The sequence below is a fragment of the Helianthus annuus genome, chromosome 17 (genome assembly GCF_002127325.2).
Source record: "Helianthus annuus cultivar XRQ/B chromosome 17, HanXRQr2.0-SUNRISE, whole genome shotgun sequence".
Taxonomy (NCBI): domain Eukaryota; kingdom Viridiplantae; phylum Streptophyta; class Magnoliopsida; order Asterales; family Asteraceae; genus Helianthus; species Helianthus annuus.
The window spans coordinates 84,885,024-84,954,462 of NC_035449.2; the positions used below are offsets into that span (position 1 = coordinate 84,885,024).

The 69,439-nt window shown below is 38.8% G+C and overlaps 2 protein-coding genes and 1 long non-coding RNA gene across 3 annotated transcripts; all 3 read right to left on the reverse strand.

Annotated features, from left to right (window-relative positions):
* Positions 1-22,928: 22,928 nt before the first annotated feature.
* On the reverse strand, positions 22,929-23,693 carry LOC110924454. Its single transcript, XM_022168455.1, has 2 exons — positions 23,588-23,693; positions 22,929-23,488 (listed from the first exon to the last, which is right to left on the reverse strand). Exons 1-2 carry the CDS (start codon positions 23,691-23,693, stop codon positions 22,929-22,931), a joined length of 666 nt encoding a protein of 221 aa, XP_022024147.1.
* A 13,309-nt stretch (positions 23,694-37,002) lies between these two features.
* On the reverse strand, positions 37,003-40,443 carry LOC110921240 (beta-glucuronosyltransferase GlcAT14A). The gene is made up of 4 exons (XM_022165528.2): positions 39,368-40,443; positions 38,095-38,170; positions 37,896-38,011; positions 37,003-37,648 (listed from the first exon to the last, which is right to left on the reverse strand). The coding sequence occupies exons 1-4, from the start codon at positions 39,981-39,983 to the stop codon at positions 37,137-37,139; spliced, it is 1,320 nt and encodes a 439-aa protein (XP_022021220.1). The 5' UTR covers positions 39,984-40,443; the 3' UTR covers positions 37,003-37,136.
* A 9,668-nt stretch (positions 40,444-50,111) lies between these two features.
* Positions 50,112-51,326, reverse strand: LOC110922090. Its single transcript, XR_002582862.2, has 3 exons — positions 51,042-51,326; positions 50,339-50,556; positions 50,112-50,264 (listed from the first exon to the last, which is right to left on the reverse strand). It is a non-coding gene; the product is annotated as an uncharacterized LOC110922090 (long non-coding RNA).
* Positions 51,327-69,439: the final 18,113 nt, after the last annotated feature.

Genomic DNA, 69,439 nt, shown 5'->3' on the forward strand with positions numbered 1-69,439 from the left:
TTAGGGTTTCACGATCATAGAGAACTGAAACGTAACTGATTTGATTCTTTTGATTCTGTATTGGAATTCACGTATTGTTATTGTCAGAGTTTCGTAACCCTAATGTTAGTTGCCTGAGTTTTGTGCGTGATTGATTGTCTGAGTTTTACAATAACATGCTGTCTGAGTTTCTTAAGTGTGCTTAAGGTCCGACTTTTAGAAGATGCATGTGTCCGAGTCCGAATTCTTTTGTGAGCATTACTTGGTCCGAGTTTTTGAATACATCATATGGTCCGATGTTTATACATATATAACATGTCGTCCGAATTTTTGAAAGGAAATGGGGTCAAGTCCGAATATCACTTGCTAAATGCCTTGTTCGACTTCTGTGAGAGCTTATGAGGTCCGAATTTTGTGGCTTTGTGATGTTGGTCCGAGTTTTAACTCACTTGTGGTCCGACCTTTAATCATGTAAGTGTCCGAGTTTTGTTAGCCTCCCCATGGTCCGACTTTTAACCCTTGCCCATCTTGTCCGAGTTTTTAAACCCTTTCCCCCATTGATTCTGTCCGAGCTTGTGCTAATGGACTCTTGTCCGACTTTTGAACAGGGGAAACCCCCCCCCCTCACTTCTTGTCCGAGTTTTAAGGGCAAGGCCCTGTCCGACTTGTGCGTTGATTTAAATTGAAGCTATGAGTGTATGTCATAACATGTCGAATCTGTTAAGATATGAAGGTTACGTTGCTAAGCCACTAACGCTGTTATATATGCTATGTATGTTAAATACGATTAACTCCGCATGATAACCACGTTGCGTGATTTAACTATAATATGGTTCTGATTTAACTCTGTTATGCATGTGAACTATGCAAAGTGCATTAATCCAGTTAAGTGCGGGTGATATGGTTAGAGTAAATTGAGAAAGCCCTTATGTGAAACGTGGATTCTGTACGAATGTGTTTAACTGACGAATGATGCATGATTTAGATTGTCAAACATACTCTATGGTATTAAATTGCACGTGAAACTTTACAAACATGAACTGATGTATTATACGTGCAAACAATAGGACTTGACCGATTACTTGTGAGTGCATAACCTAGCATACCGAGCAAACCAAGGTGAGTTCACACAGCCAAGGCATGGGGTTCCCAGGGTGGGAATGGGATTGATTTATTTATTTGTACTTCTCTAGATAATGGAACGTAGTGATATGATCCTCGGGAGAGGAAGGTGATTGGTTAAGATACTGCTAGACTAGTGATGCTTATAGAACTGATCTTCGCACACACGCCGGGGTTGGCTGCGATAATATGACTGATCTTCGCACACATGCCAGGGTTGGCTGCGATAATATGACTAATCTTCGCACACATGCCTAGGAAGGCTGCGAACTATACACTAAAACTTCGCACAGGTGCCGGGTGGCCGCGATACAAACATACCTAGACTAGAATACTTGAGAACTTTCCCTAATCTTCGCATACATGCCTAGAGGGTTGCGATACGAACAAATATGATATATGACCTAATGAACGAACACAAGGCTCACAATACGGATACTATAACTAAACAATAAACATTTCACTTGGGAAACCCCCACCATCTATGAATATGTTTGGGAAACAGGGTAAACTGGTTAATCATGTTTTCAATTATGGGAAACCCCCACGGCAAGTAAGCCAACTTAAGACAAACTATGTTTTCGTAAAACACTTAAAACGAACATCCAACTGTGAACTCGCTCAACATTGTTGTTGACTCTCTATTACATGCCTTGCAGGCTTATAGGTGCATATCCAAGGAACTTGCTGTCTGGGAAGCTGGAGTGGTCATGGGTCGAGACACATGGAAACGTAACACAAGAACTAAGAACTTACATGTGGTTTTATAAACACTCATTGATTTAAATATGCTTCCGCTGTAAACTGTGAAACATTGTAATATTGTAACACTTGTTGTTTTTAAATGAAAGTATTTTCACCTATTCTTATGAGTTCAATGTGATTGATGGTTAAGATCCTGGTCAGTCACGCCTCCAAGCGGTGGTACTCCACATGTGGATTTTGGGGGTGTGACATTTTTAACTGGAACGCTCTAGTATTGAGAATCCCGAGTATACGATACCCCGTTGGGTGTTGTTAGTAGTCGTTTTTGGAGCACGAGTAGGAGCAGGAGTAGGGAAACTCTACATCAACGTGCCGTAGATAGTCTTGAGGTATACTCTCGTTTAAGTTTATGTTTAGTTATTTATTATTTATTTTTAGTAGTTAATATTAGTTTTATTATTAGTAATAATATATTAGTAGTAGTAGTGTTAGTATTATTTTTAGGTACTAGGGTTATTGTCAGGGGCGGGTATTGGGTAGCCTAGCCTTAATTAGGCATGGACTGCTCACCCATGCTTAAACAAGGTAGGGTTAACCAATATCCAACCATGATAATGACTAGTTAGGTGTACCATTACCTAACCTAGAATTATGTAATTGTGTCAGGACCTTGAGACATAACCCAGTCGCACTAGCGGCAGTTAAGCAATTGCTAATCAGGTGAGTCATCATATACTTGTCTTTTAAACTCTGATAGTATACTCGTCCATAACTGGTAATAATGAGAATGTTGCAGTATGCATGTGTCAGTAGGGGTATAAGGGATCCTATTATGCTTAATGAGGTGTGTCACTCTGGGAAGGGTAATAAGGTGTTGTACCCACAGGCACTTCGTGCTTATAAGGTCCAACGACATACACTCATACCTATGTGACGGCCGTAGGGGGACACAGCTGGAGGACCAGTATGTCTCTTGTACGGTGGTTTGTGACAAGTCAAATGTGACCTATAAGGTTCAATGAGGCCCAACCTGACTATAATGTGGTCACATGCCCATATTGTGTATGCATATAATGTAAACTATGGTCTGTCTTTACAAAAATTGTATAGTATGAGCTCACCAGTATATATCTGACGTCGTTTTGAGTATACTTATCTCAGGTGAGTCATGAGGAAAGCTATAGGAACTACTTGACATTTGTGGAGTTTTAGAAGATCAAGGAGTTCTTAGTTGCCAAAAGTTTGTAAATAAATAAAGTGTTGTACTCAGACTATTATAAGTTTTAATGAAAGGTTAGTTTGTTTCCGCTGTAAGTGTATCAATTGTGCACAATCACCCGGGTTACGGGGTGGGTGTCACAGTTGGTATCAGAGCCTGAGGTTTTAGCGAATTAGGTATTGCAGGAATGCCTAAGCTTTAACCAGTAGTTCTCTAAAGATTAATAGCACACTCAGACTAGGCCAAATAACATGTTATCAGGAAAAGTACTTGCATAGTCAATTGAGTGACGCTAGAAGAAGTAAACTATGTTGTGCCTTTTTATGTGCTATATATATATATATATATATCTATGTGATGTATATAGTTGTTATATTATAATGATGTATCATACATAATAGTAACTCTTTATACTCATATTCCCATAGGAAGGAGACAATGTCTGAACATAGAGATGAACAAGGGTCTAGAAATAGTCAGAATAACAGAAGGAGAGAGGAAAGTTCTTATAGGACTCGAACTCCCTCTCACAGTGTCAGGTCCCGGTCTAGTACAACCGTGCGTCTAAATACTGAGGATATCCACAATATAGCAGTGGAAGTGGCTAAGGTAATGAAGAATGCACAAACCGGTAATGTTAACCAATCTGGAGAACGACATGAAGAAAGCTCAGCAACCTCCACGCCAGTACAAAAGGAAGGAATGGGCGAAAGGAAAAACACTATTGCAACCATGCCACTAGAAGGAAAAGGTGAATATTCCAAATCAAAGGAATGTACTCATAAGCACTTCATGTCCTGTAAACCTCAGTCCTTTGACGGAAGAAAGGGAGCACTAGAAGCTCAAGACTGGCTCAACATAATGGAGTCAGTATTAGACATATGTGAGTGTGATGACTGCAACAAAGTACGGTTCGCCGTACATATGTTTGAAGCTGAAGCCCTTCACTGGTGGAACATTGTGGTCCGAACAGAGGGAAAAGAAAAGGTTAAGGAGATGAAGTGGGAGGAGTTTATTCATAAGTTTCTTGCTAAGTATTGTCCTCCCAGTGAGACTGAGCAACTGGAAGTGGAATTCTTTCAGTTAAAAATGGGAAATAAAACCTATCGAGAGTATGTTTCTCGTTTCAACGACATATCTCGACTGGTTTCTTATTTAGCATTGACTAAGGAACAACTGATCAATAGGTTTATTTGGGGTCTACCCTCTGAAATGAGGGTGTTTATCAAATCCAAATCCCCCAAGACTTTTGCAGAAACTGTTGAGGCTGGCGCCGTCATGGCTGCCGAGATGATTCTGCAGCAGGCTGAATCTCCCGCACCAAAAAGGAAGTGGGAAGAAAGAAAGGGGGACACCCGGAATAACAAATTTAAAAGGCCTAAAACATTTCCTCAATGTCAAATTTGCAAACGCTTTCATACGGGGGAATGTCGTTTTCCTTGTCCAAATTGTAAAAAGACGGGTCATGCTCTTCAAGAATGCAAGGAAAAGAAGAAGTGTTTCAAATGTGGAGACCCTAACCACATGAGATCTGAATGTCCCGAACTCAAAAGAAATGATAGGACACAACCAAATCAGCCAAAAGGGCGGGCATTTGTACTCACCACGGAAGAAGCCAAGACCAATACAGACGTTATCATGGGTACGTATCTTGTAAATGATGTATATGCGCGTGTGTTATTTGATACCGGTGCAAATAGAAGTCTAGTGTCGACTACCTTTAGACCTTACTTGAACCAGGCATCCCAAAACCTAGATTATGCCTTTACAGTAGAAATGGCTGATGGAAGTCAAAGAGAGATAGTTGACATAGTTAAGAATTGTAAAATAAGCTTAAACAACCATGTTATCCCTATAGACCTAATTCCTATGGAACTTGGAGAATTCGATATAGCCATTGGAATGGACTGGTTGACACCATATCATGCGGAAGTTATATGTGACAAAAGGATCGTCCGACTCCGATTACCCAACGACAAACAGCTAACTGTATCGGGAGACCGCACTGACAAGACTAAGAACCTCATCACGATAGCACAAGCACATAAATGCCTAAGGAAAGGGTATGTTGCCTTTCTAGCATATGTCATAAACACTACAGAAAAGCAGAAGGTCGAGGACGTGCCAGTAGTACGAGAATACCCCGAAGTGTTTCCCGATGAGCTCCCGGGACTACCATCGGATAGACAGGTTGAGTTTTGCATTGACCTAGTTCCCGGTACATCACCGATTGCTAAGTCGCCGTACAGACTAGCCCTGACAGAAATGCAAGAACTCAAGAAGCAACTACAAGAGTTGCTTGACAAGGGGTTTATCCAACCTAGTTCGTCGCCATGGGGGGCACCCATCTTATTTGTCAAGAAGAAATATGGGACGATGCGCATGTGCATCGAATATAGAGACTTGAATAAAGCCACTATAAAGAATAAATACCCTTTGCCCAGGATCAACGACTTGTTTGATCAATTACAAGGGGCAAGTTATTTCTCTAAAATAGACTTGAGGTCGGGATACCACCAAGTGAAAGTTGCACCAGAAGACATACCTAAGACTGCCTTCAGGACTAGGTATGGTCATTATGAATTTTTGGTAATGCCATTTGGATTAACCAACGCACCTGCAGTGTTCATGGACCTCATGAACAGGGTTTGTAAACCTTACCTCGATAAGTTTGTGATCGTTTTATTGACGATATCCTTATCTACTCTAAGAACGTGGTAGAACATGAACAACACCTGAGAGCAGTCCTTGAATTGCTCAAGAAAGAAAAACTCTATGCAAAGTTCTCTAAGTGTGAATTTTGGATACGTGAGGTGCAATTCCTAGGACACGTGATAAATGAATGTGGAATACAAGTTGACCCTGCAAAGATCGAGGCCATCAAGAAATGGGAAGTACCGAAGAATCCTACTGAAATCAGAAGATTTCTTGGGTTAGCAGGATACTATAGAAGGTTTATTCAAGACTTCTCAAAGATTGCAACACCATTAACCACACTAACCTAGAAAGCCTCTAAGTTTAATTGGGGACCTAAACAAGAAGAAGCCTTTAACACGTTAAAGCATAAGTTAAGCGCCCCAATAATGTCACTTCCTGAGGGAATAAAAGATTTTACCGTCTACTGTGATGCATCTCACTATGGTATGGGATGTGTACTCATGCAAAGAGGCAAAGTGATTGCCTACGCCTCTAGACAGTTGAAGATTCATGAGCCGAACTACACAACCCATGATTTGGAACTTGGCGCCATAGTGTTCGCGTTGAAAATTTGGAGGCACTATCTTTACGGTACAAAGTGCACTATCTATAGTGACCATAAAAGTTTAAAAAATATATTTAAGCAGAAGGAGCTCAATATGCCTCAGAGACGATGGATGGAGTTATTAAGTGATTACGACTGTGAGATCCAATACCATCCAGGTAAGGCAAACATAGTAGCAGATGCTCTAAGTAGAAAAGAGAAACCTCAACCAATAAGAATTCGTGCAACCAGAATAGAGGTTAAAACTAGTCTCTTAGATCAAGTTAAGAATATACAACAAGAAGCCTCAAAAGATAATCATATTGTAAAAGAAAGAATGATTGGGAGACTGAAGCTACTGACAATGGGAAATGATAATATCCTTAGGTTCAACAATAGGATATCGGTTCCTAATTTTGGAGGACTGCAGGACACAATCTTAGAGGAAGCTCATAAGTCTAAGTATTCCATTCACCCTAGCAATGACAAGATGTATAAGGATTTAAGGAGAGATTATTGGTGGCCAGGAATGAACCGATCTGTTACCCATTATGTGGAAAAATGCCTTACATGCCTTAAGGTGAAGGCAGAACATCAAAAACCCTTTGGATACTTGCAACAACCAGAGATCCCAGAATAGAAATGGGAGAAAATCACCATGGGTTTTATCACGAAGCTCCCAAGGTCAAGTCATGGTTATGATACTATTTGGGTAATAGTGGACAGACTGACCAAGTCTGCACACTTCGTGCCAATTCGTGAGGACTATAAGATGAACAAGCTAGCTCAAATTTACATCAAAGAAATAGTCTCACGACATGGGGTGCCTGTATCGATCATATCAGACAGAGTTAGTCGTTTCACATCTAAATTCTGGCAAAGTTTCCAACAAGAGTTGGGAACCAAGCTTAATCTAAGCACTGCATATCATCCTCAGACGGATGGGAAAAGTGAACGGACTATTCAGACATTAGAAGATATGCTTCGGGCTTGTGTAATTGATTTTGGTGGAAGTTAGGACAGTCATCTACCACTCATCGAATTCGCCTACAATAATAGCTATCACGCCAGCATCAAAGCTGCACCTTATGAAGCTTTATACGGAAGAAAGTGTCGAACTCCTATCTGTTGGACGGAAGTAGGGGAAAGTCAACTATCAGGACCAGAAATCATTGTGGAGACTGTTATGGGCCATTTTCTGAACGTATATCTTCACCAATATTCTGATTATGATTGTTTATTTGTGATCAGGATACTGGACGGGATATTGCTAACATCCCAGATAATATCCCGAGGTATATTAAATTAATCACGTGCAGGTTAGAGGCTGGAACTTGCTAACGGTCAGTTGGACTTCTTCTCCTTAAGACTCGGGCATATTTGTTAAGGGAGAGACGTTGAACCCGAAAGACTGGGTCTACAACGTTCGGCTGAGGAATATTTGATGGATCCCGGTTTTAGAGGATAGTTAGTTGCTTTATTTTTACTATAAATAGATGGGGGCGGATCAGTTTAAGTCACACAATTTTTTCACTAACACTCTCGTACACCTTCACTCTCTAGCTTACTGCAATCACCACACTTGTACCCAAATCATATTGTAACACTTAGTCGATCCGCACCACATCCTGCACTGTATCCTGAAGTTTGAAGTAATAACAAGAACAAGGCAGCTGCGATTGTCAGCTCCCGAGGTTTTATGCCGGAGATCTAGATCGATCAAGGGCTTTCCTCGTACATCTCGTGTCATCCCTTTACTTTTAGCTCATTGTTTGATCATAGATACAGCTCGATATTCTGAGCCGTATCCTGAAACTGTTTTTTGCAAAGAACTTGATTAACACATTTTTGAACACATTCTCTTAGCACACTACCTCACTAAACTAATTTGATCACTTAATTACTTAGGTAATTTTTGACCAAAACAATTTGGCGCCCACCGTGGGGCAAGTGGTGCTCTCTTTATTAAAATTTTTTGTGAAATCGCTAATCGGTTTTCTGTTTTCAAAACTTTTTGCCACGTTGTTTATAATGGCCTCGAGATCAAACATGAGATCCTCCACTGTGTCTGCTACAACATCTGCTACTACTGGTCCAGTGCTTCCACCACCTCCTCCAAGGATGCAATCTTCTCTGCAACCTCAGGACATTATCCCTACTCGGAATGTTCAGGGATCTGCTCCGATTTTGGCTTCTAATGATGAAATTCTAACCTTATTTGGGAGTGTGCAGGAACAAATGAGGCAGCAACAGGAAAGAAACCAGATGCTATTGAGAGAAATACAACTCCTGAAGTCCGGCTCGAGCAGATCTGCTGAGGATATCGTCACTCCACTACAGCCCAGAACTTTGAACTTTAGTTCAGCTGTGTATACTGAGGATAATAGGGGGAATATTGTGCCCAGCCTTCCTCAGAATCATACTCCTGAAATACCCTCCTCGGTTAGGATGTCAACCGTGAGGAGCTCAGGATTTGCTTCAGGATATGGGCAGAATCCTCCGACTGGTAACGTATCTAATAATAATAACACCACTGCCACTAACAGTGTTGGATCTTTGCAGGATATAGCCGTAACGTCAGAATTATCCAGGGAGCTTCAGAAGCTAAAGGATATGATATCCAGTGTACCTGGGGTGGTTCAGCCAATTCCTGAAGTATCCCAGGATAGCCACAGGATATCTCGGTTCGTACGTCCTATATGTGATGCTGAAATCCCAAAAAGATTTCAGACTCCAAACATGAAGCTTTACGATGGAACCACGGATCCCGAAGAGCATATTTCCCAATATAGGGAAAGGATGGAGATCAACCCTATCCTTCCAGATCTCAAGGAAGCTTGCCTGTGCAAGGGTTTCGGTTCTACTCTGACAGGATCAGCCTTAAAATGGCTGTTAAATGTTCCTCCGCATTCTACCCACTTAGTGAATTTGTTTAACAGTCAATTTTCTTGCAGTCGGAGTTTTGAGAAACTAACCAGTGATCTTTACAGGATAACTCAAGGGCCTCAGGAATCCTTGAGGGATTATGTGAACAAATTCAGTCGAGAATCCTTGGATATCCCACATCTTGATGTTGCAACAGCTGTGCAAGCTTTTAAGATGGGGTTGCAAAAGGACTCTCAATTTTATCAGGATCTTGTAATGAATCCCTGCAGGAATCTCGACGAGGCTCGTAACAGGGCTCTAAGATATATTCGATTGGAGGATGACAAGAAAATGCAAGAAAGGATGAATGCATCCTCAACATACGAATCGACTAACAGGAAGTCAGAATCCTCGTACAAACCCTACCGCTCCAAGCCATATGGCAGAAATGATAACAAGAGAGTGAATGCTGTCGAAGACGAGGATCCCGAAGAATATCCTGAATTATCCGAATATTGTTTTTCTGTTAATATACCTGAACTAATGTATGCTATGTAGGGTTTGGGAGATAAAGCCAGGTGGCCTCGGAAGAATCAACAAAAAGCTGATTGGAAGGATAAATCCAAATGGTGTGCCTTCCATGAGGATTTCGGACATGTTACGGAGGATTGCATTGCCTTGAGGAAGGAAATAAGCTATCTTCTGAGCAAGGGATATCTAAAAGATCTCTTGGGAAGAAAGAAGAATAAAGGTCAGGATACTGAAAAGGATCCTGAAAGAGCAGCCTCACCTCCCGCGGATGCCAAGATAATCAACTTCATTTCGGGAGGATCCGACATTTGTGGGACTTCGTATTCGGCGGCGAAGAGACATGCAAAAGAAGCTAAGGCTGAGAGGGGAGACAAACCTGTCAGGATGACTACCCTCACAACTGAAAAAATGATCACGTTTGACGCTGATGATTGAGATACTGTCCAGGATCCTCACCATGATGCTCTGGTAACAACGTTATATTTGGCTAACCATTTTGTACGCAGGATACTGGTTCATAATGGCAGTTCCGTCAACATAATCCAACTGGAGACTCTGAAGAGAATGAATGTGTCTCCGATGGATATCACTTCGAAGTCTACTGTGCTCGTTGGTTTCAGTGGAGAAGCTAGGAACACAGTGGGAGAGATAAAGTTGCCGGTATATGTTGAAGGAGTCAACTCGATACAACGTTTCTGTGTAATGGATTCTTTATCCTGCTATAACATCATACTGGGAAGACCATGGATTCATGATATGAAGGTCGTACCGTCAACTTATCACCAATGCATCAAGATCCCTACCCCTTGGGGAGTTGTCAAAGTCGATAGTGATCAACAAGAGGCGAAAGAATGTTACTCATCCTCAATGAAATCCTCGACCAAACCAAGTCCAGCATAGCAATTAAAGATGCGGGCCCAGGATATCGTGGAGAATTCGGAGCAGGATGTGAAGAAAGTTATCTTGGACCAGGATAATCCTGATATCTCGGTGCTCGTAGGAACCAATATCCCTCAGGATATTGAAGAACAATTTACTAACTTTCTGAAATGCAGGATGTCAACATTCGCGTGGAAGCATGAGGATATGATAGGTATATCCAAAGACATTATTACTCACAAGCTTGGAATTGACAGGTCATTCAAGCCTATACAACAAAAGAGAAGGAAATTCGCCCCTGAGCGGAATGCAATTATCCAAGAGGAAGTTGAAAGATTATTGAAGTCCAGGATGATCAGAGAAGTCAAATTAGGATGATCAGAGAAGTCAAATTCCCTAGATGGCTAGCAAATGTGGTAGTGGTTCAAAAGAAGAATGGGAAATGGAGAGTCTGTGTAGACTACACAGACCTGAACAAAGCTTGTCCAAGAGACCCATTCCCTCTGCCTCATATAGACTCGATGGTAGATGCCACTGCCGGTCACGAAATGTTGACCTTCATGGATGCATCCTCAGGATTCCAGCAGATTCAAATGGAACCTTCGGACCAGGAGGATACTGCTTTCATGACACCAACAGGTATTTACTGTTATACTGCTATGCCTTTCGGTTTGAAAAATGCAGGTGCAACGTACCAGAGATTGGTGAACATGATGTTTAAAGACAAACTGGGGGACACCATGGAGGTGTACATTGACGATATGGTGGTCCAATCCAAGAAAGCTGAGGATCATCTCCGGGATATTAAAGGAGCATTTGATTATCCTGGACCAGTATAACATGAAACTAAATCCTGCAAAGTGCCATTTTGGAGTGGGGGCAGGAAAGTTTTTAGGATACATGGTGACAAAAAGAGGGATAGAGGCAAGCCCGGAGCAGATCAAAGCTATCTTGGATATAAAGTCACCCTCAAATATGAAGGATGTTCAACGGTTAACAGGACGAGTGGCAGCCTTGAATAGATTTATTTCAAGATCCTCGGAAAAATGTAAAGAATTCTATGATATCCTGAAAAAGAACAAGAAATTTGAATGGGGTGAGAAGCATGAAGCAGCCCTGCAGGATTTGAAGCAGTATCTCTCAACCACGCCTCTGTTGATGAAGCCCGAGGATGGTGAACCATTATCCCTGTATCTTGCAGTATCAGGGAATGCAGTAAGTGCGGTACTCGTAAAGGATCACGAAGGTCAGCAGTATCCTGTTTATTATGTTAGCAAAAGTTTGTTAAATGCTGAAACTAGATATTCTCACCTAGAAAAGTTAATACTGGCTCTAGTAATGGCATCAACAAAGCTTGGACATTATTTTGAAACACATAGGATTCATGTTAAAACTAATTATCCTGTTAAGAATGTGCTTAGGAAACCGGAGATGTCGGGTAGAATGGCTAAGTGGTCGGTAAAATTAAGTGCCTATGATTTAATATATGAACCTAGAAATGCAATAAAGTCTTAGGCTCTAGCAGACTTTGTGGCTGATTTCAGTAGTGATATTCAGAATGAAGTAGACCTAGAAGTGCAACAACTAGGAGAAAACTTAGAATCCTGGACATTATATACTGATGGTGCATCTAATGTAAGGGGTGTAGGTTTAGGTATACTACTAAAATCGCCACAGGGGGACATAATACCCCAGGCTGTTAGATGTGAATTCCCTGCTACCAATAATGAGGCAGAATATGAAGCTTTAATTGCAGGATTAGAATTGGCTAAGAATATGAATATGAAGAATTTGAAAGTATATGTTGATTCCTTGTTAATTACTAATCATTTTAATGGATCCTATGCAGTCAAGGGTGAGAAATTAATCGAATACCTCGGTATTCTCAAAAAAATAGCAGGATATTTCGATATTTTTACACTTGAACAGGTACCAAGAGAGGATAACGCCGAAGCAGACGCATTGGAAAACCTGGGATCATCAATCAGGATACCAGAAGGGACCCTAATACCGATATTACATATCCTGTATCCTGCAACGAATCCTCAGGATAAAGAAGTAGCAGGTATTCAGGATCCTGGAGCGGTGTATCCTGAAGAGGATCCTAAATCCTGGACGGCTCCAATCATGAGATATCTCAAGGAAGGACATATCCCCGGAGATGAGCATCCTAAGGCATTTAGGATGAAGGTATCACGATTCACTATTATAAATAATATTTTATACAAGAAATCTCTTGCAGGACCATACTTGAGATGCTTGGAGGATCCTGAAGCCAAAGAAGTACTTCAGGATATACATGAAGGGGATTATGGTAACCATACTGGGGGCAGGTCATTATTCTCAAAAGTGTTGAGGACAGGATATTATTGGCTAACAATGAGAAAAGATGCCGCAGAGTATGCTCGAAGATGTGATGCGTGTCAGAGACATAGTAACATATTGCATCAGCCCGCTAAACCATTATATCCTATTGTTTCCCCTTGGCCATTTATGAAGTGGGGCATGGATATAGTAGGGAAATTACCAAAGGCCCCGGGAGGAAAAGTCTTTATTCTAGCAATGACGGATTATTTCTCTAAGTGGGTTGAAGCTGAAGCATTTGTCCAAGTTAGAGACCAAGAAGTAGTATCCTTCATAAGAAGGAATATCCTGACCAGGTTTGGGGTACCAGCTGAAATCATCTGTGATAATTGGCCCCAGTTTATAAGCAAGAGGACCACTGACTTCTGCAAGAGTTGGGGGATCAAAATGATAACATCTACTCCTGTACACCCTCAAGCGAATGGACAAGCAGAATCCTCAAACAAGATAATTGTCAACAATTTGAAGAAAAGACTTGGGGCTAAGAAGGGAAGATGGACAGAAGAATTACCATTTGTCCTATGGGCTGACAGGACAACTGTGAAGAATGCTACTGGGCAAACCCCATTTTCCTTAGTATTTGGAGCAGAGGCAGTAATTCCGACAGAGATGGCGATACCTACAGCAAGATCCAACCTCCGGGATCCTGAGAAGAATCCTGAAGCCCTATGTCAAGAATTGGATACTGTTGATGAGGCAAGGGATGCGGCAAAGATGAGAATGGCAGCATATCAACAAAGAATATCCAGAGCATATAATAAGAATATCAGGACCAGAAGATTTAAGGTTGGAGATTGGGTGTTAAGAAAGGCTTTTCAGAATACTACGAATCCTGCTGATGGAAAGTTGGCCCCAAAATGGGAAGGACCCTATGAGATTGAATCAAAATCCGGAAAAGGAGCATACCAGCTTAAGAATATGGAAGGGGATATACTACCAAGATCCTGGAATGCTATACATCTCAAAGCCTATTTCAAGTGAGTTTAGAATTTAATTTCTAACTCAAGATGGTATGAATCATGTCTCTTTTGAATATCCTTTATTTTACTTGAACCCAATACTAACTTAAGCATCGGAGGGGTGTTAGCCAAGCTAACACCCACCTTAGTTTTGGAATGTTTTGCAGTATATGCTTCGGGATATAGTTCCAAGATGCACAGTCAGGATGTTTCGGAAGATTAGAGGATTGGCCCCCTCTCTCACGTATAAGGGATCCTGATCCCTTCATAGGTTTAAAGGTATTCACCTTTCATCCGAATTGGGTTTAAACACCCCGCCTGGAGCGCAAGTTGTTCGGGAATAGTTCAAGGTGGCGGGACCAGTTCATGTAAAAGTGGCTGACAATTTCGTTACTGTTGGCTATATCCTGAATTCTAAAGGTATATGAGGATTGATCACCCTCTCTCACGAAAGGGTATTTTCATACTCTCTAAGGTTTAAAGGTTTTCACCTTTCTAAGTCTTGGAGTTTATACACTCCCGCCTGTAGCGCATGAAAATTTGGGATTATCCCCAGGATACTAAGGATTTATCTCCAGGATGTTTTCGGATTTTACCCCGATAACACAAGAACTGTCTATGCACTCTAAGTAAGTTTTTCTAAGTATTGAAAGATTTTGTACACAGGGGACATTTCTCCTAAGGCAATTATGTAAGGCGCTAAGAGTTAAGTCTGGACCAAGCATGCAAGGACTGGGGACATCTTGGTACAAGGAATTGCAAAAAGGATTGAAGTTTGAAACTAGTCTTACATTCTATTTCTGGTATGATCTTTCCTTTGAGAGTCCTACGTAATTTGATTGAGCTTTTGAAACCATGTCAGAAGTTTAATCATCCTGACTAGGATATATCTTCAGGATATATCCTCAAAATGTATCCTCATAATATATTCTCAGAATATATCCCCAGGATATAATACGGGATATCTGTTTGAAATATTTGGAGTTACAGGGAGTTAAATGTAGAATCAGGATGGAATTTGTTTAAGCTAAGTAGACCATTTTATTTCTTTAAACACTTTAAAATATTCCAGGTTTTACAAAGAACAAATTATTTTGAAACTCTAACCAAGATATGAGGATTTTGAAAAGATCTGTTTGCCAAAGTTTGTTTTTACAAAATATTGCTAAAAATGTGGATTAAAGTATTTGAATGATTATACTAGTTGATATTAAAACAATATATAATGAGAAACTAAAGTATTGACAAAAGCAAGTAAGTCAAAGGTAGGTTATATTATTAACATGTCAAAAGTTGTGCTTTTGGTTTCACCTTAAACCAAGGCCCATCCACCAAAAGCACGAGGGATTCATAACCATATTTACACAACGATTGAAGGTTTCGTTTCAAACTGAAACCCATCCACCTCTAACCGTTGTATTGTCCAAAACAAAATATACTAACTAATAACCAAGGGCTTCATCCTGAAACCCAGGACCCATCCACCTTTGGTTATCAAATTGTTCTAATGCAGGAAAGGTAAATTGTTTAAAAGACATGAAAAATAAATTGTTCAACAGATCACAACCATCAAGCTTAAAAAAGTGGGCTCCGGCCTCGGCATAAACATCCATCATCGCCCACTTCGCTGCTTTCAAGGGGCAGCACCCTCTTCAACCACCACTCCATCAGCACCTGCTCCAGCATCGCCCCCGGGATTCTTCTCAGCATCCGCCGCTTCCTCCGCTGCCTTGGAAGGCTCTTCACCCGCAAGCTTGGCAGGATACTCAACAGGACTTCCCCCGAGGTCTCTCAGTTTTGCCTCCCAAGCCTTCACATCCCAGGAAGGGCATTCAAAGCCCAAGGATTTGGCTTCATAAGCCATCTTTAATCTGGCTTGGAGGAGGGAGATTACAACTGACCCCTTGAGACCTTCTCGGTAGGAAGTCTTATCCTGCTCACATTGGAGTTGGGCGGCGTCCATCTTGGCTCGAGCATCTTCGGTGGCCTTGTTGATAGCAGCTTTGGCTTCTTGGGTCACGGCTTTGAATTTGTCTTCGTAGTGCTGAGACTGTGCCTTGGCGATCATCCCTTGGTCAGCAATGGTTTCCTCGGCTTTTTTGAGCTTGATCTCCAGCATCTTGTTCAGCCCACAAGCATCCTCATAGAGGGACATGAGACGTTCCAGACCCTACAACCGAAAGCACAGGCGTCAATATATATATATATATATATATATATATATATATATATATATATATATATATATATATATATATAATAACCAGTATATGTTGCAGGATATAGGTTAAGGATACGAACCTGATTAAGAAAGCCAGTCATGAAGCCACTGGACTCAACGAACCCGTGGTTCTCAAAGGGGAAGGTTTCAGATGAGGCTGGAGAGTCAGTTTCCTTTCTTTTTCGGGGACTTGAGGCACGTGGCTTGGTAGCAGGGGAAGGCTTGGGAACAACTGCCGATTTAGGACCGGATGCTGGTTTGGAGGTAGAAGCAGGTTTGCTGGGTTCTTTCTTCACTTGAACAGGAATAGCATAACTGTCCAATTCGTCTAGATCAAAGATCTCTGGAGCTTTGACTGGTGCTGCTAAACAGGGAAGACATCTAAAACTTTACTTTTGTCTTTTACTTTTATATTAATAAATGTGCAAAATATATGAGATTCTTACCTGACATGTCTGACGAGGAATACTGGCTTGAACTCGGAAGATGCTGTGAGAAGGATCTGTCACAATCAGGCAACTGGTAGATCTGGTTGATTCGTTCTTGAGATTCTTCAGAGGGAGGAGCTAACTCTTTGAAGTTTGCTGCAAAAAAGAGAAGTCAGGATATAAGTCAGGATACATCACCAGGATATGTTTGGGGATATCTAAAAACCCTAAACCCTACCGGAGGTCAACCATTTCATCGGAAGGCTTTTGCCTTCGGGAATGGAATCCCGTCTAACAAAGAAGAATTTTCGTTGCCACCCATCCTCGTTTTTTGAAGCTTTGAGGATGAGTGGATTGCTAGAGGTTGAAAAAAGCAAGAAGCGACTATTGCCGTGAGATCGGAGGCGGTAAGCAAGAGGAAGGTCTTCGATACAAAGGTCGGGGACATGAAGGGTTTTGATCTGGTTAAGCACAATCAGCACTCTCTAGACCATAGGCATCGTCTGAGCAAAGCAGAGACCGGTAATCCGAAAGAACTCCATGATGAATTCCGGGAATGGATATCGGAGACCAAGAGAAAAAGGGTATGATGAGAAGCAGATCCACTCCTCGGAACATACGTCGGAACGAATACTCCGGTCGAATGGACGGATAATCGCCGTGTCGGAAAAAGCACTGGAGGTTCTTAACGCGTTGATATCTGCGTTATCAAAGGAGCACACCTCTTTCTCGGGGTTTTTCAGCAAATTCCGGTTAACGAATGACGAAGTGGACTCGCCGGAATGGGAACGTGTTCTGGTGGCCATCGGAAAATTTGAATGAAAAAAAGTTAAGAGATAGAAAGAGAGAAGTACCTGAGAATTCTGAGAAACATGATGGTATATCAACACGAAAGAGAGAAGATATAGGGGCTAAATGGATAGCCATTGAGTGAAAAACGCGTTGGGAGTTGCACAATGTCACTTCAAGGGTCATTCTGGTTTAATTACCTCGATACACGGAATAAATCTTAAAATATATCCGTTGGAGTTGGTATACCAACAGATATATTTTGGGGACAATTGTTATGGGCCATTTTCTGAACGTATATCTTGACAAATATTCTGATTATGATTGTTTATTTGTGATCAGGATACTGGACGGGATATTGCTAACATCCCAGATAATATCCCGAGGTATATTAAATTAATCACGTGCAGGTTAGAGGCTGGAACTTTCTAACGGTCAGTTGGACTTCTTCTCCTTAAGACTCGGGCATATTTGTTAAGGGAGAGACGTTGAACCCGAAAGACTGGGTCTACAACATTCGGCTGAGGAATACTCGATGGATCCCGGTTTTAGAGGATAGTTAGTTGCTTTATTTTTACTATAAATAGATGGGGGCGGATCAGTTTAAGTCACACAATTTTTTCACTAACACTCTCGTACACCTTCACTCTCTAGCTTACTGCAATCACCACACTTGTACCCAAATCATATTGTAACACTTAGTCGATCCGCACCACATCCTGCACTGTATCCTGAAGTTTGAAGTAATAACAAGAACAAGGCAGCTGCGATTGTCAGCTCCCGAGGTTTTATGCCGGAGATCTAGATCGATCAAGGGCTTTCCTCGTACATCTCGTGTCATCCCTTTACTTTTAGCTCATTGTTTGATCATAGATACAGCTCGATATCCTGAGCCGTATCCTGAAACTGTTTTTTTGCAAAGAACTTGATTAACACATTTTTGAACACATTCTCATAGCACACTACCTCACTAAACTAATTTGATCACTTAATTACTTAGGTAATTTTTGACCAAAACAGAGACCATAGAAAAGATCCAGCAAATAAAAGAAAGGATGAAAAGTGCTCAAGATTGACAAAAGAGTTATGCAGATCAGAGGCGTAAACCCCTAGAGTTCCAACTAGGGGATAAAGTAATGCTTAAGGGATCATCTCTAAAAGGAGTGATTCGGTTTGGAAGGATGGGAAAGTTGAAACCCCGATACATTGGGCCGTTTGAAGTAACAAGCAAAGTAGGACCAGTGGCTTATCAGCTAAAACTTCCTGAACAGCTGGCAGGAATACATAATACTTTTCATGTATCAAATTTAAGGAAGTGCCTAGTGGACAAAGCCCAAAAAATACCCCTGGAAGATGTACGGGTTGACGACAAACTCAACTAAATTGAAGAACCACTACAAATCGATGATAGGAAGGTTAGAAAGTTATGCAAGAAGGAAATCCCATTAGTCAAAGTCAAGTGGAACGCACGTCATGGACCCAACTTTACATGGGAACTAGAAAACATAATGAAAGATAAGTACCCTCATCTTTTTAAGTAATGACAAATTTCGAGGACGAAATTTTCGTAAGGAGGGAAGGATGTAATATCCCGAACCTTAATGTGCTGTTATAAACGTGTGAAATATGTAATTTATATTTCATATATTGTTAAACGAGTAAGATGATTGTGTGAAAGGTGAAATATCTAGACAAACCTTGGCTAATATAGGAGACCGTTAATATTAATAATTAAATATATTATTTGTTTTACCTTACTCCGTTTTTAATGAAACTTAGGCTAAAACGTAGATAAAAATATGCTCGTTCTAATGACATATTCGTCGTTTTATAAAACATCATATTTTAAAAGTTATACGAGAAAAACGAGTGAAGCAGCTGAATTAATATATATAAGCAAGCAACCTAGCAGGTCAAGCAGGCAGGCAGGCATGTCAATTTAATCCCACATCGACCCAGAAAGCTTTTGAGGTGCTTGCTTGCTTACTTTAAATAAGAGTCTCAGTAGTTTGTTTAGGTACCAGTTTTTTTAACGGGAACGCTCTAGTATTGAGAATCCCGAGTATACGATACCCCGTTGGGTGTTGTTAGTAGTCGTTTTTGGAGCACGAGTAGGAGCAGGAGTACGGAAACTCTACATCAATATGCCTTAGATAGTCTTGAGGTATACTCTCGTTTAAGTTTATGTTTAGTTATGTATTATTTATTTTTAGTAGTTAATATTAGTTTTATTATTAGTAATAATATATTAGTAGTAGTAGTGTTAGTATTATTTTTAGGTACTAGGGTTATTGTCAGGGGCGGGTATTGGGTAGCCTAGCCTTAGTTAGGCATGGACTGATCACCCATGCTAAACAAGGTAGGGTTAACCAATATCCAACCATGATAATGACTAGTTAGGTGTACCATTACCTAACCTAGAATTATGTAATTGTGTCAGGGCCTTGAGACATAACCCAGTCGCACTAGCGGCAGTTAAGCAATTGCTAATCAGGTGAGTCATCATACTTGTCTTTTAAACTCTGATAGTATACTCGTCCATAACTGGTAATAATGAGAATGTTGCAGTATGCATGTGTCAGTAGGGGTATATGGGATCCTATTATGCTTAATGAGGTGTGTCACTCTGGGAAGGGTAATAAGGTGTTGTACCCACAGGCACTTCGTGCTTATAAGGTCCAGCGACACACACTCATACCTATGTGACGGCCGTAGGGGGACACAGTTGGAGGACCGGTATGTCTCTTGTACGGTGGTTTGTGACAAGTCAAATGTGACCTATAAGGTTCAATGAGGCCCAACCTGACTATAATGTGGTCACATGCCCATATTGTGTATGCATATAATGTAAACTATGGTCTGTCTTTATAAAAATTGTATAGTATGAGCTCACCAGTATATATCTGACGTCGTTTTGAGTATACTTATCTCAGGTGAGTCATGAGGAAAGCTATAGGAACTACTTGACAGTTGTGGAGTGTTAGAAGATCAAGGAGTTCTTCGTTGCCAAAAGTTTGTAAATAAATAAAGTGTTGTACTCAGACTATTATAAGTTTTAATGAAAGGTTAGTTTGTTTCTGTTGTAAGTGTATCAATTGTGCACAATCACCCGGGTTACGGGGTGGGTGTCACAACGCCAAACCACGGGTCGTAGTCTGGGTCTAAGGGATTGGGTGCTGGTACTCTAGGTATCTCTGTTGGGTCAAAGACAGTCATTGGGATTTGGTTTTCTGGGTTTGCTTCAATTTCCATTGGCTTTGTGGGAAATAGTGGTAAGGGCTGGAGTGCTGTGAGTTGCTCTAGATTAGGGTCTACAGCTGTAGTTGCTAAGATATGAAAATTTGCTAGACTCCTATTGAGCATATCCTGAGTGTGAGCATCTGTTTCTCTCTTAACGGCTGCTAAAGCTCGCTGTTGTTTTAACTTTTTCATCATTTTCCTACGTTCATGCGCTCCTCTGCTGAACCATCCTCTTTTCTTAGGAGGGAATGGTTCTTTATATTGGGCCTTGAACACGAATATCTCATCTTCATTGTCTGCTGAATACCCTGAGAGGGTAGGCTGAGAAGAGGTGCCTTCGTCCCTAGGTGAGCTGGACAACTAACGGTAAGTGTCTGAAGGTCCTTGGTCGCTCATACTGTAAACTAACAAATAGTCAAATAACACACAACAATAAAATACAAATATACATGTAGTTTCGTAGAAAATTTCCTAACATTTTGAATAATATCTTGGTGTCAGCAGAACACTTTTGTGGCTGAATCAGTGGCTTAGCTCTGATACCACCTTCTGTCGCAACCCCCGTCCCCTAACTACCCAAGAACGGGCGGCCGCGGCCAGTTTTAGTGGTATCGGTGTTTATCAGTTTGGCAGCGGAAATTTCATCAGGACCGTAGTTAGGAAATGTTTTATCAGAGTAAAATACCACGCTTTTATAATATTAAACACATGGGAAAATACCAAGTTTCAAGTACACACATTTTTATAGGGGTAAACTCTATTTTATTTAAATAAAACATCTCTTTATTTTAGGTAACTTTATAGCCACTTTTCCAAGCCTTCAGTGCTATCTAGCTTTCTTCTATTTGGCTTTCACATTTTGTTACCTGAAACGCGTTTAAAAATATTTTATCAGTGAGAAATACTGGTGAGTGAATCCCAGTTTAATCAAGACATGTAAAACCGTTTTACAGTATTGAGGGCAGTCTCGCAATTACATTTGTTTCCATCTACTTTAATTATCACCCACGGTACTGCCAACCCGACTTGTGGTTATGTTACTACTCACAATGTAGTAACAAATTTTGTATACAAAACCCCAACGTACCAACGATAATTGTAAAATACAAATACTCAATCACTGTTTATTATAATGTTAATTATTTGAGGTTTTGTAAAAATAGTTTGCAAAAAGGAGATTACTCACATTGTTGTCTTAGGGTTTTCTTTAAGGATTTCCTGGTGATTATCTATTAATTACACACAATGCACACGCGTTAGTATAATAACCCAATATTTACATTAGTAATACCCTCCCCGAGACGGCATTCCAACGACTACATTAGGCAGAACCACGACAGCCGTTACGGAACCCTAGATCAATCGGGCAGCGTATCTAATACGTAACCGGGGGTTATGATACTTACAACGAGGCAGGGCTTCCCTAATTGGGGGGGTATAGTGACTACACTATAGAAATTTGAGAGAGAAAGGGATTTTTGAACGATTTGTGAACTGAGCCTCACGATCCAATTTATAAGGCTGATCATAGAGGGCGTCGCGCCCCGCCACGGAAACAAGAGGGGTCGTTGCGCCCCGTGACGTAGGTGGTGTAGGCCCTAGCCTTGCCCACTCAGCGGCTAGCTTCGCCATGCACACGACACATGGCAGCTCCGGGTGCCGCCGCTTTTCCAGGTGGTCGCGCCCCGCGTAGGCCTTCACTGGCTCGGTCACGGGCCGCCAGGGACCATAAAAACTTGTTTTAATTAATTTTTACAAAAATAAAGGTATTAGGGACCGGTTTTCATGTACGGGGTGTATTTTAGGACATATTGGGGCACTTTAAATATTTTTAAGGTGTCAGATTATTTTGGAGGGTTGTTATACCACGTCCAGAAAGAACAAAGTTGTCCAATTCAAACACTAGACGAAATCCAAACTTGTTGAGCATCCATCCCGACACGAGATTCTTCCGTATCACTGGAACATAAAGCACATTTGTTAAGGTAAGCTCCTTGCCAGAGGTCATCTTCAGGATGACAGTGCCTTCCCCCTCGATGTTTGTGGTAGCTTTATTTCCCATATAAAGCTTTTCTTCACCCGTTGCTTTCTTGAATGTAGAGAAAAGAGTCTTATCTCCACAAACATAGCGGGTTGGCTCCGTGTCAACGAACCATCCTTTTGGGTTTTCACCCATCGCGCTGACTTCTTCAATCATAGCCGCTTCCTCGGTTATCATTGCAATTAGAGGCATACCATCCTTATCAACCATATGCGCACGCTCATGCTTCGGTTTCTTGCATTGGTTAGCACAGTGCCCCGTCTCGTTACAATTGTAACAAGTACCTTGGAAAGGCGTAAGCTTCTTTTTCACAGCCCCCTTTTTCGGTCCATGGTTGTTAACCTTTTATTTCCCCTTGTTGTCCTTTTTACCCCGTTTGCCTTTATTGCCCTTTGAGGACTCCCCAACTTCCACCATGTTTGCCTTAGCCGAAGCTTGCAAAATGGTGCCTTTTCGGGCCAACCTGTTGTCCTCTTCTATACGAAGACGGACGACAAGTTCCTCAATCGTCATTTCCTTTCGCTTGTGCTTTAGGTAGTTCTTAAATTCTACCCACAAAGGAGGCAATTTCTCATTCATGGCTGCCACTTGAAATGTCTCGCTAAGTACCATTCCCTCAGCATGGATGTCATGTAGTATAATTTGCAACTCTTGGACTTGGTTCATAACAGTCTTGTTGTCAACCATTTTGTAGTCCAAGAAACGGGCGACAACAAATTTCTTTGTTCCTGCATCCCCCGTTTTGTACTTTTTATCCAAAGCATCCCCTAAATCTTTGGAAGTCTTGACGTTGTAGTACACATTATACAGCGCACCCGAAAGGCCGTTGAGTACATAGCCTCGACATATGAAATCCGAGTGCTTCCAAGCCTCTAACGCGCTCAAAGCCTGAGCGTCGGTCTCCCCTTTCGCAGGTTGGGGAGCGGTTTCAGTCAAGAACCTCGCAAGGTTCATGGTGGTCAAATAGAAGAACATCTTCTGTTGCCACCTCTTGAGGTGGAGACCCGAGAACTTCTCGGGTCGTTCAGCATGATTCGCCACTGTGGACGTTCTCACAGTGTTGGCAGGGGTACCGACAACAACGTTGACGTTGGTATTTTCAGTCGACATTCTGAAAAATTCCACAAAACCAAGTTAATAAATCTGTTAGAATAATAAATGTGCTGATTTATTATTTTATTAACAGAATCGATGAGTAACAAAACCAGCCGTGTAGCTTCTAAGTCCAACTTTGAAGACTACAACAGAAGATCTTAGAACCCAAAGACAAAGAAGGAGTAGAAGAACAGAATCTGTTTTAACAAAGGAGTAGAAACAGAATTCTGCAGTGGAGAATGTAAGAGCTGGTGATTTTTCGGTGTGTTGTTGCTGCAGCAGGTTCCTCCTATATATACTGCATGTCTTGAAGAAACTGAAAAACGAATTAAATTGATTAAACGTCTTCAATGCACTTTAATTCGTCATTTAATTCGCAGTCAAAGCCATTGACTTCGTCAGTTTCAAATGTTGAAATATAACTGCACTGGCATTAACAGCAGAAAGTTTCTACGCGCGCGCGCGCAAGTCTACATGCTCATGCGTGGGTGCGCCATTTTGGCTCACTTCCATGCGCGCGTGCACCATTTTGGCTCACTTCCACGCGCACCTACGCGCATGCGCCACATCAACTGTGAGCCTATACGAGCACGCCACACAGTCGCACCGTATTGGCTCACTCTGGTGCGCCGCGCACGTCACATCAGTGCCCATGTTCCATGCGCGAGTGCGCGCCACCATGCCACGTCACCAACCACCAGGTCTTTGCAACCCTTGTGCTCCGCCACGCGCACGTGGTCAAAAATACAAAGGCGGCTCTCAAGCGGCTTGCGGCGATGCGAAGTGCAAAGTGCGCCATCAAAGCACCTCATCTCCACGCGCGTGCGTATGTGAGTGCGGGTTAGGATGCGGCCCTTCGCGAGTACACTTAGTGTGTGCTTCCATGAAACAATAAGGATGGAGAGTTCCAACTTAAATACCCCTTTAAGTTTCATCTCTTCTCCTATGTGGGACAAAGTGTCACTTTCCCACTTTTTCAACATTCAAGTTTCAAACACCAAACTTTGAACATCGATATCTCATTAACCGTAGCTTCGTTTTGGACGTGGTTTACTTCGTTGCGAAGCTCTTCCAACATAGAACACAAACCTACAAATAAATATATAAAACCCGCTCATTTTCTTATATTTATTTCTAGTTCAAAATAGGAAAAAATTATTTTCCTATATTTGTGAAAAATGATATTTTCACAAATTTCCAACAACACGTACTAGAAAGGAAAGATGGAAACGGTTTGGGCAAAGATACAAAGTAAAAAAAAATCAGTTTCAAAAGTAATTTGATTTTCACATAAATCTGAAATCAATGTATGATGAATGGGGTGGTGGTCTATTCGCACACGCCATTTATCTTCTTGCACATCCAAAGCGCCGCGCTATGAAGTCAGTCCTTGTCTGTTGGCCAAGACCAAAACGCCCCGCTTTGGCCATAGCGCGGCGCTTTGGATGTTTTTTTTTCTTTTTGAAACAGGTGGGATGTGGGTTGATGTGGGTTAGTTTGGTAGGGATTTTTGGTTGGATTAGTTTGGTAGGGATTTTTGGAGGAAAAATTTTTATTTGAGTTTTATTACATATAATTCATAGTTGTTTTATAATTACGTCATTACGTCATTATTTTTATAGAACGTATATAATATAAGTTCTTAACGTTGTTTATTTTGTTAAATTAAACGAACACGTTAAATAAAATGTACAGAAAGCCATAAGAATTAAACGTAAACAATCCAAAACCAACATGATGTAAATAGAAGATTAACTGCAATATATATATATATATATATATATATATATATATATATATATATATATGTATATCAGTAGGTACATACAATACAAAACAAAAAGGTACAACTGAGTACATAATACATAACAAAACACTAAACAAACAAACTAAGGTACTAATCCTCGTGCGGTGGGGACGGTGGGAGGGGAAGTGGAGGCAACCCAGCGAGCTCTCGTAGAGCAACGAGCGTCTCGACGATCCAGTCAATGCATGCGCCCTGACGTCTGAGGCGCCGGTCAAAGTCCCGAGCCACCTCACGCGCTGCCGGAGGCAGGTCAGCGTAAACGTGTTGCGGGTACTGTGGAGGATCAGGAGCTGGCTGAACTGGTGGTACCGGGATCTCCTCGACCTGCTCCTCCTGAGCCGGATCCTCGAATACACGCTGAGCCTGAGCCTGAGGCTGAGCCTAAGGCTCGTCCTGAGGCTGATCGAGGCCCAGAGCCTGTAGCTGAGCCTGCCGAGCGGCCTCCTGAACATGAGGAGGGGCTAACACTCCAGGCCTCACCTCAATAACAACCGGGATGACCTCCGGCAACACCTCCGGCTGCCAAATCAGCTCGTCACGACCCTTGAACCTCAGACCAACATCAAAGGTACGGGTGATCTGCATGCTAGATACTGACGCGCGGCCCAACCTGGTTGACGGGATCGGATCGGACAGCTCCGGATCATGCTCAGGCACGAGCCCTAGCGAGCGTGCAATGGTGGTGATGTATGAGCCAGTGTGCAGCTGCCCGCAGAGCTGCCGGTGGTATGCTGTGGCAAAGTAATCTGCCGGGCAGGCTGCTAGATCGCAGGGCTGGCGGCGAAGTAGGCAGTATAGAAAGAAAAGGTCACTGAGGTTGACCTTCTCCCTGCTGGTACCCCGCGGCACGATAGATGACGCGATAACATGGTGCAGGTATCGGTACAAGGGGTCTCTAATGGTGGTGGCCTTTTGCCAGGATTTCCCAAAGGGAACCCTGGAAATGGCCCTCCAGAAACTGATAAGCGTCTGCCTGTCCATCACCGTAACCGCCTGCGTATATAAATCAGTATCAAGCTCGGGCTCTGTGTACAAACCTGTATGGACAGCAAACTCCCGCACACTCATCTGAAACTGCTGACCGGCGAGACGGAATGTAACCTCGTGGACTGGAAAATCCGGGTCCTCCACGTAATCCGCCGGATGCGAAGCGTATGTAAACGTAGAAAGAAACTCGACCGTAAGCTCAGGGTACGAGTCCTCCATCGCTATCTGAAATAGGCGCGACCAAGGAGTATCTAGTCCAACTATATCACGCGCCCGCGCGGCCTCTCCCACGGTCTCCAACAGGTCCCAGTCTATCCCTACATGCCCCCCAATCTCTATGGTGCGCAACCTAGCGCATCTCCCCCTCGCCCGTGACCCCTGCGAAAACTGCAGGTACGGACATGCCGACTCTCCCTCCTCTCCCTCCTCTCCCTCAGCCTCCATATGCTCAATCTCGTCATCGGAGGAATCCATCCCTGCACGTTGAAAAGATAATAAATAAATAATATTATTTAAACAATTTAAATAATAAACAAATAATATTAAATATAAAACAATAAACAAATAATATTATTAAACAATTTAAATAATAAACAAATAATATTAAATATAAAATAATAAATAAATAATATTATTAAACAATTTAAATAAAAGATAATAAACAAATAATATTAAATATAAAATAATAAACAAATAATATTATTAAACAATTTAAATAATAAACAAATAATATTAAATATAAAATAATAAACAAATAATATTAAATAAACATATAATATAATAAACAAATAATATAAAAATAATATTAAATAAACAAATAATAATAATAAACAAATAATATAAAAAAAATAAACATGAACCAAAGCGCCCCGCTTTGGCCTCGGCATGGCGCTTTGGTTCTTCGTTATGAAGAACAGGCCCAGCAACTCGATCAAATCCGCCCAAATCAAATCAAAATCAAACATATAACTTGAACCAAAACAATAAATGAAGTTCGATCGTACCTAATAGCGTTTGAAATCTGGAAAAAGAAGATCTTCGCCCTAGTGTGTGTAATCACACCTTTGTGTGTGTGTTTTGTTTGTTGATGAAATGGGGGAGAAGGCTGCCCCGCTTCAGGTTTAACGAGGGGCCAAAACGCTGCGCTATGGCCTAAGCGGGGCGCTTCGGGGTCAAAGCGCTGCGTTATGGCCTAAGCGGGGCGCTTTGGGCCTTTTTTAAATTTTTTAAAATTGTTTTTAATTCACAGACGCGTTGATAATAGTCTAAATTTTACGTTTTTTCCATTATACATCATTTTTTAATATATATGGACTATATTGCAAGTTCCGGATCAAATCGGTTACATGTGATGTCTTATTCCGTTATATCGTATCATTTTGGTTTGAAAGCACAAGTACTCCTGTGAGAAGTGTTATGTGTATCAACCGCCTACCGTACATGAACATGACGTATTTTTTCATTAATTGTAGTATTATGATGTATATTGTCATTTTGGGTCGTACAAGTGCGTATTGAATCTGATTGGGTTGTGTCGGTGACATTCGGTTTTTAACGTGATGTAACGCATATATTGAACAAACACAAACGTGATTATTATTAAAACACATTTAACATACATCGTGAACATATGGGGTTACATTAAGGTCAGGGGCACGATACGTAAGCATTTCGTACGCGTTGATCTGATCCCTGTATAATGTATGCCAGGCTGCTGCGCGCTCTGTTCTGTTCGCTGTCCAGAGTATTTGGGGGAGGCATTGGATAACAACCTCCAAGATCTACACGTATGAAATGCCCATCGTCGATATCTCATTCGTGCGCATGTAATAAGTGTAATCTTTTTCGTGAAGAATGTTTTCAAGTTTTTGCATCGGAGACTTACCGACATTTTTTTCGGCGTTGATCTTCTGAACAGCGTTGTGTATATCTTTCGGAATAAGCTTTCTAGCCGGATTGTTTTTTGTCAGCGTTCGCCAGATACTTTGGTTGGGAATATCTTGCTCTGCCAGCTCCTTAACCAGTTTTTTATCCTCCGAAGAAAGACTTCTTGCATACGCGTGACCCTCTAAGTTTTCAATAGGAGTGTGGTTATGCTTCGCCTTCGTCACCTCGATCCTCCAAACACTTCCGGATGATTCCGAAAACCCGATCATCTCGAACGGGTAGCCTATTTTCTTGCTACCCGTTTTCCTCTGTGTAGCTATACTCTTATGCTCCCCACCAAAAGTACACTGAAACCAAATCTTGTAATTCTCTCCTCTTTTATTCGACCTCTTAATCACAATGAGGTAACCATTGTCTTTTACCGTGTCTTGTACCCAACGCACCAACTCTTTACATGACGAAAAGGTCTGCGTTGTATCAAACGAAAATGTAACCGGGTAACAGCCTTCCTCGTCAACAGACACATCCTCCGGCTCACCATCGTCACCGAGGTTCGAATAGACTTGATGTTCAAAGCTCTGTTCACAACCGTAACTGTGGTTTGGATAACACTCCTGCTGTACAAAGCTTTGCTCGCCACTGTAACCGAAATTCGAATAACCTTGTAAGCTCTGTTGACAACCGTAACTGTTGTTTGGATAACACTCCTGTTGTACAAAGTTGTACTCGCCACCGTAACCGAAATTCGAATAACCTTGTTGTGCGTAAGGGTCCTCCACAGGGGTATTCAAATCCAGCTTCACCGTGTTATCACGATAACGAATGTCAGATACAATCTCTGCCTCCCTCAAGTTGGACGAGACCGGTTTCTCATACGAGTCAGAAATAGCGGTCCCCTCGTAAGAATCGGGAACAACTGACTCGTCAGAATATTGACCGAAAAGATAGTTGCTTAACCACGACATCGTTTTTTCAAGACATGTAACTAATAGAGCAAAGAAAATCGACAAACAACAAAATCACCGAATGGTGAATGTTGACTCTAAGCAGGTTTATAAAGTGAAAATTTGGGGTCGAAGCGCCGCACTTTGGCCATAGCGCGGCGCTTAGGGTTCACAAGACACCTGCAACCTCGTATCACCTTTATGTCTCTACAACTTATGTCAGTCAAACTATCAAATCACCTTTTGTCGACCTAAGCGCCTCGCTATGGCCATAGCGCGGCGCTTAGGGGTGTGAAAATAATTTTCTGCGTGTGGGATTAGCATGACCCATGATGAATATGTCTGTGAAAGTAATACCAAATGGCTATGAGCATCTTGCCACCACACCATTGTCCATTAGAACTCAATGAGTGCATAATTCAATTGCTTATCTCAAAAATGATGCTACAGTGGAATATTATTGTTTGTGATGATAAGAAAAAGTTCATTATTTCAGGAAGGATTTTTGGAAGAAAGAAAGTTATAAAAATAAAAAGACTAGAAGCACAAGTACGAAAACAGACATGATGTGATTTAACACTTCAACAATTACGAAAATAGACATTTTTAATATGCAAGTGGAGTTACTACTTGAAAAGGTTAAATGGTTTGGTCTGATCTTTGTTATCAAGTTTACCTTCAAACATGGCAACATGTAACTGGCTTTCTCTGAAGCTGCATCAACCCGATTCTCGATTTGTCCATCTACATTGTAAACTTTTAGAAGTTCCCTAGTACGAGCATCCCTGTAGTTGCAATAACCAATTTTTAATATTTGGACAACCAGATTATGCTTTTGATTATTGGGTTAAACGATTAGTTTTAGATAATCAGTTTCATACTGTAGGAACGTTTGACGACCTGACGAGTCGATCAGAAGAGCGCTTAGACAGAATCAGAGGCGGAATTCATTGATTCGGTCTTCATAAAGCTTGATTTCACTACTTAACGTCTCTTTTATTGATAATCTGACAAATATACAAGATCCGGAGACAAACAGGCAGGGCTTTGCCGTTACATCTTCAAAATACACACACTCACTAACTGATCCGCTCATATGACTCCACTATATATAGATATCTGGGTTCGCTTATATGGCTTGACAAATAAGCGAACCTATATAGCGCAGTATGAGCGAACCTCCCTATATTGTCACATAAGCGAACCTCTATGACATGACCAATAAGCGGACCTATATAATACATGATTTCTCGTTTTCCGATCACTATACAATTAGCCCTAGCCTAAGACTCGAACTAAGATGTAGTCGACAGACAACTGCACCAACACATACTATCTGCACAAAGCAGTTTTATTAAAAATCCTATTTGGCTATCTAATTTATTAGTTTCTAAAATAAACATAATTTGTCACACAACTTGTCGTCTTATATGTCATACAACAATGAGAAACTGAGAGAAACATTAACAGACAACAAATACTTGACATCTGAAGAAGATATACTACAGACACCATTAACATGGCTTGGCTTTTAAGGTCGATACTTGATCGTTCAACTGGCAAAGCAGCCGTATGACATTCTCACACCATGTCCATATGATTAACTTTGAATTACCAAATTATAGACATATCGCAACCGGAAGTAAAATTATCAACCATGGTTTGACAATTACAGGTATAGGTGGCAATCATGACCCATTCATAAAAAAAAGGGGTTAATATGGGAGAAAATAAATTGCATATGGATTTGGGTTCCATTTGTTCATAGTCAGCCATGCTTCCAATCATGTGGCTTCTTGAAATACACTAAAAAAAATACTCATTTTCGTGAAAGTGAAGAAAACAAAGCACCGCCACATTCAATCACATAAAAAAAACTCAATGCCCATCCCTCATGAACCATGATCCAGAAAACAATCGGTAAAGTTAACGCATTTATATACCAAAGCTCGTTCTATCAGGGGACGACAACAGAAGACTGGAACATTAATCTACTATTTTGCCATAATGACTCCCATCCATTTACTTTTAGGGGTCAAAAGAGTTAGAGAAAAAGACGTTGGGGCCAAAAGGGTTAGAAAAAAAAGACGTTGGAGGCTCAGATGTTAAAATATTCATTTTTGGGCTAAAAGGGTAAAAGTGATATAACCACAGAGGCTAAAATCGTAATTTACTCTTTTGAATCTGGGTTCTTGTGGTTTCATTTTTGTTGTCATTTTCATCCAAAATCGAAATTTTATCAGATTTTTTAGTTAACATCTAACTTTTTTGTCTCTTCCTCCCTTTCAATAAAAAGCAAAATGGTCTTTTAGGGCAAAATGGTCTTTTAACGTTTTATTATAACAAATTAAAAAAATCTGACCGTTTTGCCCTTCATTAAAAAGGGGAAAAAGACAAAAAAAAAAAAAAAAAGCTGGATACTAACTAAAAAATCTAACCAGATTTTGATTTTGGATGAAAATGGCAACAAAATTGAAAGCACAGAGACCCAGATTTAAAAGATTTGAGTTTTGGACTAAAGTGGCAAAAGTGACCAAACCTCATTGACCATTTTAGCAATTTAGGGGGTGTTTGTTTTTTCTTCAAACATCTTCAAGGGAGCTGATGTCTGCAGACGCGCAGACGTTACCCTTGAAGACTGTTTTTTTTTTTAACAGATCTGAAAATGGCTTTTTTCAGCTTAAAAAAAAGTTATGATACCCTTTCTTCTTTCATCTTCACAAAAAACCCTCCTCTCTTATCTTCAAAAAAAAACCTCCACCCTCAAAACTGGACCACCACCACCGCTGTAAGGTCACCGGCGCCGGTGAACGTGCAGGTTTCCGGCGAGGTGTTTCTTGTTCCCGTTAACGTGCAGGTTTTCGGCGAGGTGTTCCTATCAACAGAAGATTGAACGAGGAACAAAATGAATAAGAAATATATACCAGAACGTGGCCAAAACAGTTCTGTCGTGATCTCCGGTGGGTTTTCTCCGATCTCCGCGGTTACGGTTTACTCCGGTAGAACTCCAGTGAGTTCTAGTTGACGGAGGAATATTCTTGGATACGTTTGTGATTGTCCAGAGCAAGGCAGAGGTTATGATCATTAGGTGTTTTTTATTTCTCCTTTTGGTATCTAAATGATTCCCAATTTAGAAGATGAAATTGGTTCTTAAATTTCAATCATGGAAACTTTAATTTTGTAAATCACGACTAATTAGCATCTATTATGGAAACTTTAATTTTGATTGATGGTTTAAGAATTTGGGGAATTGGGTTGCATATTTTGGATGTTGAATGTGTAGTTGAGGTAAATGGTTTAGGATGTTTTGATTTGGAAAATAAAACAAAGTTCATGTAGTTTGTACAGACAGTATCAATTTATAAAAACAAACAGTCTTATATTTTCAGCTTGAAGAGCTTCAGACCACATCTTCAGTTGCAGACATGAAAACAGATGAAATCAGCTGGCAGACAGTTTATGTCTGCAAAAACAAACAACACCTTACTCTATATAATTTGAAGAATGAGTTCCGCTAACTTTTATGCTATTGTTTAAAGAATATGATTTCGGTTAACTTTTATCACCATATTACATAATCTGAAAAAGAAATGGGAAGAGTTCAATAGCGTGTGCCACTTCTCATGACGCCTTTTTAAACTTATAATGTCAAAACGAGTGGAGCTTGAGCTCTTTTACATAATTAAACAAGTTGAACCAAACTTTAGCTTAGTCAGTCAAATCTTAATACTATGTCCATTGGTGATCCAACCCACCCAACTTTTTATTAAAAAATTAATATCTCTTTCATCCACCAACAGAACCCAACCCTACTCAATTTTAACACACATTCACAACTCATCCCAACATAAAAATATATGTTTTTGAACGAACTCGGTTTTTAAAAAAAAATTATATCGGGATGTTCCAAAAAAAATTAAGAAATACCACATATTTAGTTTTTTTTTTTAAGTTTAAAAATTATAAGTTATTTGATTAAATATATTATTAGGGGTATTAGTTTGGGTTGCAAACCAAGGTTGCTCCACCAACCTCGTTGTCAACTTTGGTTGGTATAAGTTTCTTTTTTTAATTTTTTTAAGAGAAAAATGCAATTTGCGTCCCTGTGGTATGTCCCAAACATCAACTTGAGCCCCTAAATTAAATTTTTGGATGTTTGAGCCCCTGACCTTATAAATTCATAACAGTATGAGTCCCTGCCGTCAGTCTTCCGTCAGTTTGACCGTTTGCCAGTTGTGAAAAGTCCATAATACCCCCCACCCTTTAATATATACACTGAATGGATTCATTATCATCATCTCAACTCCCAATATCATCATCATCATCAACAGCCGCTCTCAACTCCCAATATCATCATCATCATCAACAGCCGCTCTCAACTCCAAAGATCATCATCATCATCTTCATCGAAGAGATCAACAGATCATCTTCATCATCGATCAGGTTCATCTTCATCCTGTCATTCGATGTGTTTATGTGCTTATATTGTGAAAAAACAGAGCGATGATTCTAGGTTTGATTTTGGGTTCCATTCGATGATTTTGGGTTGATTTTGGGTAACATTCGATATTTGGGTTGATTTTGAAAAAACAGAGGGTTGATTTCATTTGATGTGTTTATGTGTTTATATTGTGAAAAAACAGAGCGTTGATTTTGGGTTTGATTTTGGGTTCCATTCGATGTTTTTGGGTTTGATTTTGGGTTCCATTCGATGATTTTGGGTTGATTTTGAAAAACAGAGGGTTGATTTTGGGTTCCTCATTTTGAATGTGTTTGAATGTGTTATTTGGGTAACAGTTATTGATTCGATGTGTTCCTCATTTTGATTGAATGTGTTCCTCATTTTGATTCGATGATAACAGTTATTTGGGTATGGAATTTTGGGTATGATTTGAATGTGTTATTTGGGGTTAGGGTTTAGGGTTGAATGGATTTTTGGTTTGATTCTTGTGGGTTTAGGGTTGAATGGATTTTTTGGTTTGATTCTTGTTCAAAATGCATCAAAACAGAGAGTTGGTTTGAATGGATTAGGGTTTAGGGTAGCAATGTGTTTTGGTTTGAATGTGTTTTGTTTTGTTGTACAGAATATGTTTTGGTTTGAATGTGTTTAGGGTTTAGGGTATCAACTGAGTATTAAGAACTGATCGGATGTACAGAATGTGTTTTGGTTTGAATGTGTTTAGGGTTTAGGGTATCAACAGAATGTGTTTTGGTTTGGTTTGTACAGATTCTTGTGGGTTTAGGGTTGAATGGATTTTTGGTTTGATTTTTGTTGTACAGAATGTGTGTGGGTTTAGGGTTGAATGGATTTTTGGTTTGAATTTTGTTGTACAGAATGTGTTTTGGTTTGAATGTGTTTTGGTTTGAATGTGTTTTGTTGTACAGAATGGCTGCGGATGTAAAGATACGCAAAACACCAACTACGAAGGCGAGAACACTTGACAACCTCCTAGAAGATGGCGCGGTGCACATAAGGAAGTGATTGATATGAATGAATATAACCCTAGTGGCAGATATGTAATTAGCGAGCTCTGGAATTTCATATCTACCGCTTGGGTTATATTCATTCATATGAATGAATATAACCCTAGTGGCAGATATGTAATTAGCGAGCTCTGGAATTTCATATCTGCCACTGGGGTTATATTCATTCATATCTGCTACATTCCGAAGTGCACCCGTCAGTAAAGATCCACAATTGCTTGTGGATCTTTGACGTTTTGTCTCTATTTGTATGTTTCGATCTTTTGTTATCGAGTCTGTACGTTACGGTCTTTTGTTATCGAGTCTGTACGTTACGGTCTACGGTCTTTTGTTATCGAGAATTTTATTATGAATGAATATAACCCTATTGCTTGTGGATCTTTGATATATATAATAGGATACATTTAATTATTATATAAAAAATAAAAGAGTTAATTTAATTATTATTAGATTTCTTAAGAAAAAAGCAAAAAACGAATTTAGGGGCTGAGGTTGATATTTCACTCATACCATAGGGACGCAAAGTGTTATTAATATATGTCAAAAGACGGTCTTACCCCTGCCTCAAACAGTCAAACTGACGGTAGGGACTCAAAGTGTTATGAATTTATAAGGTCAGGGGCTCAAACATCCAAAAATTTAATTTAGGGGCTCAAGTTGATGTTTGGGACATACCACAGGGACGCAAATTGCATTTTTCTCTTTTTTTAATTACTTAAACTTTTGTCTTATTGATGACCAAGCTAACACCAGGTCACCAATAAACATAGCCTAATGCCATAGGTGTGCCTAATAAGATCAATAATTTAGTCTTATCTAGTATTACTATCCGGACTCTGGGTTGTTGCAATTTGCAAATATAGTTGGATTGATATAGGTTGTGCTAGTTTTCATTGGAATAACTATTGGGCTATATTTAAGCCCAATAGTGATAATAGAAATCTGATAACTTGATCCAGGTTTTATCCCACATGTTTAGGGCCCATGGGCCATGGGTAGTGTTGTTCATAAGAGATTAGCTTCTATTTGGGAGTTGGGAGTTGGGAGTGGGACTCGTCTCTAAACTAGTAAAATTACCCATGCTACGTTGCAGGATTTCGGTCGATTTCTATTTTGAACCGAAAGAAATATGCTCAAAAGAATATCTACACATGTTTACATCCACCAAAAACCATAAAAAAATTAATTGGACAACGGTACGGTCTGATTTTAAATTAAGTGTAAATGGAAACTTAAATGCTATCTTTAATATAATTTTCATTTACATCTAAACGTAAACCAACTTGAATTTGTACTGACACGTGCATAAAAATAAGCATGTAAAAAATATTGTTTTTAAGTTAAAGAATGGTATGACGCGTTGCGACGGTGTCGAAATGTAAAGTGACTCGAATTTATACTGTTTAATGAAAACATATTATATTTGACCCAAGTCGTTTCCGAACAAAATTAACGTTAAAAAGGTACACATAAAAATAAGCAAAAAAATTGTATTATATTTGAACTGGCTCATTTACGGGGAAAAAAATAAAAATTACTTCAAAACATAGACTAACTGAAAACGTACACAATAATAAGCATAAGAAAATATTATATTTAACCCAACTCATTTTCGGGAAAATTTACGTTGAAGCGTAAATCAACATAGTATATCAACATTTTCGGGAAAATATACAGACACGTACATAAATATAAATACATAAAACTCGATACAAAGTCTTTAGAAAGTTAAGGGGTCATAAGTACCAATACTTAAAGATAAAGTTAAAGTATTTAAAACACAAAGAGACAAAAAAAAAAAAAAAAAAAAAAAAAAAAAAAACCTTGAAATGTTCACACAAGTTGCTAATTGTATTAAAGGAGACAGGGCACCCCGTTATGAAGGAATGGCCACGCGTTCTGATGTCGATTATGAATGTTTTAGTATTACTACATATGTTGTATGCAATTATTTATGTATTACTTTCTTAAAAAAAAAAATTATTACTTTAATTACAAATTAAAGAATTGGAAGAAAAATCAGTTAAATACCAAAACCAGTCCAACTCTCCAACTGACCCGGGTCAAGCCTGACAAATTGGGGTTATCATTTTCCAAAACCGTAATTAGCACGGTTCAACCACATTTAACCAAAAAAAAAATCATCATTACCCTGGTTATAATATACTTTAGAAAATAATATGCAAGAGGGGATTCTTAAATTTAATTCTTCAAATTTACAAGTTGAAAATTTTCATTTTATATAAAAGAAAAAAGAAAAAGAAACATAAAACTTTTGATTTATGAAAAAAAAAATGTACATTTGTGCAAAATCTCACTCACTTCTTGTTTCCTACACCAACCAACCATTCACACAGGACAACTTTTGTTTTTAAAATCATCAGACAAAAGCTGTGCAAAGAGTCCACTCAACCTAGCAGCACCCGGCCCGGGCCTGAAAACAGAATCATCACCGCGAACCGCACAAGGGTCCGACCCATGATCCGAGCCACCAACACACCACGCACCTTGACTGAACCGATGGGTGCGGCCCAGAAGCTCTTTATCAATCTTGTCAAGAACCACATCATCCTTCGGAAATTTCCTAGCAAATGGGGCGCTGCTATTGATCATCTTTTCGAAGTCTTTGATGGTCAAATAGCGCGGGTGCTGTTTCGGGGGATAATCCCACGCGATGTAATGAAGATCGTGGCTTATCGCGGTGCTTGTGAACTCTTTTGTGTTGCATATAACTGTGTGAAAATACCCTTCCGGAGATGAGACGAAATTTGTGTAGTACATTAGTATTGTTCTAGGGAGATTTTCATATCCCCATATGCAATATTCCACGAATGATCGGGTAAGCATGACCCATGCCGAGCCTGTAACCATGTAACATGTATTAAAGAATAGATTTTTTGATAAATCAGTGTCTGATACGATAACAAAAGTCATAAATCTGAAAATGTGTATAAAAGTCATAAATCTGAAAATGGGTATAAAAGTCAAAACGTAGCGGTGAAGTTATAACTGGAACTGTTTAAATAAACGCCATCGTTTATTTAAGAAGTTATCAAATAGTTGGTTTGACTTCAGAAGTCAAAATAAAAACTGTATCAAATTTCTTACCTGTAAACAAGTTAAAGGATGTAGGAAGAGATCTACGCTGTGAAGTGATTGCAAGGTCCGATTTCTTCGATAAATATAGACCCGGATCGACAATAATGGGTTTTGCCCTTTGGTTCCTACAAAAACGAGAAGTTACAGTTAACTATAATTGTTATATTTGTGTTACCGAAGCAAAAACATATCGGGTGTATCTACTTACAATTTCCATCCTGTAAGTTTTGTGTGTTCTATGAAGTTGAGTGTTCTTGACAGATTAGAGAAAACATGAAGCAAATCTGCAAAATCGAAAGCACATAAGACATTAAGACGTACTAAAAGATTATGAAAATGTTGCAAAATAAAATCATTTCTCAAGTTACCAAGAGAAATAATTTGAACTTATTCAAGATTCTGCCCATAGAGAAACATGTGCAAGAACACAAATTGATCATAATTTAAGACATATCCAAATATTATTTGTAATAACGAAAATGTGAGGTCATAAAAAGATACATTTTACATATAAACTGTCGAAAAGAAAAAAAAATGAAATTTATGTTCGATGTCTAAACAAGAACTGGACTAGATTTCGGTCATCACTTAATCAAGAGTATACTTCAATCAAAATTTTGAATTTCTATCTAATATTCCTTCCAATTAGTCCTTGGTTTTAAGACGTGTGCCTCAGGCATGGTTGTAAAAATTCCGCCTAGGCTCCAATTAATCGCTAGGCGGTCAACGGTGGTCCTATTCCGGCCAAATTCTAGCCAGATTCCAGCCAAATTTCGACCAAACCTTATAAATTCCCTCCAGTTACTTAAAAATGGGCCAACGAGGGGTTAATACATGTCTACTTAAAAAAAAAATACATATAAAATATGTGTTAACTAAAAATTGCATATAAAAATCGTAATCTAATTAATCCCTGTTAATCGCTAGTCGGTACCTCACTAACCGACTAGCGCCTACTGATTCTTAGTTTCTTACAACACTGGCCTCAGGCGTGAGACAATGGAGGCGGCAGCCAACGCGCCTCAAGGTCTTAAGATGGCCCTTCATGTACATGTCGGTCAAAATTAGACCGGTTGCTCGGATAATTAGTAGATAGCAAAACTTTGGGAGGCTGATATGGGAAAACAAGCAAAAGACCGAAGAGATTGTGAACGGTTTAAATGATGAAGAAGGCTGATATGTAAAAGAGATGAGAGAGATGCAAGTTTTGGTTGTAAAATAGAGCAATGCCTTTTACCTAAACGCCTCACCCTTTTCAAAACCAAGAATTAGTCTACAGATGTCTAATGTGATTAAAGGCATCACCAATTCGGTTATCCCGTTTGCGGGCCCCATAATCCCATTTCATTTTACGCTACCACAAGTAATCAAAACACATAATCATATCTACATTGTTAAATAATCACCTAAATAAGTAGCTTCAAGAACGAGATGAACGATAACAAACCAAGCAACATACAATTACAGAAAATCAAACTCACCATCTTGTGTCACTAGAGGATAATCCGAAGCACTAAGGTTTATAAACCAATCCCAACTCAAGCTCTCCTTCAACAAAATTGCAATCGCTTGAAGGGTTGTAGCAATCATTGTGGGACCTTTATAAGTCACCAAATTCGATTGAGCCATCACCCTAACATTCTCGACTTCAGCGAAAGTTTGATCGTTCTTAACCGCCATCGTTAGCTCCAATCTTTCGCGGGGCGGGGCCTCAAGATCCATATGCAAAATGTACTGATTTCTTGGATGATATACAGCCTGCAAAGTCCTCATCATCCTCTTGCTATCACCCTTTGTACCCGAAATAAGGTAAGCTAATCTAGGGGCTTTTTCTTTAGGAAAATCACTAGGTTTATCCATATTCATCTCCACAAAATACCCACCAGAATCATCTGATTTTGCCATGTTGAAACTCAACAAATCTTGATTATTTGATAATGATGATGATGAATAATACCCAAAAATTGCAGCTGAAATTAGAGTAATCCACACAACCAAACTCACAAAAAAGGGGATAATCCACTTTCTATCACTATTATACACTCTTCCAGAATAACTATGAGCATGTTTCTTGAAATTCTTACCAAAAATCGACATCTAGGGCTTCAAGAAGGCTAAAGTTCGAATCTTTATGAACAAACAACACATCAAACACTTGAATACCCCCAAATCAAAGATACCCAGATGCTAAAAAGCAGTAAAGATTCGAAATTTCGCTAAAGAGATGAAGAAACTGCACCTGTTGTGGAGAAATGAGTTGACTTTATTGCTCAAAGACCATGAATCTTTGACCTTTGACAAGGGTTTTTTTTTTCGATCAATGGTGTAAAACAGACATGTATGTTTTGATTCCCATGTTAATTTCGGTGGGTTGGAGTGAAGATTGTGTTTGTTTGTCCAAGAAAATAAAAAAGAAAAAAATAAAGATGGTACTATAATTAGGGCATAAAGAGGGAGTCGGTGGGGGGCTTTTGGTTGAATGAGAGTGATTGCTTAGATTGAGGTGAAAGAAGTCAAGTGGAGAAACAACAATTTTAAAGTTGAATATAAGAGTGGAGTAAGGAAGAAGTTGGAATTTGGGATAGAAAATGGAGTTAACTTGTAGATTAAGGTGTTGAAATTGACTCCTTGATTGTTCTTTGTGTTTTCTAATAAGTTTGTTAAAGGTATCTTTTTGTGTTTTTTAAAATTGATTAGTTAAACTCTCATTTGTTTGGATTTGACTTACGGGGTTGCTTTCGATACAAACCATATTTATCCTATAAATCGTAAGAACAGATCCTACTATCTTAGCACTTAAAAAAAGTTAAATTGACACATACGAAAACAATACATACATAAAAGTAGCACTTTTGAATTATATTAGCGCATGAAAATTAATCACGATAATTAATTTTAGCACATATTTGAATGATATCAACACTTTTCTTAATCAGCACATTGAAAATAAAAAGAAGATCCAAATAAAGAATTAATTGCTTGTTAGCATATTTATAGAGAATTCAATATAATTGATATTATTTAGGATATTATTTTATCATTTCTCTGTAATTGGTTGGATGCCACGTGACACTTTTTAAATGATTCTTACAGTTTGTATGTGAAATGTGGTTTGTATTTAATCATACTCCTTGATTTACGATTTACAAGTTTACTTGATTCAAAACTTGAAACGGGCCATTTACTTTTACTCTATAACAATTTTTAGAGTAAAGTGTAATTTGAGTTTTTACGGTTTGGAAAAAACACAGAGGTTGAACAAAAAAAAGAGACTAGAAGGACTCAGAAAACACAGGGATAAAATTAAGGTGTTTTTTTCCAACGAACTATAGAGACACGGATACTAGTTTACTCTATTTCTTTAACTATGTAGTAAGTATTAAACAACTTTGTTATTTTTGAAAGGTTTAAATACAGACTAACGATTTTAAAGTAATTTAATGTTGGACATAAGAGTGGAGTAAGGAAGAAGTTGGAATTTGGGATAGAAAATGGAGTTAACTTGTAGATTAAGGTGTTGAAATTGACTAATGACTCCTGGATTGTTCTTTGTGTTTTCTAATAAGTTTGTTAAAAGTATCTTTTTATGTTTCGTATATAAACTGTAAGAACCATTTAAAAAGTGTCATGTGTCATCTAATCAATTATAGAGAAAATGATAAAATAATATCCTAAATAATATCAGTTATATTGAATTCCCTATAAATATGCTAACAAGCAATTAATTCTCTATTTGGATCTTATTTTTGTTTTTAATGTGCTGATTAAGAAAAGTGCTGATATCATTCAAATATGTGCTAAAATCAATTATCTTGATTAATTTTCATGTGCTAATATAATTCAAAAGTGCTACTTTTATATATGTATTGTTTTGGTATGTGTCAGTTTAACTTTTTTTTAAGTGCTAGGATCTGTTCTTACGGTTTGTAGGATAAATATGGTTTGTACTGGAAGCAACCCCGTAAATCAAATCCAAACAAATGAGAGTTTAACTAATCAATTTTAAAAGGCAAATTGGATTTAAATAATCCCAATTTCTCAATTTGGTCGTAATAATCCCAACTCAGTTATTTGCCGATAATAATCCGAACTGACCTCCACTTTTGGTCGATAATAGTCTGCTTTAAAAATAGCTTAACGGAGTTAAGTTTTTTTCCGGATTACAAACCGATGTTTTAGGGCTTTTGATTAGAACGAGGATACGATTTGATTGATATAAATTTTACCTCAAAATACTGTCCCACTTGATGAAAACGATGCTTCAATTCGGGTGTTTAAACTTCCAATTAAAAAAATCAAGCCGTTTGGAGCACCGTTTCGAGGTAAGCTTTACATAAATTGACTCGTATCCTCGTTCTGATCAAAATCCCTAAAACACTGGTTTGTAATTCGAAAAAAAACTTAACTTCGATAAGCTATTTTTAACGGCGAACTATTATCGGCCAAAAGTGGACCAATACGGATTATTATCGGCAAATAACTGAGTTGAGATTATTATCGACCAAAATGAAAAAGTTGGGATTATTTAAATCCAATTTGCCTAACTAGAATGTCAGTTAATGAATAACTATAACCATAAGTGACCGGTTATGGCGGTTTCGGTTAATTAGTTTTGAATGTTAAGGCGGGTCAGTTATGGGTCAGTTAACCATGAATTCGGGCCTAGCTAGAAATAGCTCCAAACAATATAATATGTAATTTGGGCCTAATAGTTTGGGCTTGAATTTTTTTACATGGAATAAATTGTTATTACACATTTGTATATGTTAGTACATTATATAGCATTAAAATAAATACATATCATCTATAATATTTAAAAAATGCATATAATCAGTTCGATTCGGTTTTGGTGGGTATAGAAATGTTAACCACAATCGCCACACTATTGTCAGTATTAGAAAGTCATTAAACCGACCCACTGGTTTTTGTTACGGTTTGGTTACATCTGTTTGATTTCATCGGTTAATTCGATTATAGGTCAGTTATTTCAGTTTTCTACACACCCCTAATACAACTTATGAGAGCACTCTTAACAATAATCATAAAAGAAATAAATCATAAAAACCCTATATTACAACTCATGAGATACTCTCAAAATTTTAATTGAATCATTTAAATGGAAAACAAGAATGAGTATGCATCCATGTAAGAAAAAAATGTAAAAACAACATATGTAAAACAAACAAAGACTTTCATTATATAGGTATTGAAATATCACAACGTTTTGTTAAAACGACACAACTCTTTGTGAAAGAGTATGTCAATTGATAATTAAAAACAATTAACAATTGTTCGGTTACCATTAGGGGAGGAGGGGTGGTTCACTAGTGACAGATTCTATCACTCTCACTGTCCAATAAAATCATGACATGTCATCAACCAAATTTCTATCACTAGTGATAGAAATGTAGTGAGGGTGGTATAACTAGTGATGGAATTCTATCACTCCCAATTTTTTTTTTAATTTTCATTTTAAAAATAGAAATTAAAAATAAAATACTAAATTATAAATTTCATTAAACTTTAAAAATAAATTACATAGCCAAATAAAAAAACAACTAAACGGGTGGCATCTCCCAACCCCACTTTGCGCAAATCACGCGCTTTTGTTGAATGACAATTGACTTGAACGGTTCGTCGAGATGGGCGTGCTTTTCACACAAGATTTTTAAATCATTTTGTCTTTCAATCGTTTTCAAGTGTTCCTTGTATGCCTGCTCGCGTTCAACTTTTAGGGACATAATTGTTTCTTTTCTTTGTTCGGCCTTCTTGAATCGGCTCATTTTCTCCTCTTCGATTCTGAAGATCGACTCCGCCACCGCTTCCTTACCTTTGCTTGACGATTCACCACCTCTTCTGCGTCGTGGCCTTGTGGGTGTATCTTCTTCAACGGGGTCGTCAACGGGTTGATCGGGTTCGTCAAGGGGGTCGTCGTTTAAGTTCATTTCGGGCAAGTTATCCGATGCGGAAGTCGTGTAGTTCCCCGAATCGGATGTCTTTGATCTTTTCGAACCGCCTCGTTTTTTTGGAGCCGTAGGACCACGCATGTCAACCAACTCAACGGGGACCCACTTCTGGTGATGTCTCGCAACTTCCCATGCCCCCACATGTGGAAAAGTTCTCTTTTTGTACACTCAGCAATACTCTTCGGTGGCTTGTTGCATGATCGTCGCCTCGTTCGCTCCACTTTGTGGGTTTCGGTTCTACAAAAAATATAAAATGTTCTGTTTTTTTTTAACTGTTTTTTTTTTATTTAATTAAAAAAACTGATTCTGTTTTATTTAAAAAAACTGTTTTTTTATAAAACTGTTACTCTTTTATTTTAATTAAAAACTGTTTCTGTTTTTTTTAAACTGTTTTTTTTATAAAACTGTTTCTGTAATTTAAAAAAAAAAACTGTTTCTGTTTTATTTTAATTAAAAACTGTTCCTGTTTGTTTTTTAAAAAAACCTGTTTTTTTTATAAAACTATTTCTGTAATTTTTTTTAATTAAAAAAAACTGTTTCTGTTTTATTTTAATTAAAAATTGTTTCTGTTTTTTTTTAAAACTGTTTTTTTTTTATAAAACTGTTTCTGTATCTAAAAAAAACTGTTTTTTATTAAATTTTAATAAAAAACATACCTTTTGAATGAAACAAGCGTTGAACTTGCTAATTTTCCCGTTCAAATCCGTCCACTTCGACGTCATTTGGTCCATGTTTCGTATCCTTGCACCGGGAAGTTGCCTAAAATGATTAATGACCTGTCTCCAAAACGCATCCTTTCTTTGCTCGTTCCATGTTTCCTACTCTCCGAGATGTGCAAATACGCCTTCACCAATGACACCTCCTCCTCGCTCGTCCAAAGTTGTCGGCCGATTGGCGCGATTTCTTGAACGTCATCATTTTGTTCTTCTTCCTCTTCCTCTTCATATTCCTCTTCTTCTTCCTCTTCCTCTTCCTCGTCAAGACTTTGTTGTGGTTCACGCCACGCGCTTGCAAAATGATGGATGAGGGTGTTGTCTTCTAGTAGTGGGTCGAGTGTGTGGGGTTGGGTTTGATACGTTTGGGGTTGAAATTGGTGAGGTTGAAACGGTGGAACGAACGGTTGGTTTTGGTACGTTTGCGATTGAAAGGGTGGATATTGTTGGGTTTGAAATGGTGGATATTGTTGGGTTTGAAAGGGTGGGACTTGGTCGGGTTCGTCTTGCAACCTAAAGCGCGTCGGCTCGCCAAGATTCGCTCGAACCTTGGGTCTTACGGGATTTTTCTTCGTACCCGAACCTCTTTTTTTCGAACCCTCACCTCTCTTGCTTGAACCTTCCATGTGTGTTGTAAAATTATTTAGATTGAGATGTAAAATTTTGGAGTTGAATTGGAGAGTTTTTTGATTTATTTGAGTGGGGGAATGATTTATATAAAAAGCTTCTCAAAATATTAAACCCCCAAACGGTAATATTTGTGCCAAACGGTCAAAAATTCAAACGGTCATGTCATTCTTCAACGCGTTATCTTTATCACGCGTTGAAAGAGTGGAGGCGGCGGTGTAGCGTGATGATATTACGCGTTATAGGGGTGGTATAACGGACCACCCCGTGTACTCTTAGCTTTAACTTTTGACACCCAGAAAACCTCCAGCATAAACTCCTTCAGTAGTAACTCAGCAACTGTTAATTGGTTTACCAACGAGCGTCCAAGTTGCTTCTAGTGCATACTTAGTGCTAATAGCCCAATTTGATTATCATCACAGTTGCTGCTAATAGTCTAAATTACTGTTGATAATACTTTAAGTTTCAACTTACAAGATATTTGCCACTGATCATTATTCCCACTAATAGCCAAAAATTTTATTGATCATAGCTACTACTAATGATCAATTACTTTTGATAATCGATTTCATCAATCATGCAAATCTAAAATAACTTTCAATGACTTTTTAACATGGTAATCGAAGTTGGTTTTTTTCTTTTTCTTTTTTTTTTTTTTCTGCCATGCACTCACCCACTAGGGCTTTGACAAGGTTAAATACCAATAGTCTTCAAATAGCATGCACTTAACACCTTTTGACTTGTATAAATGTTTATTCATATTTCACTTGAATTTAAGTAAGTCTCAATTAACCAAACTCACTTATAATGATAATAAAATCACCTAACACATAAAAAATAGAAAGAGAAAAACAATCCATGGATGTCAACTTAAGTACTTAGTTGAAATCTACTATTTGTTTATAATCTCAGAAATGAAAAAAAAAAGATGGAAGAAGTTCATAAATCACTTCGGTAAAAATGCGAAATACGATGTCGATGTTAAATTAATTAATTCTGTAGAAAAGAAATTATTGGCACTCACAAGATTCCATCTTCAATCACGGCATTGGACTATAAAATGTCCAAAAACAATCATAGCCAGCGGCAAAAATCACCCATTGTTTACTATATATAAAGGAGTTTTTTCCCAAAAGAGTGTTGGTGGAAAATTTATTTACCAAAATGGGTGATTTGAAAAATAATTACTAAAATGGGTGTTTTGGAATGACTCTTTTCTCAAATTGGTGAGAGTGGAAAAAATATTTACCAAAATGGGTGATTTAAAAAATATTTATTAAAATAAGTGTTTTTTTTTCTTATTTCTTTATTATTAACTAATCTATTATATTTTTTACTTTTTTTGGTTAACCTAATATGTTTTTAATTTATTTTTCTCCAAACAATTACTCTTTATATTTTATTACTTTTTAACTAACCAAATTATAATTCTTTTTTTTTCTTAAGGCCTTTTCTTTTATTTCTTTTTACATTTATATAAGATAAATCATTCTAATATAAAGCTTACTCCTATAATTTTAGAGATGTAAACGAACACTAAAGTAACACGTTCACGTTCATTTATTTAACTTTAATCGAACACAAACATGGTTTTCTTTTTCCTAAACAAGACATGTGTTCATGTTTACATTAACCGAATGAAATAAATGTTGTTTGCAACCATTAAAAAATAAGTTGATAATAATAATAATAATAATAATAATAATAATAATAATAATAATAATAATAATAAAGTATCGAGTTGGCCAATGAAATTACGAACCAATCAATCTTCATAAATATTTTTCCCGTTAATAAAATTTATGTAACTTTAGGAAACACTATATTATGGGTTTTCATTTGAATTGGTAATAAACTACGCAGACAATAGTAAATGAAAAATTATCCTCAAAAATATTAAATTAGAACAGTAAATGAGAGGTATTAGCAATTAAAAATAAAATGAATTCAACGATTTTAATTTGTTTTAACATGGGTTTCATTATATAAAAAAAGAAAAAATATAAAAATAGAATATAAATGTGATAGGTTGATTAAATAAAAATAGAAGAATTATAATAGATTAGTAAAAAATGAAGAAATGTAGAAAAACACCCATTTTGGTAATTATTTTTCAAATCACCCGTTTTGGTAAATAACTTTTCCATCAACACCATTTTAGGAAAAAACTCAGACAAAGGAGCATTAATCAATACTCCAAGCACCAAAATCCTATCGGGAAGTGATTTTTTTTAAGAAAAGAAAGTATTAATAATATAATTAAGAATATAATTGCTAACCAAATACGATTACAAGAGAGCACAAACAAATTGTACTTATTAAATACATATTAAGGTCATCCGTAGTCATAAAGCCCCTTGTGGGGCGTTATGCGACACGTGTCGTGCCACGTCACACAAGGGCTTTATGGGGCGTTATAACACTAGAGCCCGTAGTCATAAAGCCCCTACCCATCATTATCGAATTATTAATTTTTGTTTTTATTAATTAATTATAAAAAACCATTCTTTATTTTGATTGGTCAAAGATGAAAAGGAAAGCCCAAAACGCCGTGATATATATGGCGCCTCCCCCCCCTTTTTCCCCCCACAACGCCGCCCGTCGCGGTGTGCGGGGCGCTATGGGGGCGCTATCTTTCTTTTGGGTGGTATATGGAGCTCCATTACACATGCTCTAAGAAATAAATTATCAAATACAAGTCAATATATCAATGTAATGAATTATCACATACTTCAAGTTTTGTATCACTTGTGTATATTTACTAGTAGGAAACCCACGCGTTGCGGCGACGCAATTTGTTAGACGGTACTCGTTTTCTATTAATTTATGAATTCTCTCGTGATATTTTGTATAGTATTTCTGTTATTATTTGTAGCATCGATGATTTCTATCTATTTCATGTGCTTTACTGATCTCAAATTTACCTTATTTTTAAGTTATTATGTTTATAACTAATGTTTTTTATTCGAGTGCTTTGATTTGAGGGTAACTTGCTTTAAAAGAGTTATTAGACGACCATAAGCCACCTATTGAGAAGGTAATCTGTCATTCGTGTGGAAATTTGCCAAATTATATGAAACAAGTTGGTGTATAGTTTTTGTTAAGTAAAGGCTTATTAAGTATAACACATGTTCCTAACCATTAAACACGCCAATCATTTGAAACAAGTGCAAGTGTTAGAATATTTGAATTTTGATCACTAAGAACATCAAAAAACACTAATGAACAATTAAGCAAACTCTAATTAAAAAAAGTTAATATTATAAAAAAATTAACAAAAACAATTTTTGTGCTAATTTTTATAACTTTGTTCACTCAATAATCAATTTCATTCACCCCTAGTAAATGTATATAACATAATACAAGTAAAAAATATAAGAAATTGTATGAATTTTGTAAGTCACTTGCAACACCATTGCTAAAAAGATGGCCAAATTTCAAACGAAGTGCTTACCTGATGAGGTCTTGATTTCCCCATTCAATATGTAGTTACTGAACCCTATTAAAAAGCTAACATCAACAACAACTCTTATCTATGCTGATCCCCGACGATGTAATTAAAGTTGTATTAAGTAAAATAGTTGCTTATAACCAGATGTAAATGTTCAACCATTAAGTGTATATACAAACAGGTTAATCTCGTCCCTAATTAAAGTTGTATGTTACTTTAAAAATGAATTGAAATACTCATTCTGCTCTAAGTGTTCCCTTTTTACTTATGAACGTAACATAAACTACCTTCTAACTACAAAGAGTAAATTGTCATTTTAGTCCCTGTGGTTTGGGCCATTTTGCCAGTTTAGTCCAAAGGTTTCATTTTTAACATCTGGATCCAAAAAGGTTTAATCATTGCCATTTTGGTCCAACTGACTTAACTCCATCCATATCTGTTAAAGCTGCCAAGGGCATTTTTGTCAGATATGGATGGAGTTAAGTCAGTTTGACCAAAATGAAATGACAAAAATGCCCTTGGCAGCTTTAACAGATATGGATGGAGTTAAGTCAGTTGGACCAAAATGGCAACGATGAAACCATTTTGGATTCAGATGTTAAAAATGAAACCTTTGGACTAAACTGGCAAAATGACCCAAACCACAGGGACTAAAATGACAATTAACTCAACTACAAAACAAAACAAAAATTTGATGGCTTATACAAAAACTAATGAGAGGTCTCAGTGTCTACTTTCTTTGGAGCTATGGATGTTGGGACAGGTTTAGGCTGCTAGCAAAAAAACAAAAGCTTATAACAATTTAAGGTTAATTAATTAAGATACATTAAAATGTGAATATAATGACTATCACTTGCCTGCACAGGTGCCATGTCATCAGTTGATGCCACCTCACAAATGCATAGAGGCATTCCACATGTGCAATTTGGAGCACCATGTTGTGCGGAAAATCAATACCCGGGTATATACCCAAACAGCCGAACCCCAGTAAAAACTCGGTTATGTGCACCTCTAGTCCACATTACAAAAATTTGAAGTTAGTTAACAATTCTAGTAAATTTAGTCCACTTTTATAAATAGCTAAGGGAAAATTATCTAGTTTTTTTGTTGTAATCATTACAAAAATACTTTGGATGATTTTCAATATGTATGAATGTCTCCTTAATTTTGGCTATTTTTTATTCGACCGATTAGGGATAAACAATTATAACACAAATTAATTCCTTCATATGTATAGAGATATGTATAGAGTTACTGATAGGCTGAAAGCCTCAAAATCAAGATTTTAGGGATGAAAACTAGACCTCTAAAATGCAGTTTATGTAGAAAGAAAGTTACATGAAAAAGTTACCTCCCATGGAATTCAAATCATGTATACCGGTCGTGATAAACAAGTGATCTCATATCATATTTTCCTGCTACTATCTATAGAATAAAAATTTAAGAAATATATAAAAGACAGAAATTCCAAATAAGCTAACACTTGCAATTTCAATCAACAGTAAACGCATAAGAAAAATACTAAGAAGTCAATTTATTCACCAATGGCTCGTAGATCACTTCTGAGAGATATGCCAATGTTTTAGCTTCAATCCCGGTCACATTGACAGTGTAATGTATCCTATAAAGTTAAAAGTATAATTAGGGGTTTTGAAGAATCAAACCAAAATTTAGGCGATAGTAATTATTACTCACTGAGTCATTGGTCCTCAATCAAATGTGTTAAATTAACTTTTGGTTGAACATGCCTAACTGCAAAAATGCCACTACCATTATCATTGTCTAAACAATGTGCAAACATCTTTTTCACTTTCCTAGAAGAAGTAGCACCCATGAACTGCAGCCCATAAGTAATTCATGCTTAAACAATGTGCCTAACTTCAAATTCATTTCCATTTTGTGGCTGTCACATCCTGAAAGAATGGAAAATTATAACAAATCCGCTTCAAATTCTCAGACACCATATAATGTCTACAAAAGTCATACTTTTATTGCAAAAATTCATTAAAATAGACCCAAAGGCAGACATCCAAAATTAAAATTATAACATAAATAACTTTTTTCACACATTCAAAACAACTGCTTAGGAACTAATAACCACTTAACAAACTAACAACAAAATATAGCAAAATACAGATCTAATAGTTTGTATAGAAACTCAATTTGAACCTTTTGAAGTCAAGTTGAGCTGTTTTGATGGCTTAAAACCCAAGATAGAAGAAACAAAGTGGGCAAAATTCCTTACTTTGGTAACAAATTGCAGATGTATCTTACTTCCTCCACTAATTCACTGTTTTATGGTGTAGATATGTATATTTTCACATGAGAGTGTAGCGATTACACCATCATATTTTAGTTCATATATCAATCACACAAACCCTGAAATAGGAAGACTTACTACTAGGTGAACCAGAACTGGCAGGACCGTCGAGCATATTTTGGTTACCCCCAGCCAGAGTCAACACCTCAGGCTTAAAACCATTTGAATCCAACCCTATCAACATGTTTAGGTTACTCACAGCAGTAGATCTAGAACCAAATGAGGAGGTGGCTAACCTACAACAATCTGAGTACTAAGGGTGAACGGGGCGGTTGCGGGGTGATTCACCGCGCGGGGAACACCGCCGTCATTCCCCTTCACCACGCGGCAACATCAAAATCGGGGAAGACTCACCGCATTGAATGAGGACCGTTGGAGCATGGCCGTTTGACTTCAACGACTATATAGCCGTTTATATTTAAAAAAAAAAGTTTTTTAAACTATATAAACACAACCCATTTTAAACAAATTCACACCAACCCATTTCCTCATTTCTCCAAAACTAAATTTCTACCCTTATTTTATTTAAAAATTGTGGAAGAAATACCATTTTAAGTATTTTTAATTAATGTTATTTTTTTATTTTTTTTAATTTAATGTAATGTTTTTTTTTAATTTATTGAACTTTTATTAATTAAGTAGTTTTAAAAAAAGGAAAAAAGTTTAGTTTACCCCATGGCATGAGTGGTGACCACCCCTTATGTTTTTTAGGCAAGAGGGGAGTTACTGTGCGCCCCAGACAAATCTTACATCACTTGGTGAAGACAAATCTTTTATATATTTTTTAATTTCCAATCTTTGGCTTCTTTTTAATTGGGTGTGTATTAATGATTTTAATAACTAGTTTTTTATATTGAAGGCGAATTTATCTAACCATTCTTCATATGTTGTTGATTCACATATTCGTGTCTTTACGGTCCATATAAAGCGCGTTAGCTACTTGGAAGGGGGTTAGAAGGGTGGTTGGGTAATTCCTTGTCTCGTTCACTGTATAAATCCTGCGAGAACCTGGTTCAAGCTTACTACTACTTCATGGTTTGGGCGTTACTATGCGCCCCAGAAGAAAGTAGGAAACCGCTTGAATCCCTTATCTATAAACTACTATTAAAACTTTAAACTAACCCTGCGAGGACTGTATCCTTGCTGACTCAGACCAAAGTGTTGAGGGTAACGCTGCCTGGAAGGGGGCCTACCACTTTTTGCATTAATAACTTACTTAATTATCTTTCAATAATCCGACCTTGCGGGACTGTATCCCTGCTGACTCAGACCAATAGGTTGAGGGTAACGCTGCCTGGAAGAAGGCCTACTACTATAACTTAAAGGTAATCTCTTAAAATGCCCAAAGTGCGGAAATCATTAAAGGATACATAAAAGAGGAGTTGAAACCAAGTGATTCCTTCTTGTCTATTTGTTTTTCCTTATATTCTATTTTTGTTTTTTTTAGTTTATCTTTTCATAACTTTAAAACCTTTTTGTCAAAGTTTGGTTAGATTAGACGTTAACGATAAGCCGGTATTAAAAGCTCTTGTGTCCTTGGACGACCTCGGTATCTTGCCATCACTATACTATGTCCTCGATGGGTACACTTGCCCTAACATGGGTGTAGAGTGATAGTATTATATCGTGTTTTATAAATTTAAAACTTGAATCGGCGAGTAAAAACAACTAAAATATATCTTAAAAATATATACACACGCACGCACGTCAAGAGGTCTAGTTTCTTGGACATGTAATTAGTGAGCGTGGTATCCAAGTGGATCCCGCCAAAATTGAAGCTATCATGAATTGGGAAGCACCCAAGACTCCATCTGAAATCCTAGTTTCTTTGGATTGGCCGGTTCTTATAGGAGGTTCATTGACAACTTCTCAAGAATAGCCACTCCTTTGACTACGTTGACCCGTAAGAATGTCAAGTTTGACTGGGGTCCAAAACAGCAGGAATCCTTTGAGATTCTAAAATACAAATTGAGCAGTGCTCCTGTCTTAACCCTACCTGAAGGGATTGAAGACTTTGTTGTATATTGTGATGCTTCGCACATAAGAATGGGTTGTGTACTAATGCAAAGAGGCAAAGTGATTGCATATGCATCACAACAACTTAAAGTGCACGAAAAGAATAACACCACCCATGATCTAGAATTGGGTGTCGTTATATTCGCACTAAAGTTGTGGAGACATTATCTGTATGGCACAAAGTATATTACATACACAAACCATAAAAGTCTCCAACATCTGTTTAATCAGAAAGATTTAAACATGCGACAACGCCGTTGGATGGAAACTTTAAATAATTACGAATGTGAGATTCGTTACCATCCCGGTAAGGCAAATGTTGTTGCCGACACATTGAGTCGCAAAGAAAGGGTTAAACCTATCAGGGTTAACGCCAAAAGCATTGAGCTACGTACTAGCTTGAATGAGAAGATGCTAGATGCTCAAAAACAAGCCTTATTAGAAGCAAATGCTTCTAATAAAGGATTAGGTGGAACTGTTGAGCAGTTAGCCCCTGGAAGTGATGGAATCCTGAGATTTAATAATCGCATTTGGGTTTCTATCTTTGGAGGACTTAGAGATTTGATTCTCTAGGAAGCTCATAATTCCAGATATTATGTACATCCTGGAGGAGATAAAATGTACCAAGCTTTGAAAAGAAATTATTGGTGGATTAGTATGAAGAAATCCATAGCCAATTATATAGCTAAATGTCTGACATGTTCGCAAGTTAAAGCCGAACATCAGAAACTGTTAGGACTGCTACAACAACTTGCAATTCCCACATGGAAATATGAGATGGTAACTATGGATTTGAAAACCAAGTTACCAAAGACCAAACGTGGAAATGATACGATTTGGGTGATTGTCAATAGACTGAGTAAGTCAGCCCATTTTCTGCCGATCAAGAAAACTTTTAGTTCCGACAAATTGGCCAAATTATATGTGGACAATATTTTTTCCTTACATGGAGTGCCAGTATCTATTATATCTGATAGAGATACTAGATACATATCTCATTTTTGGAAAAGTTTCCTACAATCATTGGGCACATGATTAAATTTCAGTACGACTTACCATCCACAGACTGATGGACAGAGTGAGCGTACCATTCAAACATTGGAAGACATGCTGAGAGCATGTGTCATTGATTTAGGTGGTAGTTGGGATGACAGCCTACCCCCAATTGAATTCTCTTACAATAATAGTTATCATACTAGTATCAAGGCCGCTCCATTTGAAGCCTTGTATGGGAGAAGGTGTAGAACGCTCGTTTGTTGGGCTGAAGTTGGGGAAGGCCAACTATCAGGACCTGAGATAGTCCTGGAAACCATAGAAAAGATTATTCAAATCCGTTATAGGCTCAAAGCTGCCCGTGATAGGCAGACGAGCTATGCTGATAAGAGGAGTAAACCTCTTAAGTTCCAAATTGGGGACAAAGTTTTATTGAAAGTATCACCCTGGAAAGATGTGATGAGATTTGGAAAGAAGGGCAAGTTGAGCCCGAGATACATTGGACCATTCGAGATAATTGAATGTGTCGGTTCCGTGACTTATAGACTTAAGCTACCTGAGGAACTCAGTGGAATCCATGATGTATTCCACATATGTAATTTAAAGAAATGTTTAGCCGATGAGTCGCTAGCAATGTCACACCATGATGTGCTGATTGATGAAAACCTGAGGTTCATTGAGAAACCAATTTCGATTGAGGATCCACAGGTTAAAAAGCTTCGAAACAAAATGATCCCCATCGTGAAAGTCAAATGGGATGCCCACCGTGGTCCAGAATATACATTGGAGGTTGAATCCCATATGAGACAAAAGTACCCCTATCTTTTTGAATAAAATCTCGAGGACGAGATTTCTTTTAAGGGAGTGTGGATGTAAAACCTCGGAAAAATTTTATCGAATCAAATGGCAACACGTGTCCAATCAACTCTCAAATATGCCAAGTTATTTGGACGAGAGGGACTAATTGTGTATATTTGTGGAAGATTGGATGTGGAGGGACTAAATATGTCAACATGCCAAAGATTTAGCCTCTGAGTGACCCTTACGGACCACAAAGCCTAAAGCGTTACGAACCGTAAGGCAAATAAAACATTGTATCTGGCAGTCGGTTACCGACCATAAGGATTAATACTTTACGGACCGTAAGCATTTGAAAACTATGGGCGCCAAGGGTCCTTACGGACCGTAAGCTGCCAACCCTTACGGTCTGTAAGGGATTACAACTAGCAATTTCTAGCAGACTGCCATGGCAGCCTGCATGCCATGCCACTTATGTCGCAATTTTGAGCTATCTCTCAGCTTCCTACACGTCAATGGACACTAATCTTCATCAGGGGAAGCTTAGGAACACTTGGCATGATCTAGATCATCATGTTCAAGTATAAATAGCATCCAAGGTCACCTCATTTCCTTGCTCATTCACTTCTTCTCTTCTAATACACTCTTGGAGTTGTTTCCTGATCAAAAGGAAACCTCCCACTGAGTTCTTATTCCTCCTAGAACACCTGTAAGTGTTCTTTCATAGTTCTTTTATTTTGTTGGGTATGTTATTAGCCGAAAGTCAAGCAAATTGACTTTTGCTTTGACTTTCGGTTAGGACCATTATGGTCAAGCCAATGTTCGAATCGAACATGGATACGTGATCATAATAAGTTAGGTGATAATCCTCTATGAGGGCACCTCCTGAAGATCACGTTAAGTTGGTCAAAGGACGAGTCAAGTACTTGTGAGGGTAGAAACCACATTCTATCCGATCCCCGCTTAATCTAGCGAACCGTACCGTTTTCTTTATATTATTAAACCGGTCCAAGTCATATGACTTGAATAAGACCCGTTAACATTATAGTGGATAATAATTCCAATCATTCCAGACTAATGGCGTCTAGTAAATTTCAACCTTGTTAGTTGTTTGTAAAGATTTAAGCTCAGGTACATACTCTTAACCTATTTTCCCTATACGGGCTTGGGATACGGTAAATTATTACCGCTTTGTCATGTATAGGATCAATGAGCTATGTGTTCAAGAATCCAAATAACCTATTTTAATTCGTATTGCTTGATAACTTAAACATTGTGGGTTAATGCGACCGTGTCTTGGATATCCTCGGCTCATTTAATTGGAAATGGCCATGACCTAAGCACGGGGTGTAGGCATACACCTGACAGATGCTAATGCTATGATAAAATATTTTTATAACCTAATATGGGTTTACCCAATAAGGGTATTAAAGTGGTGTGTCGGTTAATCATCTTCTCGACATAGTTTTCGGGCCCCATATGTATTGACAAGCATGTAATACTGATAACAAGAGATATAGTTTATCCCAAGTTATTTATGAAAATATATGTACCATATGGTACATAAAATGATTTTGAAATATTTTCAAAATGTGTCGGTTATTTGTATTTACCAGTGAAAACTGACGTATCTTCAAAAGACTAAGCGCAGGTTGTAAAGAACGTAAATAGATTGGAAGCTGCCCGGTAATTGCTTAATGGAATTTGCAACTCCATGCAAAAAGCCTAGTGGTCTTACATAATCTTTTGTTATTCGATCCGCCTGTGGATCTTTTATATACTTTCGGTCTACATAATATTCGAACTTTTGGACATTTGTAATTTGTAATAATTATTTTATACTCCCAAGACTTCCGCTGTGTTATTGTGAATATCTATATCAATTTGTCACACATAAACCCCAAGTCCGGGCCCACCGGGAAATCAGGGTGTGACAACTCTCTTTGGGATTCTTGTATTAAGGCTATTCACGACGTCTCCTTTCAACATTGTGACGACCTTGGTAAGAAGTATTTCTCTGGTACTTGGGCAAACATCATAAAAAGGGAAAAAGACCTTCTCAACCCTAATTCCTCTATCCTTAGCCTTTTCTAGAAGTAAGTAGGCACGGGAGATAGTACTTTGTTTTGGGAACAACCATGGTTCAGGCTCATCCCTTACAAAGATATTTTCCCGAATCTCTATAATCTTGATAGGCACAAGAATTGTGTTATGTCGCAAAGGGTTATCTTTAGGCTGCTCGGTATGGTTCCCGTCTCCACCCCGGCGCTGCCACGTCACCACCGTCCTCCCACGCCGCCCCCCTCCGTCCCCCTCCGTCCCGTCCTCCACGTCCCTTTTTGGCCGTTTGCGATGGAGCATAAATGTGGGGCACATGTCTTAAAGTAGCCGTTACACATACCTGGTGAAATTGTGGGTGTGTTGAAGATGAAGTGCAGGCCTCCATGATGTTTGGGTGCAAAATTTGGGCACCATGTTTAACTGGATGCAACTACCACCACATAATCTTGTGTTTGAAAGTGAAGGGGGAGGATAAGGATGTTTTACACTTGGCTCCCCTACACTTTAGGGTATGTGTGAACAGGTCCACATGGTTTATATTTTGGCAAGATTTCCCTTGTGCTTTATAATTGGTATCACATCATATAATATGTTTTTTTTAGTTTATGTAATGTTTTTTAATATTAACGAAAATATTTTGTTATTTTATTTGTTAAATGTTAAAAAAAAGTAGAAGATTAAAAAAAATAAAAAAACATAAAAGTGGTGGGGAGGACTATGACTAGGACCATTGATGTGTGTAAAATGCAACATATAAATCACACCAATTAAGGCATAAAACTAACCCTTTTTTAAGTACTAATGTTGGAAAAAGAGTGTTTTTGTCTTCCTTTTGTATTTTCAGGATGAAATGAGCTCAAAATCACAAAAGAAGCAAAAAGACAACTAATTCTACCATAAATACAAGAAAAGGAACAAAAGTGGACTGCCCGGACCCTCAACGGCACCTCCCAAGGCAAAGGAGAAGAAACAGAGTCTGAACACGCCCCGTGTCCAGCGAACACGGGGGCGTGCCCAGGAAGCAGCAGAAAAGACAAACCGGTAGAAGCTTCCATTGCCCACCACGGGGCCGTGTCCAGCGGGCACGGGGGCGTGGTGAAAGTACAGCAGGCGCATTAATTGTAATTCGCAATTACAATTAATGAAGTGAGAGAATGTCAGACGGGCACGGGGCCATGTCCAGCGGACACGGGGCCGTGTCCAGCCTTCTGTTCAGCCTATAAATAGAGGAGCTTGGCTTCATTCTCTCTCATCCCTTGGCACACCACCTCTCTCACACCTCATCCACCACCCACCACCACCATAACACCATCATCCACCACCATCATCCATTGTCCATCGTTGAGTGTGTGAGTCGTCTCGGGATCCAAGATTGATCGTAAGAGTTCTTGACAATCAAGGCCATGTTTGCCTAAGTCTCTTACATCACTTGGTGAAGACAAGTGTTTAGTTTAATACTTTTTATTTTTAATCTTTTGCACTTTTTATTTGGTTTTGTATTAATGACTTTAATAACTAGTTACTTATGTTGAAGGTGATCTTTCCTTATCGTTTGTCCGTGGTGTCTTGGCATTATTTTACTGTCTATATAAAATAAAAGATTTTCACCATTCATATCTCCACGGTCTATATGGAGGTATGTTGGCTACCTGGTCGGGGGTTAAGGGAACGGTTTGGTAAGGGTCTTGCCCTTGTTCAGCGTTTAGAGGTCCTGCTTGGGACCTGGGTCAAATTTAGTAGGATCTCCTTCAATACCCATAGGTATTGGATGGCGGGGATCCAAACTCTTTGACCCCCTCATAAGTTAACTACTATTAATACTATAACCCGGCTATTTAGGACTGTATCCCTGCTGACTCAGACTAGTTAGCCGAGGGTAACGTCACCGCCAAAAGCGGGGCCTACCACAATTTGCATTAATAACTTAATTCATTATCTTTCAATAATCCGACCCTTTAGGATTGTATCCTTGCTGACTCAAACTACTGGGTTGAGGGTAACGTCGCCTTCAAAAGGGGGGCCTACTACAATAACTAAGATAATCTCTTAAACAAGTGCAAAAGTGCGAAAATAATCAAAGGTTATACTAATACACGTGTCGGATCCAAGTGATTCATCTTGTCTATCTGTTTTTATTTTATTTTTATTTTCAGCATTTAGTTAGTTTTTATTTTTCTTAGTTTAAAACATTTTTCTCACTTTTTGATTTGATTAGACGTTGAGGATAAACCGGTATTAAAAGCTCTTGTGTCCTTGGACGACCTCGGTATCTTACCAACACTATACTACGTCCACGATGGGTGCACTTGCCCATATGTGTGTTTAGTGTTAGTGAATATCGTGTTTTATAAATTTAAAACTTGGCTAAAAGTGTAAAAAGGGCTTAAATACTCATCAAAATAATATTACACTACACACACATCAAGTTTTTGGCGCCGCTGCCGGGGACACAAGGATTTTAAGAAAGCTTAAAATCGACGGCCTAATCAGTTTTTCAAAACCTTTTTTAAAACGCGCGCATTTTTCTGCATTTTAGTTTAGTTTTGCATTTACAGTTGCCTGAACACGGGGCCGTGCTCACTGAACACGCCCCCGTGCTGCATATTTTTAGTTAGATACCCAGATACAGAGTCTGAACACGGGGCCGTGCTCACTGAACACGCCCCCGTGCTCAACGTGACCAGTAAATTTAATTAAAACGCCCAGATACAGACCCTGAACACGGGGCCGTGTTCACCCAACACGGGGCCGTGTCCAGCTTCTGTTTCCGTCTTATTTTTGTTTTCTGGTCCCGAGACTCAGTTGTGGTCTGTTGAGTGATTCTTATGGATCAATACTCAAGAGGCTACGACTACACCTATGATGAGGATGATTATAGGGGTAATTATTGCACTAATTGTCGTAACACACGCTCGGTTCAATATAATAACTCATATCAACCATCCAATTCATACAACCATTATGAGGAGCCCAGGTACGAGCCATCAACTTCATACACATCCTATGAAGACCAAAGGTATGCACCTCCTCCCTCATACTCATATTTTGATGAACCAAGGTATGAGCCTTCATACTCATACTTTGAAGATTCAAGATATGAGCCACCACCTTCATACTCTTATTATGAGGAACCATGGCGTGAACAACCCACCTCATATGAGTGCTATGAAGAACAAAGTTTCGACCCTTATCCATCATATACTTATAATGAAGAACAATGGTGTGAACCATCTACTTCATATGAGAATTACGAGGAACCAAGGATCGAACAACCGGATTCAAGCCTTGAGGATCCAAATTCTTTTTCTCTCACCGAAGTAACTAATAGGATATTGGAAAAACTTAAAACTATCGAACGTTGTATAAAAGAATCTCGCGCAAGGGAAGAGGAATCCCGCGCAAGAGAAGAGCTAAAAAATGATAATAACGTAGAGATAGTTGAAAGTATAAAAATGGAAGAACAAGAAAGTGAAAAACCGACGCATGAGTTAAACAACGAAAATGGTGAGTCCGATAATGTTAAAATTCAAGAAGAGTCTAATTTTGAAGAAATTAATCTCTTGTCACCTACTTTCGAAAATCATTGTTTAATAACCCCTCATGCCAAGTTTTTAAAAGAGTTAAACACTAGTGCTAAAATCAAAGACTTAGTAAGTGTTAAGTTAACTAATGATCAAACTTCGCTAATAAAAGAAGATCCTTTTGAAATTAACATTACACCGGTTCCATGTTTCTTTCAAAATTCATTTATTAGTAATATCACCATTGATAAAGATCTTTGTGTTAACATAATGCCTAACTACATTTTTGAAAAATTAAGTGTTAGTGATTTTACTCCACTTCAAATACCCATTTTTCTATCCAATCGGAAAGTAATAAAATCAATCGGTGTAGTTGAAGATGTTTTGGTTCAAACAAATCAAATGGTAATCCCAACCGACTTCGTCATCCTAGATGACGCCCCCTTAGTCTTGGGAAAACCTATTGTACAAACTCATAGAGCTTTGAAAAACCGGAAATTCAACAATCTACCTCTTCAATTAGGGGCATTCAAAAGGAGCATAGATCTTGAGCGTTCAATGAAATATCCTTTTGGTAACAATGACCCCCTAATTGAAGATGAAGCTGAACCACCCGATACAACCAACGAAGAAGACCACTTTGTCGAGGAAGAAATAGCCATAGAACAAACCTTTAAGATTCTTGATCTAGATGAGCCACAAAATAAGGTGTCTTCTAAAGACCCACCCATTGAGCTCAAAGAACTTCCTAAAGGTTTGGAATATGCTTTTCTAGGCAAAGAAGGTAGTTTACCCGTAATTATTTCATCTAAATTAAGTAATATAGAAAAAGAGAAATTAGTTAACCTACTTAAAAAACACAAAAACGCGATCGCTTGGAAACTTGTAGATATTAAAGGAATAAGCCCTTCCATGTGCACGCACAAAATTTTAATGAATGATGACTACAAAACGGTAATTCAACCACAACGAAGAGTGAACCCCAATGTTCAAGAAGTGGTTAAGAATGAAGTCATCAAACTACTCGACGCCGGACTAATCTACCCTATCTCCGATAGCCCGTGGGTAAGTCCCGTTCAAGTAGTCCCAAAGAAAGGAGGTATGACGGTAATAACTAACGAGAAAAATGAATTAATACCAACGAGAACCGTCACAGGATGGAGAGTCTGTATAGATTATAGGCGATTAAATGAAGCGACTAGGAAAGACCACTTTCCTTTGCCCTTCATTGATCAAATGTTAGAAAGATTATCCGGTCATAAATTTTATTGTTTCTTAGATGGTTTTTCAGGTTACTTTCAAATACCGATAGCACCAGAAGACCAAGAGAAAACAACTTTCACATGTCCCTACGGAACTTTTGCATATCGACGCATGCCATTCGTTCTATGTAATGCGCCTGCAACATTCCAACGTTGTATGGTCGCCATTTTCCATGATATGATCGAAAAGACAATGGAAGTCTTCATGGATGACTTTTCCATCTTTGGAGACTCATATGACCAATGCCTCGATAATCTTGAACGAATGCTATCCCGATGTGAGGAAACTAACCTCGCCCTTAACTGGGAAAAATGCCATTTCATGGTAACAGAGGGAATAGTACTCGGTCACAAAATCTCAAGCGAAGGAATGGAAGTTGATCGAGCAAAAATAGAGACTATTTCTCGATTACCTCCTCCATCCTCCGTGCGAGCAATCAGAAGTTTCCTAGGACATGCCGGATTTTGTAGAAGGTTTATCAAAGACTTTTCAAAAATTTCAAGGCCTCTAACAAAATTACTTGAAAAAGATGCACCCTTCATCTTTGACAAGGAATGCAATCAAGCATTTCTAACCCTCAAGGAAATGCTAGTCAATGCACCTATCATGATAGCGCCAGATTGGAAATTTCCTTTCGAAATCATGTGCGATGCAAGTGACTTTGCTGTTGGAGCAGTCTTGGGACAAAGAAAAGAAAAACATTTCCACCCAATTTATTATGCTAGTAAAACTCTTAATGATGCACAAGAAAATTATACAACTACAGAAAAAGAATTACTAGCGGTGGTATTTGCTGTTGATAAATTTCGTTCTTATCTTGTTCTTTCTAAAACAGTAGTCTATACAGACCATGCAGCCATCAGGTACCTCTTCAAGAAGCAAGACGCAAAACCCCGTTTGATAAGATGGATTCTACTCCTCCAAGAATTCGACATTGAAATCAAGGACAAAAGAGGAGCAGAAAACACTGCTGCAGATCATCTCTCACGCTTAGAAGACCCAGCTTTGGAGACAACCAGAGACGAGCAAATCAACGAGAAATTTCCCACGGAATCCTTGGAAATGATGGAAAGTAGACAAGAACCATGGTATGCCGACTACGCTAATTTCTTAGCTAGCGGTATAGTCACCAAAGGATGGCCACATCATCAAAGAAAGAAATTCTTTGCTGATGTAAAGCATTACTTTTGGGAAGACCCCTATCTTTTCAAAATGTGTGCCGACCAGCTCATCCGAAGGTGTGTCTATGGTAATGAAGCACGAAGAATTCTCCATCATTGTCATGAAGGTCCATACGGAGGACATCATGGTGCCGCAAGTACCGCACGAAAGGTATTTGATTCAGGATTTTACTGGCCGACCATTTACAAGGATGCACAAAACCTTGTAAAGACATGTGATGCCTGCCAGAGATCAGGTAATATTTCTTCCAAAAACGAAATGCCTCAAAATGGCATTCTCGTCTGTGAAATCTTTGATGTGTGGGGACTCGATTTCATGGGACCTTTCCCACCTTCAAAGGGAAACAAATATATACTTGTGGCAGTCGATTACTTGTCTAAATGGGCAGAGGCCGAGGCTCTTCCAACAAATGATGGAAGAGTAGTGGTAAAATTTCTGAAAAAACTGTTCTCTCGTTTCGGGACACCAAAGGCTTTGATAAGTGATAGAGGTACCCATTTTTGCAATCATCAACTCGAAAAAATATTAACAAGGTATGGGGTCTATCACCGGGTCTCAACGGCATATCATCCTCAAACAAATGGGCAAGCCGAAGTGACTAATCGAGGTTTAAAACGAATACTTGAAAAAACCGTAGGAATAAATAAAAAAGAATGGGCCGACAAATTAGACGACGCTTTATGGGCTTTTCGAACTGCTTATAAAACCACTATAGGCACAACCCCATATAAACTCGTCTATGGAAAAAGTTGTCACTTGCCAGTAGAAATAGCTCACAAAGCCTACTGGGCAATAAAAAACGTAAACTTAGATTTGGAAAATGCCGGTAAAAATCGATTTTGTCAATTAAACGAATTAGACGAACTTAGGAATTATGCATATTCTAACTCCGAAATTTATAAAGAAAGAATGAAAAATTTGCATGATAAATATATTAAATCTAATGAATTTCGGGTTGGAGACCAAGTTCTATTGTTTAATTCACGACTTCAATTATTTCCTGGTAAGTTAAAATCTAGGTGGTCAGGACCTTTTTCCGTCACCCATGTTTTTCCACACGGTGCAGTAGAAATTGAAACTCGAAATGGGACACCATTTAAAGTCAATGGCCAACGGCTGAAACTCTACCGAGGATCCATTGAGGATGAGGAAGAGGAGATCTCACTTCAGACGGATAACGAATAAACTCGTACCCGACATGTTACAGGTAAGTGTACGTTTAAAAACCGGTAAATCGTCTAACCATTTTTCGGAAATAAGGGGCATGCACACGAGCACATAAAAAAAAAAAAAAAAAAACTTTGCTCGGCACGGGGCCGTGTCCGCTGGACACGGGGCCGTGTCGAGGCGACTGTCGGGATAAAACCCTCTTTTCCTATCAGTTACACCATTCCACACGCCCCGTTTAGCCGAAAACTCTCTGGTTTGAGGCGATTTTCTGCAGTTTTTCAACGTCACCACCGAATCTAACAACGTCAAGGTATGATTCTATCTTCATTAGTAGTTAGATTAGTTACTTGCATGTAGTTAAAACATCAAAAATTGGGGAAAATCTAGGGTTCTTCATGTTCATCCGGATCGAACTCAAAATTTTTGATGAAATTTGTTAGTAGTAGTTTAGATTAGAGTAGTAGAAAGTAAATAAGCATGTATTGTTGATAGATTTGTCCGATTTCCAACTAAAACCCCAAACCCATGTTCTTGAACCGAAAAACACGAAATTGAAAGGGTAAACGGTTTGTTTTGGGAAAAATGACACTTAGGGTTTCATTTTCGGGGGAAACCGCTACTATTGGGCTAAAAATTTTCAGGTTTTCGAAACCGGGACGAAAAATGGAATTTTTGGGTTACAGACGCCTGGACACGGGGCCGTGTCCGCTGAACACGGGGCCGTGTCCAGCCCACTGTTTTCGTACTAACTTTTTATGTATTCTTTTCAGATGTCGAAATTCACAAGGTTTAACGCAAATGAACTGGACGCTAGGGCACGGTACGAGGTTCTACAAACAAGACCGGAAGAGTACCCAAGGCGGGCGTGTACTGATTTGCTAACCATGGTGAATCAACTTGACCGCTTCAACAACATTGTGAGGGGTCCACTGCATGTCGCATTGACCACCCGACTACGGTCGGTACATCAATGCACGATGGAGTTCTACAGCACCTTCATTTTCAACTCGAGGCGCGAACCGTTTGACCATGAGGCGGTCGAATTTCGATGTGGAGGGACCACGTTTAGAACCTCCATGGCACAGTTTGGAGCCATCATTGGGCTATATAGTGAAGAGGAAGCGGGGAATGAAGAGAATACTGGGGGATTACGAGACTTGGATGCAACTGAACGCCAAGCCGCATGGGCTCAAATAGGTGAAGGAATCTACAACCCGAGCAGCACCAAAAGTACCAAACTGAGGGACCCGCTATACCGATACATCCACAGGCTCCTATCGTACTCGCTGAACCAATGCCACAACAGTAGTGGCGTTGTTGGGTTGAAAGATTTGGTTGTCCTTCACTGCATCCACAACCAGAAGCCTCTAGATGTTCCGTACCTCCTACTGCGAAACATGCACCTAAACCGCCTTGCTCATGCTCCTACACCGATCTTCTTCGGATGATGGGTGTACCGTCTTTTCAAGCACTTCACGAATATCCCAAGGTCCTTCGAAAGGAGTCCATGGTCGGGACGGGTCGATTATCACATTTGCCGATCCATGAACTTGCTTTATGAAGCGGAGGACGGGACGGTGAGCTTTCAGAGGACGCAAGGCTATGCATGGAACCCGCAAGAGGCTCTAGTTCTTCATGCACCACATCCCCATTTTCAGTACCCACCCCAAGGCGATGCGGGCCAATCCTCCTCTCAAGGAGGTGGTTTTCCTAACTTTCAAAGTTTACATGATCTTTTGCAGGAAAACCTCATGTGCACAAGGAACACCTACAATCTCGCCAACAACACACACCACCGGGTTGGAGCTATCGAACGCAACATTAACGATATACAAGATGATATCGGTAGCATCCGGGAGTACATGGCGAGGCACGGGGGTGGAGGTGATGGTAGTGATGAAGACATGGAGTAGAAGGCTTGGAGGAACAAGGGGCTGGTTGGTGATGAGCCCACAGGTTTAAGTGCCCTTCTATCTATCAAACAATTCATGGCCTGCGTGCCATTTGTCGAACAATTTACTTTCTCTAACTACTTTTTATCTTTGTTTTATTTTTACTTTGTGTTTGGATAATGCTTGACGATGGTAATTTAGGATGGTTTGTGCTTGTTTGGTTGGTATTTAGTGTTTAAACAGGTGCAATGCAAGGGTTAGAGTGCTAAACATTAGCACTTGCAGCCCCATGATGGAGAAACCGGGAGACAAAACCTATTTTTCAGGCTAACAGACTGTCCACACGGGGACGTGTCCAGCCGACACGCCCCCGTGTTCATCTCCCAGATCTGCTGTTTGGCTACTGACCTGCAATTTTTTGCCAGACACGAGGTCGTGTCAAGCCGACACGCCCCCGTGTTCACCTTCTGTAAGTTACCGATACTGGCAGTTCACCACGGGGTCGTGTCCAATGGGCACGGGGCCGTGTCCAGACTGCCAGTAACATAAACCTTTGCTTTTAAACCCACTTTTACACATTCTAATCAACCAAAAACATTATTTTTGGACACATTGAGGACAATGTGTAATTTAAGTGTGGAGGGGGGGATGCTAAAACCTTGAAATTTTGCAAAATCCTAAACACAAGCCTTACACAAAACTCTATTGGAACCGCTAAACACCCCAAATTTTTTCAAAAACTTTTCATTTTTTTATTTACTTGTCTTAGTTTAAGTTGGGAATAACAAGTTCTAAAAAGGTTATATTTTTACAAGTTTACAACCGATAGCGTCATGATAAAAAAAGAACCAACATAAGAAAATTATGAAACGGTATAACAAGTCTAGTTAAAAATTCGATTATATATACTTGGTCACATAAAAAACCCATTCCCACAAAAGTGAGTTTTGAGCCTTTATTGTGAGCCTTTATTGAGCATAAAAATACACATATTTAGATTAAATGCTCATTTTTCGTTTCTTGTGTGAATAGCCGCTCGGTTCTTACAAATCTAGAACTTGCCACGACGATACATTCCCGGTCCTTACCAACTTAAACCCAAGTAAGTAAATGATGGAGGCATTAGGACTAACCATTTTTCTTTCAAAACCATTATTTTTCATTTTTTTTACCTACCCAAAATCCCCCTAGATAGCCCCTTTGAGCCTAAACCTTTCATTTCATTACCCCAAAACCCTTTTTACCCACCAAAAACCTTTTTATTTTTTTTCACCCTTTATTTTAGTAACAAGCTCGTTTTTTCGTAAACTCACCTTTTTATGTGACGATCAAAAAAAAAATGATGATGAAGTCAAAAACAAACAAAAGCTATAAAAGCTTGTTTGGAGAAATACTTCAAAATAAAAAGTCACTAAAAACAAGGTAATTCACGAAAACCGACGCTTGTTACGATTTTCGCCCTTTTTACTAACCACTAACCAACCACCCACCTTTAACCCAAGCCTAACCCTTCACCCCAAAAGTCCTCTTGATATTTACAAAGGTAAAAAGTTAAAAAGGAGGAGGATTGATTGCTTGGCAAGCCTATGGAAGGCGTAAGTTCCGTGCCGCTCTCGAGTGATTCACTAAAATATACACCTTCGGTCGAGTGTTGAGTGATCTCCCGTGAGGTATGTGAACTTGTATATAAATGGAATTTTAATAAGGCATGCTATGCCCAAATAAGTAATTTATCTTATGAAACGTTCAAAATAAATCATAACGAATAGGATTGTAAATAAATAAAAATAAAACTTACAAAGACCTTGGATTCCCGACACTCTATGACAAGCCAAAAACTTTCTCTTCTACCTATTCCATTTGGGAGTGTAAGCCACATTTAAAGAGTTTTGCTTGAGGACAAGCAAAAGTTCAAGTGTGGGGGTATTTGATGTGTGTAAAATGCAACATATAAATCACATCAATTAAGGCATAAAACTAACCCTTTTTAAGTACTAATGTTGGAAAAAGAGTGTTTTGTCTTCCTTTTGTATTTTCAGGATGAAATGAGCTCAAAATCACAAAAGAAGCAAAAAGACAACTAATTCTACCATAAATACAAGAAAAGGAACAAAAGTGGACTGCCCGGACCCTCAACGGCACCTCCCAAGGCAAAGGAGAAGAAACAGAGTCTGAACACGCCCTGTGTCCAGCGAACACGGGGGCGTGCCCAGGAAGAAGCAGAAAAGACAAACCAGTAGAAGCTTCCATTGCCCACCACGGGGCCGTGTCCAGCGGGCACGGGGGCGTGGTGAAAGTACAGCAGGCGCATTAATTGTAATTCGCAATTACAATTAATGAAGTGAGAGAATGTCAGACGGGCACGGGGCCGTGTCCAGCGGACACGGGGCCGTGTCCAGCCTTCTGTTCAGCCTATAAATAGAGGAGCTTGGCTTCATTCTCTCTCATCCCTTGGCACACCACCTCTCTCACACCTCATCCACCACCCACCACCACCATAACACCATCATCCACCACCATCATCCATTGTCCATCGTAGAGTGTGTGAGTCGTCTCGGGATCCAAGATTGATCGTAAGAGTTCTTGACAATCAAGGCCATGTTTGCCTAAGTCTCTTACATCACTTGGTGAAGACAAGTGTTTAGTTTAATACTTTTTATTTTTAATCTTTTGCACTTTTTATTTGGTTTTGTATTAATGACTTTAATAACTAGTTACTTATGTTGAAGGTGATCTTTCCTTATCGTTTGTCCGTGGTGTCTTGGCATTATTTTACTGTCTATATAAAATAAAAGATTTTCACCATTCATATCTCCACGGTCTATATGGAGGTATGTTGGCTACCTGGTCGGGGGTTAAGGGAACGGTTTGGTAAGGGTCTTGCCCTTGTTCAGCGTTTAGAGGTCCTGCTTGGGACCTGGGTCAAATTTAGTAGGATCTCCTTCAATACCCATAGGTATTGGATGGCGGGGATCCAAACTCTTTGACCCCCTCATAAGTTAACTACTATTAATACTATAACCCGGCTATTTAGGACTGTATCCCTGCTGACTCAGACTACTTAGCCGAGGGTAACGTCACCGCCAAAAGCGGGGCCTACCACAATTTGCATTAATAACTTAATTCATTATCTTTCAATAATCCGACCCTTTAGGATTGTATCCTTGCTGACTCAAACTACTGGGTTGAGGGTAACGTCGCCTTCAAAAGAGGGGCCTACTACAATAACTAAGATAATCTCTTAAACAAGTGCAAAAGTGCGAAAATAATCAAAGGTTATACTAATACACGTGTCGGATCCAAGTGATTCATCTTGTCTATCTGTTTTTATTTTATTTTTATTTTCAGCATTTAGTTAGTTTTTATTTTTCTTAGTTTAAAACATTTTTCTCACTTTTTGATTTGATTAGACGTTGAGGATAAACCGGTATTAAAAGCTCTTGTGTCCTTAGACGACCTCGGTATCTTACCAACACTATACTACGTCCACGATGGGTGCACTTGCCCATATGTGTGTTTAGTGTTAGTGAATATCGTGTTTTATAAATTTAAAACTTGGCTAAAAGTGTAAAAGGGGCTT

What these genes read in the sequence shown, in the direction of transcription:
- LOC110921240 (XM_022165528.2), bottom strand. Translation starts at nt 39,983, where the DNA reads ATGTCGATTTTTGGTAAGAATTTCAAGAAACATGCTCATAGTTATTCT. An exon ending in AAACTTACAGGATGGAAATT is followed by an intron (nt 38,012 to 38,094) that starts GTAAGTAGATAC and finishes TCGTTTTTGTAG; the next exon opens with GAACCAAAGGGCAAAACCCA. An exon ending in ATCCTTTAACTTGTTTACAG is followed by an intron (nt 37,649 to 37,895) that starts GTAAGAAATTTG and finishes ACATGGTTACAG; the next exon opens with GCTCGGCATGGGTCATGCTT.
- LOC110924454 (XM_022168455.1), bottom strand. Translation starts at nt 23,693, where the DNA reads ATGTCGACTGAAAATACCAACGTCAACGTTGTTGTCGGTACCCCTGCC. An exon ending in ACGACCCGAGAAGTTCTCGG is followed by an intron (nt 23,489 to 23,587) that starts GTCTCCACCTCA and finishes AACCTGCGAAAG; the next exon opens with GGGAGACCGACGCTCAGGCT.